The sequence below is a fragment of the Eretmochelys imbricata genome, chromosome 9, assembly GCF_965152235.1.
Source record: "Eretmochelys imbricata isolate rEreImb1 chromosome 9, rEreImb1.hap1, whole genome shotgun sequence".
Classification (NCBI taxonomy): domain Eukaryota; kingdom Metazoa; phylum Chordata; order Testudines; family Cheloniidae; genus Eretmochelys; species Eretmochelys imbricata.
Window position 1 is genome coordinate 79,573,736 of NC_135580.1, and position 64,635 is coordinate 79,638,370.

The window sequence follows — 64,635 nt, forward strand, 5'->3', positions numbered from 1 at the left end:
CTGAGCAACTCAAGTCTTTAAAGTATTTATCCTCACAACACCCCTGTGAGGCAGGAAAATGTTATTATCCCCATTTTACAGAGGGGGGTGGGAACTGAGACAAGGAAACTTAGTGACTTACCCAAGGTCACACAGAAAACAGAGCAGGGAACAGAGAGTTGATTGCATGGACCCAAGTATACCACTGTGACCCAGACCCCTTGGCAAGGGGTCTCCAGTTCTTTGCAAACAGCTCTCATTTTCAGACCGGATATAAACTCACTAGACCAAACATCTCTTATTCTGTAGGGATAAATATCCTGTAACATGTAAGGGATCTACAGAAAGTTTGTCACTTGTCAAGACCCATAATCCTTGTGAGATGCATGTACGGGTAACATTTTAGGAATAATGTATTTATATTGAAAGCATGCTTTATGGACTCGAAGTAGAATTTGTCAACAGTAGGCAACGTGTCTCAAATTTGATGACCCGTTCAAGCAAGAGGGAATTGTCACCCCTCCCTGGTGAGCCAGCAAGGTAATGCACAATTCTGTAGTCTACCCTAGCCATGTCCCAGAACAGTCAATGGAAAACCATCAGAGACAAGGACAAACAATCAAAACCACTTAAAGGTAGAAAAGCAACTCTGCAAGGTGAGGTTCATCCTGCCTGTGAATAGAAACAAAAGACTTCTCCATATAACAGAGTGTAGGGAAAGGCACTCTGTATCCAGTCACTGAAGAAAACCCCTGTTGACGGGGAAAGAGGGGTGCTTGCATGGATGTTTGGATCCTGGTTCCTGAGAAAACAGCCAGCTCTGCAACAGATTGAACTTTGAGAGTAGGGAGAAATCTATTAGCTAGGGAAGCTAACTATTGATAAGTGGAGACCCAGGATTGCATTTTATGATTTTGTTTTCTACTCTGCTTGTTTCCACCTCTCTCTCTTGTTTCTAATTAATCTTTATTCTTTCTTAAATCTCATTCTGGTGTATTAGAAGTTCTCACAAATGCTATGTTGTTTATGGGAGCAGTAGTTTAAAACTGGACCTTTCGGTGAGTAGTCAGTGTCAAAGGCTGGACATCACAGGGGAAGTAAGGGCTGACAGAGCCCCAGGTTGCCCCTAGCGGGGTGCTGGGCCTGGGGCAGAAGTGACAAATCCATCACTTCCAGGCTGGCCAATCACACCACCGGCCTGCAAGGCCCCCCAAAGCGCAGGGCCCAGAGAGGTCACCCCGATTTGCTGTACCCAAGGGATGGCTCTGCAGACCGAAGAGGAGAGTATTTGAGTGGCTGAAGGGCTGGTGCTGCCAAGGAGCTGACACCCAGCTACTACAAGCACGACTCCCTCTCGCTGGAGGCCGGGGGTAATAAGGCGACTCTCAGTTCTGGGTACCCTGAGAACCATCCCACCTACCCTATCCAATGGACTGTGTCCATGTTGCCCTCTGCTACCAGGATGGCTCTTGTAACACACATGTTTCTAGCACTACTCTGCTCCTACCTTTGCATGCCTTCAAATGTAATCCATGTTACCACAGTGTGGCACTTCATCCATTCAAACGGTGCCTCCATTTCTCTGTATCAGCCTCCATCTATCTTGAAATCCTCCCCAGTGAGTCACTTTCCATCTCAAACCCCCTTCTTCTTCTTCTTGTTAGTTTTTGAATAACTCATGCTGTTAAGTGCTTGGCAATACTTTGTGTCAGAGACACTTTGCAGAACTAAAGTTGTTTGGTCTTCTCCGTTCTGCTGGGAGCCCCAAACAATTAAGTTTGTTAAATCCATGTGTTAAAGGATGGTTGTTAGGAATTGAGTGACGAAGCACCAGTTAAGAAACTGTGCTTACTGATTTCTCTGCACAACTACCTACAGGAGCTCAAGTGCATAAAAATCTGGACATGTCTTCAAATCAAATCCAGCCAGAAAAGGCTGGTGACTATATATCATTTCTGTGCAATGTTCCCTGTATGTCACCAGGAAAATGGCCTAGCAACAGAAGCCATTAGCTGGCTCCGAAGTAATAAATAAATGGACCCTGGCTGCAGTTAATATAGTGATAAAGGGGAAAATAGTGTGTAAGTTAACTACGGTCATTTATTTCCTTTGTTGTGCTCTTTGGGATGTTCTGAAGGACCAGAGGCTGAGTTAATGGAATCATTAACTCACCAGCGCAGATAAATGTGTATCGGCTACTGTGGGGTCCCATGGCGGCCCACACTGAGGTTACTCAATTAGGACAAACTGTAAAGAATGGGACAGACAATCCCCAAAGCTGGGGGATATTCCAATACTTGGATTTACCAAGCCAACAACAAAACAGCTTCTATAATACCTTACTGACACAGAGCCAAAACACAGTTCCCTTATAGCAACCCAGCCTTGGGCTTCCAACCAGACATCCAAGTCAAATATGATGAGGGTTATTGAAAATCTTGTTAATCATATAAGAAAATTCTACCAGTCCAAAGGATCGGACACATTACCTCCCAGGTTAATGAATGTTTCATATCTTACCCAAATACATGCTTACAGCCAATTCTTATTAACTAAACTAAAATTTATTTTTAAAAAAGAGCAAGAGTATTGGTTAAAAGATCAGTATACATACAGAGTATAGTTATGAGATCAGTTTCATAATAGAGATGGTAAGCTTTGGAGTTGAAGAAAGTTCTTAGAATTAGTCCATAGATTCAGTCCAGTGTTCATATCCAGGGTGATCCAGGTGGGACTGGAGATCTCAGTCTTACGACTTAAGCTTCCCTTGCATAAAGTGTCAAACAGATCTGAGATAAAAAGGATCAGGACCCAAGGGTTTTTTATACAGTTCCAGTCCTTCTCTTGACAGCTGAGAGTTCTTATGCGAACAATAAGTAATCATTGGGACCTTGAAATAGACCTATTTCCTAAGCATCACTAGGAATTAGGTACACAGATTAAGATAAGGCAATTGCCTGTTTTCCACAATTTGTGGGTGATTTGCTATATACTTCAGAGAGTGAGTAGTACAGTGATATTACTATATTTACAGTTCATTTAAATATTAAGATCTCCTGTTGATCTCTGAATTAACAGAATACAGCATAGACAGGAACTGTTTGATTACATATATATTGTTAGAGGCTGACAACAATGTAAACATGCAAAAACACAAACATCATCTACCAATATGTCCCTAAAAGTTGAATTTGGGTCTGTGGTGGGGTAGACTAGGCCCAAAGGCCCCCTGCTGGAGGCCTCAGGGTTCTGCCACACTCATCCCAGGGAAGGAACAAAGTGGAGAGGTCCTCCAAGCAGGCTAGAGTGGCTGCAGGGGAAGCAGCCAATCAAGGCCCAGGAGGGCCATATAAAAGGAGCTGCAGTGCAGTAGTCAGTTGTTGCTAGGAGTAGGAAAGACTGTAGGCCTGGCTTCCTGGAAGAGCAGCAGGACCTGGGGGAAGCATTGAGGGAGCTCCTGGCTGCTTACTAGGACTGAGCCTGGGGAGGGCTGCAGGAAGTCAGTGTCTCCAGGGAGGAAGCCCTGGGAATACAGTCTCATACCAGGGCTGGACTACTGAAAGACCAAAGCCCAGGGAGGGCTAGAGAGAGACAGGCCCCGGTGGACCATATACCCCAGAAGGAGTTTGTGCTGATTAACAGGCAGACTGTGACTCAGCTGGAGCACTGTGTCGCTGACAAACCCACTTGAGAACCACCGAAAGGAGTCACCAGAACTAAAGAATGCAGACGTGCTGAACCAGAAGGGGGTACTCATAAGAGGTAGGTGCCAATCCGGTTGCACGGTCATTTATCCTGCAGGCTGCTTAACCCGTTCTGGCCATATGTCACAGTTACTAAGGATGCAAATGAGGTTGCAGGCCTATCACAACATCCATTGCACTAAACGTCCCAATAACAACTATGTGGGTGAAACAAGACTATCACTACTCTCGTGAATGAACTCACAGAAAAATAAGACCAAAACACCATATTACCCATGGGTGAACACTTTTCACAAAACAATCTCTCCACAACTGACTTCCTTCCTTGTCCTCAAAGGAAACCTGCCCAACACTTTCAAAAGAGCTATCTATGACCCCTCTTTTGTCCTATGATTGCAAAGGTGTTGGCTGCCTGCTTTGTTTTAAATGGTCTCTTGAGATATTTCAACTCCTTACGCTTAACAATCTGTTCCACCTTTGTATTTAGCTGTGATGCTGTGAGGGTTTGTCTACACTACAGCAGCTGCATTGCTGCAGCTGAGCCACTGAGGTGCTTCCGGTGAAGATGCTCTAAGTTGACAGAAGAGAGCTCTCCTGTCAGCTAACTTCTGCCTCCATGAGAGGCGGTAGCTATGTTAGCAGGAGACGCTCTCCTGCCGATATAGTGCTGGCCACTCAGGCGCTTAAGTCTGTATAAGTTAAGTCGCTCATGGGTGTGAGTTACTTACACCCCTGAGCAACTTATGTTATACCGAAGCAATTTGTAGTGTAGACAAAGCCTTAGTTCCTTTCCCAGATCTGAAGAAAAGTTCTGTGTAAGCTCAAAAGCTTTCTCTTTCACCAACAGAAGTTGCTCCAATAAAAATATTAACTCACCCACCATCAGGCTCCAAGTAAATAACAGGGGATTTTTTTCTTTTTACTATTCTATGTTTCATTTAACAGCAGTCTGTACAACAGTTACAGCTATTGCTGGGAAATGGTCAAAAACCTTTTGGTAGTCAATCTTTTTCTTTGTAACTGTTCTTGTTGTTTTCTTCTACTGAAAGGATGGTGCTTTGCATCTCCAGAAGACCTCAGAACTATAGACATTAATGGAATAAGCCACTTGACACTGCTGAGGCAGGCAGAGTATTAGCCAATCTACCTGTGAAAAGGAAATAAGACACACACCAAGTACCAGGCCTAGGTACTTCTATGGCCACTATCACCACAGTAGCTGAGCACCTCAAATCTTTAATGTATTTGTCATCACAACATCCTGTGAAGAAGGGAAGTGCTATTATCCCCATCTTACAGATGGAGAACTGAGGCTCAAAGAGACTGTGACTTGCCCAAATCACACAGAAATCTGTGGCAGAGCAGGGAATCTAACTGGTCTCCCAAGTCCTAGGCTAGTGCCCAGCCCGAAGACAATTCTTCCTCTTACCTTGCCGTCTTCCCCACCCTTCGGAGATGAAGGGTAACAACAAAGCAAGTTAGTGACAGAACTGAGACTATAATCCAGAGATCTGTGTGTTGAATCTTATGTTCTAATCAACAGTGAACGCTCCTCTCATTGTACCTGTTACAGGCACATGAAGCAGCAGAACAAAAAACACTTGAGTCATTAGAAAAGATTAATAGATTTAAGGCTAAAGGGGACCACTATGATTATCTTGTCTCATCTCCTACATAACACAGGCCATAATATTTCACTCGGTAATTCCTGCATCAGGCTTATAAAAAAGGTCATCTAGCCCAACATTGCCCCATCTTGACTGATTTCTGTGAGTAGAGAACAGACCAAGGAAATGGCCATGCTCTCAGTGGAGTCTACATGAGATTTCCAGGATGAGGGAATTAAGAACTAGGGACAAAATGGCTTTTCCCTTCTATTTTAGCCCACAGATGGAGCTCCTGTTCCATGTCCAGGGCACTGATCCCTGGGGAGGGGTTGGACATGTCTGGCTTTGCTTCTGCAGCCCTGGGCTGGGGCATACTCAGCCCCTCTGTGGGGATGGGTGATGCACAGTCTGGCTGGTATTAGGAACTGTGAGAGGCTCGAGTGTGCTCAGTGTGGACAGCATCTTCTGAGATTTTACCTATGAAAATCGAGGCTGTTTCTATGAAGCATGTTCAAACAGAGATTTTTTTCAGTCTTATCACAACTTGGCCAGATTTAGGGGGATTTTCAGAGGGATGGCAAACTGTCTATCACTGTCACAAAAGCCAACCCCTGCCAATTTTTAAGTTCTTGAGCTTTTCAGAGAAAGTCACTAGAATCTTTTAATGTGGACAAAATTATGCACATTTCTTAGTCTTTTTCTTGGAAATAGCTGAATGATTTATCATTGGCAGGGGCAAGAAGAATCTCCAAACACTACCTAGCTATTGACATTATTTCAAATGTCCATGAGTGACCTATGTACTGAATGACTACATCTCTTAAAGCTCGTTATAAGGTAGGTCTTTGCTTCTTTGTGTCCTCAGAGCCCTTGAGTGAATTACTCTTTACTACTTATTGTGAGACCATCTGTTGTCCTATCTTTATATCCTATGCTTGATAAACCTCCATATCAGGGAGGTACTTGCATTAATAAACTGCAGGATGAATTGGATATGGGCTTCCCCTCTCCATACAGCTCTCTTGATCTTTGCCTGCTTTGCCTTTTATTAAAATGTCAAACAAGGAGGAAGTATGGGGGCTGCCTATTCAAAGAGGAAGCCTGCAAGGCAATGTGACATCATAAGGAACCTGTGGGAGAAATCAGTAACCATGTTCTCATCCCCTTACTCTCTCTGAGTTGTACCTTACTCCATGAATGTTCCTGCTTTGAGTCATGTAGAGTAGCATTGACTTTTAATTATCAGCATCTGGCCCTCAATCTGACTACATCCTAACCAAAGGAATGAGAGGTAGAAATCTCTAATCTCCTATTTTATATCTACTCTACCACCACCTTCCAGCCCAGATGAGCCAGTGAAGGCTGGCTGGCTCTATATACTATACTGAATATTTCTGCTGGTGTGACTTTTTAAATGATGAATTTCACCCTGTGCCTTCTGGTTATACCTCTCCTCAGACTAGTCTAAACCAGTTTTTCTCAACGACTGGTACATGGACTAGTGCTGGTCCTTGAGATCTCCCTGACACAGATTAGGAAGGCAGCAGTTTAGGAAGGTCCCTGGTATAAAAAAGGTTGAGAAACACAGCCCTAAATGATCCCTGACTGTAAACTGGTGGTGGATTGATTCAATGGGAAAAGATATTCACGGTCAGCAGATTCTTTGCCTCAAGGGACCATCTTCATAAACCAGAAGAAATGGAAATCTACATAAGAGTAGGGGTAGGCGACCTATGGCACGCATGCCAAAGGCGGCACATGAGCTGATTTTCAGTGGCACTCACAATGCCCGGGGGTTCCAGCCGCCGTGCCCGAGCTTTGGCCCACTGGTCCCAGCCTGGGGCAGTGAGGGATACAGACAGGGACAAGAGGGGGCACAGCTCAGCACCCCCGCCTTAAAAATTGTTCCAGCGCCCCTGTGCTGGGATATTTTTAAGTCCTGATTTGCTGCTTGCATCACAATCACACCACATGGAACAGCGCTCTGTGTTTTGAGGTTGAGATTAGAATGTACATGCAAGAATTGGAATCAGAATTTTCTGACAGATTTCAAGTTTTAGAGCGATTTGGCCCCATACTTTCTTTTCTAATTAAACCTGAAAAGTTCAAAGAAAGCGACTTGGGTTTGTCTGTATTTCAGTGGATGGGTGTTGAAGATTTCGAAATACAACTCATTCAGTGAAAAAATCTCAGAATTGTGGGCATCAAAGTTTGGAGATCTGCACAGTGCACTTGAAGCTACCGAGAGAGATCATGGGGCCTCTATTCTGACCTCCTGGACATCCGTGCCAGTGCAATTTAACTGTTTGTTTGAAGAGAATTGCATTTGCAATGCTTTAAGCATTTGGATCCAACATGTATTTTCACACATGAAATCTGTCCTCTGTCCCTCTCGGAGCTGGTTAACAACTGATCACTCAGAAGCCTGTGTGCAGCTTAAAGTATCCAAATGCATGCCAGACATTGGAAAAACTCAGAAGGAAAAGCAAGGGCAAGGATTACACTAAACTGATAAGATCTGCATTTTAATTTAAATTTAAATGAAACTTCTTAAACATTTTTAAAACCTTATTTACTTTATAGACAACAATAGTTTAGTTATATATTATAGACTTATAGAAAGAGACCTTCTAAAAAAGTTAATGTATTACTGGCACACGAAACCTTAGAGTGAATAAATGAAGACTCGGCACACCACTTCTGAAAGGTTGCCACCCCCTGGAATAGGGGATAAAACAAAAGTCTTCAGCTTGGTTTCAACCCAGACCTGTGACCTTCAATGTGGAGCCTGACCTTACCAAAGGCTTTCATTCCCCATTTGACTCCTAAGCAGTCCCTCTTAGAGCCCTGCTCCTGTATAAGAGGAGGCTCCTTGGATCAGTCTATTCTTGGATTTTACATGCTTCAAATACTTTATAGATGGTTGGCGACTAGATCTCAACAACAGCCACAAGGATTGCATGTTAAAAAAGCATCACTGGTAGGGGATGGGTTAAATCATATGTTGCAAGATATTTACTGGAAGACTCTTGGCTGAGCTGTAAAATCAAGCCCCTGACAACTTTAATGAGCCCAGGGTGGTGGGGTTTTTTTGTTCCCCCCCACCCATGATTGAGGGTGTGAATTCCAAAGTCTTTACAAAATTAAAATTCCACTTCTGGTAATTGCATGCTGCCTCCTTTAAATCCTGCCCTGCAGGTTTAGTTGGAGGTGGTGGTATTCTTTGTTTTGTCATGACCTGCTTTGAAGTGTTGCTGTGCACTGTTAAAGCGTTGTGTTTCACCCTGGAGGAGGCTGCATTTTAACAGTGGGTAAAGCAAATGATTTCTGGGTTTGTAAATCATGTTGGGATCGTTTAGGGGGAAGGATTTTCATTTTTTCAGACAAGAAATGCTAACTACTACTGATAGCTGAGCCATTGAAAATGTTATCCTTTCCAGTGACGCAACAGATGAATCATACAAATACCTAAGCCATTTCTGAATCTTATGTACGTATTATCCTTAGTAATATCCTGTGGCAGTGAGTGCCACCTGTTAATTACACCTCTGAAATGTGTTGCATTTAAACTTCACCAAGCTCTGCCCTATTGTTCTAGTGTTAGGGGATGGCATAGATAGAGATGTCACATGACCCTTCTCCATACAGATCAATAGTTTATGTACCTCTCTCAGGTGGAGAAGTGGGCAGCCTCTTCCATTCTGTGCTCCCGGAATAGTGCATGAGGTGCAGATCAATCTTTCTTGAAATATTCAGGTTGGCTTCAGCAAAATTGAATGCGGCTGCTTCACTTTCCCATCTGAACCACTCACTCAGGGCAGGTCTAAGCTACAAATTTACATTGGTGCTCATGCAGCTGCAGCGCATCTGGTGAAGACGTTCTAAGCTGATGGGAGAGAGCTCTCCCTACCAACCCAAGCAGGTTTCACAGTCTTTACATAAAATCACAAGCTTGGCCAAATATTTCTCAGGAAGAGACCAAAGTTTATTGACTTGTTTCATTTGTATGCGGTATGAGTCTCTGATACTATTGCTGCCCTAATTTTAGAGGAATGTTGAGGTTTTTTCAGTCCCACGAGCCAGTTGGAAACGGAGACATGTTCTAAAAGCACAAATGTGCATTTTTAGGTCAATTAGAATGTGAACCTATCCCTTGTGATGGTACCTCTTTAAAACATCAAAGATAAAACTTTGCCTGTAGCAACTTGTTTTGATTTTCCAGGGATTAGCATTTAACGGTGAGCTAAAAGTCTTGTCCAGGTTTTCATCATCTTGATTAGTGCAACATCCTTTTCTCTAACCTGGACAAATGCTTGCTGTCCTCACTGACATCCATTCAGAGTGCTGCTGCAAAGCATAGGCATCGATGCTGTGGGTGCTCCAGGGCTGGAGCACACATAGAGAAAAATTAGCAGCCAAGCTACCCGCTCCTTGCCTCCTTCTCTCCCCTCCTCCGCGCGCTGCATCCCTGCTCCTTCCCCTCCTTCCCAGTGCTTCCTGCCTCGCTGCCGCCTAACAGCTGTTGGGCGGCACTTAGGACTTTCTGGGAGGGAGGGGGAGGAGCAGGGACATGGCGTGCTTAGGGGAGGAGGTGAAGGGGCGGGGACTTGGGGGAAGTGGGCGGGAACTTTGGGGAAGGGGTGGAATGGGGGTGGGGCAAGGCCAGTAGAGTGGTGGGGGGTGTGTGGTGTGTGTGGGGGTGTCGCGCACCCACTGGGCAGAGGGGAATTCGATGCCTATGCTGCAAAGATCATTCTCCTAGCCTGTCACGTTGACCATGTCACCCCTCTCTTTGCATCCCTCCTCTGGCTTGCTCTTCTCTATCACATCAATCATAAGGTACATGTCTTCACCATCAAGGCCCTTCATGACCTATCCCCACCCTACCTTTCATCACTCTTTCTGTAAAGGTTGACTTCCACCTCAGATCAACCCGTGATGCCAACCTCCATTGCCCACATGTTAAATTTTTCAAATGAGCACCTCTGTGCTTCCTCTGGTGCTTCCCCTTACGCTTGCGAAGAGCTCCCTATAAACCTCTGCAAAACTAACGCACCTTCAAATCCCTCCTTAAAACTTCCCTTTGCCAAGATGCCTAAAAAAAACAACTTAGCAATAGTTAAGCTTCTGGTGTGCAGAGACCACTGTCTATCATGCTGACCAATATTGTCATTGTTTCCTTGTACTCACCTGTCATTCTGTCCATATCCATCTGTTGTCTCTTGTCTTACAATCTAAGTGTAAGTCCCTGCCCCAAAGAACTATCTTTTCATTCTGTGGTTGTACGGCACCAAGCACAGGTGGGGTCTAGGTCCATGACTGGGGCTCTTAGGCATTATGAAAATATAAACTAATGATACATTTGCAGAAATAATCACATCTGTGCTCTGAGGAGGAACAGATGCCTCCGATTCCATATTAATGCACTTCAAGAGAAGGTGAGTGAGGTAATATCCTTTACAGGACCAGCTTCTGTTGGTGAGAGAGACAAACATTTGAGCTTACACAGAGCTGCTTCTTGTTTGTTTTGATCAGCTACTGTACTGTGACTGAACATTTTATATTCGCATCCCAAGGAACTCTGAAGTGTTCAGAATGACTCTCATTTAATCTCTCCACAGAGATCAGAGGAGGTAAACACCACACTCATTCACTTTAATGAAGTGGTCTAAGCCTGGAAAACAAATTAGAACCTGTTCAAGCATTGGGTTTGCGTTTCTACAATTAAGAATAGGCAGTAAACAAATCAAAAGGATTGTACCATTTGTGAATAAGGCTCTGTCCTGAGGGCATAAAGGACAATGGTTTGGATTTGTTCCTGAAGTAGTTTGCCCATCTTCACTGGCATTGTGTGCTGTAGTTGAGTCTATGCTCCTGCGGGGAGAAGCCAGCCAGGACAGTCATGTTTCTCTATGATTGACCAATATCCTCTTTGTCATGGCCTGGGCGACATTGTTCCTTCCTTTTCTATTTATGTTCACTGATACGGCTGCAACGAAGCATACCTGTAACTTAACCCTCCCTATTCATGGTGCTTTTGCCTTTAGCTATTTTGAATATCCATTTCTTCATTAATTGCTGCTGCTCTGTGATTATTAGCTAAAAGGGCAATTATTTTTCTTCAGTACTTGGTTTTGTGGGGTCATTACTTTAGCGCTCAGGAACCTGATGGTATAGTAGAATGTGGATGGGTGCTGGGCAGAAGTCCCATGTTTCAGCATAAGAGGCTCTGGGACTTTAAACAAAGATTAAAACATTCTTCTTTTTGATGGAAACATTTGGGGTATGAAACAGCAGGGCAGCCCGAAGCTACTGTTACACTTGGTAAATGTAAATGCTAATGCAAAGTGAACAGGGAGAAACACAACACTGCAGCCTAGCAACACTACCCTGCATCAAAAGGGTTCAAAGAAAAAAGCCCCTTGACCTTTCTGTTTTTTTGTTTGTTTTATTTCCTCATATAATTAACCTTCAGTGTCTGTGCTTGGTTGACCATAGCGGCTAATGGGGATAATCACTGCGCAGGAAGCTTGTTTGTGGACTGCTCCTTATAAATCTAGAGTTTGTAACCTACAAAACCATTAATCCTGATGCAAGCTTTAATTCCTCTTACACCAGCTCCTGCTCTACTCCACTCACTCCTTGCGCCATAGCCCTGAACAGCACCCGCTCATGTTAGTGGGCCCTGGTGGACGAGGATTCCCTAGGATTGACCCCAGCGGCTTCACTGGCAGATGGCATGTCATAGCTCTGGTTCATTCATTTCTGCTGCTGGCATCATTTAGGCCCCGATCCTGCAAACACTCATGCACATGCTTATCTTTGCTACTGTGAATGCCTTACTGTCAGAGGGTTTCTTGCCGTCTCATACGTCTGTCCCCTCCCTCCCCCCACCACCCCCTTTGCTGCCTTTTCCTGTCTTAGCCTCACTCAACAATTCCAGGTAAGATTTTTCAAAAGCACTCACCCTTAGCCTTAGGGTTGCCAGGCATCCGTTTTTCAGCCAGAACACCCAGTTGAAAAGGGACTCTGGTGACTCCGGTCAGCACTACCAACCGGGCTGTTAAAAGTCCGATCAGTGGCGCAGCAGGGGCCCAAGGCTAAGGCAGGCTCCCTGCCTGCCATAGCTCTGCATGAATCCCAGAAGTGGCCGCCAGGTCCTTGCGGCCCCTAGGCACGTGGGTGGCCAGGAAGGCTCCGCACTCTGCCCCTGCCCCATTGTTGGCTCCACAGCTCCCATTGGCCAGGAACTGCAGCCATTGGGAGTTGCGGGACGGCGCCTGTGGGAAGGAGGGCAGTGCACGGATCCTCCCTGGCCACCCATGTGCCTAAGGGCTGCAAGGACCTTACTGCCACTTTCTGGGAGCCGCGATAAGCATGGCTGAGACCCCGCACCCCAATCCATCAAAGCACTTAAGCATGTGAGTATTCCCACTGATTAAAACTCCTTTTCCCCCTTTGAGTTGGGTCTCCGCAGTTGAGAATTGATATAAATATAGGTAGGGGGATTGGCTGTCCCTTTAGTGGGATTCCTCATATAGTGAAAATTAAGCACATGCTTAAGTGCTTTGCTGGATTGGTTTCTGTGTGTATGAATGCAGATCTAGTAGTTCTCTTGCTATGGATGTATGACTACATGCAAGCATACTTATGTGCTATTTAGTAATTAAATACAAAACAATAAAGGGGTGATGATCATTGATTTCTTGAGATGTTGATTGGTGAATTTGTACAGAGGATGTATCAATTGCTCTGAATGGCCCTAATCCTACAGTGTTTCATCCAGCAATGCTCCTCTTGCCTTTACTAGAAATTTAGCCTTGGCAAGGTTACAGAACTGTGGTTTAGAAATGAACGAATTACAGTTTGCAGGAGAAGATGTTACTAAATACTTTCAAAAAAATCTTAATCCTCTGCCATCAGGCCACACATAATATAGAAGTGTTAATGGTACATATGGGGAAAGGGTGAATACCACATGGCAGAGAGAAACTAGGGACAACTTGTTTTCCAAACAGCAGAGATTAAGAGATGGATGTCGGGCTAATGGTGGGAAGGAAAGCTCATATGCGTTCATAGGGTAATTCTGTAGCCAAACCAATTCACTTCTGGGATTGTCTCTCTAGAGCTGTCTCTCTTGCAGGTCAACAGAGGTTATATTGCCAGTTTAGATTGCTTTGGCGACACCACACCTGGAACACCAGTTTTAAGAATACAAACATGAAAAGACAGAAATAGCTTAAGAAATAGTCACTAAAGTGATATAAGCAAACTCTGAGTATATACTTTAAGAGGAGAGACTGGGGGGGGGGGGGGTGGGATAATTATTATAGCCTGGAAAAACAACTACAAGTACAAGGTTAGGATGTGATACTGGTCCTTGGGTCCAGTTCTCCTCACACTGGCCTTACAATGGTGTAACTTCATTGATTACTCACATCTGATTTACACCAGTATAGCTGAGAAGATAATCCAGGCCAGTCATTACTCTAGAACAGTTGTTCTCAACCAGGGGGCTGCAAGCAGGTTTCAGGGGGGCTGCCAAGCAAGGCCCACATTAGACTTGCTGGGGCCAAGGGCAGAAAGCCAAAGCCCCATCACATGGGCCTGAAGCCCAGGGCCCTAAGCCTCACCACCCAGGTCTGAAGTTGAAGCCTTCATGGGAACCCTGTCTAAGTTCCCCCTAAGGTGTGCTGCCATGCAGCCCTAGGGGCCTGCACTGGAGAGGAGAGAGGTAGGGGGTTTGCAGGGCTGCAGCAGGGAGAGGGGCCTCTTCCCCAGCCCCAGCGGGAAGAGGCACCTCTCTCCCAGCTCCAGTGCCACGGCTGCTGTGAGGGGAGAGGGCTGGGGAGAGTCCTCTCTCTCCCTGCTGCAGCCCCAGGGCAGCCTGCACTCCAAACCGCTCATTCCCAGCCCCACCTAGGGTTCCAGGCATCCGATTTTCTACAGGAATACCCAGTCGAAAAGGGACACTGGTGGTTCCAGACAGCACCACCAACGGGGCCGTTAAAAGTCCGGGCAGCAGCACAGCGGGGGCCCAGGGCTACGGCAGGCTCCCTGCCTGTACTGGCTCTGCATGGCTCCTAGGCACCTGGGCAGCCAGGGAGGCTCCGTGCGCTGCCTCCCGCCCTGTGTGCCGGCTCTGTTGCTCTCATTGGCCAAGAACTGTGACCAATGGGAGCTGTGGGGGCAGCGTCTGCAGGCACAAGGACAGCACACAGAGCCTCCCTGGCCATCCATGCACTGAGGGGCCACAAGGGTCTAGTAGCTGCTTCCTGGGAGTTGCAGTAAGCATTGCTGGGACCCCAGACCCCTGCTCTAGCCCGGAGTCCCCTCCTGCACCCAAACTCCCTCCCAGAGTCCTCACCCCGCCCCCCCACACCACAGCCTCCTACCCCAGCTATGAGCCTCCTCCTGCACCCCAAACCTCTCATCCCCGACCCCTGCCCCAGCCCAGAGCCCTCTTCTGCACCCTGAACTCCTAATTTCTGGCCCCACCAGGAGCCCGCATCTCCAGGCCAGAGCCTATACCAGCCCTGCCCCCCAACCCCCTGCCCCAGCCTGTGAAAATGAGTAAAGGTGGGGAAGAGCGGGCGATGGAGGGAGGGGAGAATGGAGCAAGTGGGGGGCAGGGCCTTGGGGAAGGAGTGGGGCAGGGGTGTTCGATTTTGTGCGATTAGAAAGTTGGCAACCCTCACCCCCTTGCACCTCAACCCTCACCCCCTTGCACCTCAACCCTCACCCCCTTGCACCTCAACCCTCTGCCACAGCCCTGAGCCCCCGTTCCACACTCTGAACCCCTCAGCCCCACTCCCGCCACACACAAGCTCAATATGCGTGCACGTAGTAAAATTCATTCCGCACATGTATGTAAAAACTTAGAAGGAACATTAACCCCTGGCCCCAGGGGCCTGGGCAAGGGCCCTGCTTGCAACCCCCTAACGCCGGCCTTAGCTTTTATATGCACAAAACCAGTTGTGGCACAGGTGGGCCATGGAGTTCTTAATAGCATGTCAGAGAGGCCTCAAAAGAAAAAGGTTGAGATCCCCTGCCCTTGAGTACTTAGAAGAGTTGGCCTTTATCCAGAAAGTTTGCTCCCCTTTAAATATAGCAGAATACTACAGATTCAAACACTGAGCCAGATGTGTTGCGAATCTGAATAATGAATGTTGGTACAGTGTGTGTTTGCAGATCCTCAGATGGAAGTTAAATAATTAAATATTATTATTATTATAAAAATTGCCACACCTGCTACCACAGTTATCTCCTGAAATATAGGAAGATTGAAGGAAAGTTTAATATTCAGTGAAGGTTCCATGTAACAGCCCTGGAGACTGACATCCTCCTCTTCTTCACAGGCCAGGGTCACTTACCTCAAACAGAGAAAGGGCAGTTCAATGTCCATGCAAATTGTTCAGGTCCTGCTGGATCTGCTAACGAGGGCCACTTATGGGTGAGCATAATTATGCCCCTTACTAAGAGGGCAACAGAATGGAGCTGTGGCCATCACATTTGTCTGGAGGATGGAAAATGATTTGGTGTTTTCAATTATATTTGTAAATTTGGGCTAAAATATAAGAGGGTGCATCAAGTCTGCTTGCAAATGCCTCCAGTTGGGAACAAAGTGAGGGTAATTGCATGTGCGTGTGCATGCATGCTGGCTTCCTTTGCACATGGTATGTGGACTGAGCACACCCTAATCCCTTGAAGAGCTGGCCACACAAGATGGCAAATTCTTTCAGCTAGTGATTTGGGCAGTTTTATTTTCTGGTTGCTATTCCTCTCCACTCCCAGCACACCAGCCACAGTGAAGAATCTGGGAGTTAATGTGCAGTTAAAAGCATTTAGAAATTAGACCAAGGAATAATGCATTACAGTGCAGCCATGTACTCCATGAAGGTGTGAATGCAAACTGTTATGCCCTAATAAATCGGCTGTTTTTAACCATTCAAGTGTCAAGTATATTTTTATGTATCACCATAAGTATGCATGGTACCATAGTCCACAAATAAAATGTGGACTAGCCTATCTAATCTAATCCTTTTCAAACAAGAATAGGAAGCAGATTAGGATTTAGTGTTTCCTTTGTAGATTGTTTGGCAGCTATTGTAGGGAGTTTGATTTTTTTTTTTTTAATCTTCATTCTGAAAGTACTCCAAGTGGTGATCAAGCTGCTTTCAGTGCCATGTTTCCAATGCACTCCATTTATCACTCAAGAAAAGCTCTTTAATAAACCCAGGAGGACTGAAAATTAAATAACCTGTTTCCAAGATGAGTAGTAGTAATTGCTCCCTTGACATATCGTCATCTGAAGATTAGATTAGGACAAAGCTGTTTGAGCTGCTGTCCATTTGTTATGGCAGAGATTAATAAAACACAGCAGCTGGGTTGGACCTAGTCTCACTTGGCCGAATCTAACAGGAAAATTAAGTTCTTCTAAATTCCTCAGATAAGTGTCTCGGATGATCCACACCGGTTCTATGCCAATTGCATTATTTGCACCTGAAGAGACATTCCCATCATCTAAGACTCTTGATATCTGTCTTTGGTAAATATCCCCAGAACTCTCAGCAAAAACAGACTCTAGGATAATAGCTGGTATCCTGGTCCAACATTCTTCTCCCTCAATAACATTGTTTGTAAAGCCCAAGGTTTTGTGTGAGCCATTGTTGATAACAAAATGTCTCTGCCATTTGTCCAAGCAATGCATTCCAGGACTGGAACTCATTGCTTTATGAAGGGCACAGGCATCCCTACAATATGCAAGTTTCTATAGGAAACCGACTTGTCTATACCGGTGGAGATGGATAGTGGATTTACTTTGAGAAGGCAGGTTATATTAAGTAACCTCAGGACATTTTTGACATAAATAATTTTGCAAGATTCATAAAAAGCAATTATAGGAATCTGGATAGCATCTGCAGTGCCTGGACTCATACTAGGTTTTGTGGGACCTCATGTGAAACAGCATGTGTGGGTCCCCAACCAATTCCCACCTCACATCCATATACCTATGACACCCCACTCTCCTCCTGCCTTTGGCACATCCCTAGGCCATGACGGAACCGGATATACCTATTTGTGCAGCTCCTCAGCCACTGATGACCCTCCTTCACAGACTGGCAAATCAGGGAGTGGGGGTACAGCCCAACTTCCTGAGGCAGTAGATAGATGGGATGGCCAATTAAGAAACGTATTTCTGTTGGTTTTACAGTTATATGGGGTCGTGGATGGGATTAGGGATGGAGCTCTGGCTGTGTGTGTGTGTGTCTTGAGACCATTGGAAAAGCAGTACCCTATGGGTTCATGTAGGGATAAGTCTGCAGAAGCTTCTGAGGTTGGCTGATCTTATTGTATGATAAAAGCCCAGAAACTGAGACAGAATGCTTGTTATAATCAACATGTATGTTGGCCTTATACTTCAGTCTGTTACATGTGTCGATATAACATAATTGTGTGTCCCAGTACATACCAACTAAATTTCTCTATACCACCGGGCTGGCTACATTAGGCCTGTGTAATAATGACTTAGCTGGCCCAAGAATATAAACAATGTATTTCAGCATGTCACTCCAAAATGAAGAACTTAAAAATCAAAACAAAACATGGAGGTCTGTCCCTCTTGGTGCAATTCCCTTGTTTGTAGTTGAAATTATCTACAAGCACCATTCAGATAACTTGTGAATTGAGTCCTTGGCAGTTACTTTCTGCACTGAGTTTGAAGTCAGATTGATGTATGCTCACAACAGGAAGTATGTTCACCTGAGCAATTGTGTGCCTCTGCTTTATGGACTAGATTCTGCCCTCAGTTACATCAGGAAAATCCAGAGCAATTCTTCTGAATTCATTGGAGTTACACCAAATTTATATTGGTGTGTGAGAACAGCATATGGTCCATTTATTGTTGAACAATAATTGCTCCATTTCTTTGAGCTACTCAGAATGAGAGGGACAGCAATCAAATGGATAAGATGTATCACTAAGAGTATTTATCATGTAAAGAAAAATAATGCTGATAATCAGTTACATATCTGCCTTGAAAGAAAATTTCCTTATTTTGTATTTTTGGAGTATAGTTTAACTTGGGACTGTGAGTTATTTACGACCTTCAGACTGGATAAAGATAAATGTTAATCAGTTGCACCGGGACCTCAAAATTACATAAATGTAGAACACTACAGACTGGTACAATTAGAAAAACTGGCCCCTGTGGTTTGGGCACAGCTTCCGGTGGCTTGTCTCACTTCAGCAGTATAAGGAACTGACTAGAAAAGAATGGAAAAAACCTTTCAGGCCAGACATCTTAATTAATTATTCAGCTGACATAAAAGCCAAATAAGTTTGAACGTGCGGCTTTAATGAATCCTCCTGGTGTGCTTTGAAATATCCGTAAACTATTGTGTAAATCATTGTTTTATACACTTAACATTTAATTTATATCATAATGAGCTATAAACTTTGATCCAAATTCTAACCTTACTTACACCTTTAACCCATTTTCTTCATTGGGGTCGCATGGGTGTCAGCAGAATTTGGCCCTGTAAATCTAGGAAGAATCATTACCCAATCAGAAAATTAATGGGTTCTGGGTACCTAATTCTCTTAGGCTCTTCTAAAAATCTTAGACCAGAGCTCTAGATTTCAGTGAAAAAGTGGCATATGAGAGAGAAAGCAAGCCAGAAACCTGAGTTTTAATCCTGTCTCCGGAATTGATTTGCTCCTGTAGCCTTGCGTCAGTTAACATCTGTGCCTCAATTTCCACTCCTTCTATAAAATCAAGGTAATTACATTTATTTCCACTTGCCTACAGCTGCCCCGTTGGTTGACAGGTGTGTGTTTCTGGGATATGGGAGGAAACCATACAGAATAGGTCATGAATTTTATATTCTATTTTCTTTTGCCCAGACACAGTGGACCTGGAGAAAGTGTATGAGGTGTGGAAAATATATGTCAAGAATAAAAACACAATCTGTTTTACAAACACCATCAAAAATGCACCTAGAGCTCTGAAAAGATGATGGAAAATAAAGGAAATTTTAATCAGGATTTGATGATCAAGGAAAAGCGTTTGTCAGAGACATCCACCTGAGAAGCTTTTCTTTCAGCATGGAGAAATAGATCAAATTTATTCATAAAGGGTGAGTGGCTGCAGGTGTTTCACACCTTAGCATCATTTGCTTGCAAAGTCAATGTCCATCTGTGGTAAGCACATTGCCCGAAACCAAATCAAACACCCAGCTGAGGAGGCTGGAGAGAGAAGCAAGTTTGAGAGGGTTGTTTTGACACAGAGCGATTAAGACAGTTCTGTGCAGTAGCTTCAAAAGAAGCCAGTTTGTGACCTAAAAGCTGCATGAGTGAGCCCAAATGGTGGGCTGGATGACAGAGTGCTGTGCAATTATTCATATCCCTTTCAGTCCTTCATAGAGTTGGTTCATCATTCATGGCATCAAATGCATGGCACACATCTGCTTTCTTGGAATGTGCCTATTTTGACAGTTTCCGACAGGACATTAGACTGTATGGGAAGATGTGACTTCTGAGGGTTTTATCACCTGATTCTGATTACTCTAAACCATTTCTATTGGATGAAGGCCAGTTATGATTATTCACCTCATAAGTAACTGGGCTGAGCCTCATTTTCCTCTGACACCAATATTCACTGAATCTTTGAAAGACCCAGATGTGCTGTTGTCAAGGTAACTCACTTTTAAAACAAATATGCTGTAATTTATACATGGCTCACAATTTAGTAAAACCAGGCAATAAAGTTTTGAGATCACAAATCATCTGAAGACGACAAATGGAATCGGGTCACATAAGCCAGCTGGGTTCATGGCAAATGCATTCTGTCTGACAAATGTTGGTGAGGGTGCAGGGATTGAGGCAATAACATAGCAGCAAGGGTGACTCAGTGCTAACATATAGGCATTTCAGAAAACCATTCAAATACTGCACTGCAGAGTACCCTAACACATAGGCGCTAACAAGAATGACTCATAAGGCACTATCCTTTATTAAACAAGGAGTTGGCTAGGAGATCAAGGACCAATTGCAATGGTAAAATGGGTCAGGGAGGAGGAAGGTGATGGATGTGGTACCAAACCCTGCAGTGCTGAGTAAAGATGGGCAAATTAGGGAAGGCTTTTTGGCTTGATCAGGTTTGGTTTGGCCAAACCAAAACCAAGAGAGGTTTAGATCTGGGTTCCTTTTCATCTGAACATGCAAAGTTCAGGGATTTCAGATAATGATTTGGTACCATCTACATTAATGGGAAGAGCATCCACATCACTTAAATTTACACTGTAAGCCTATGCACCACTTAAATCATAAGGTTACGAGAACTGGGTTAGAAATAATCTGAGGGAAGCAAGCTTAAACATACACAATGAGGCCCTAGAAATGAGGCAAGACAAGGACCTTCTGTTTAAGGCTAAGATTTAGTAAAGGGTATTTTCAGTAAAAGTCATGGACAAGTCACGGGTAATAAACAAAAATTCACAGCCTGTGGCCTGTCCATGACTTACTATATACTTCTGACTAAATTTTTGGTGTTCTGGGAGGTTCAAGGGGTGCAGCTGCTGTTCTGGAGGGGGACCTCTGGGGCACCCGCTAGCGTTTGAGGGGGAGGACCTCTGGGGCAACTACTGGTGCTGGAGGGGGGTAGCCCAGGACCGCAGCTGCTGGTGTGGGGGTGGCTTGGGACTGCCGTTGTTGTGGGGAGGGGCCGATACGGCTGGCCCCAGGGCTGCCCAAGCAGCTCAGGCAGCCCTGGGATCTGTCGCACCTGCCGGCTGCAGAAGTCGCAGGGGTCCCAGAAAGTCACAGAATCCATGACTTCCATGACGGACTCGCAGCCTTAATCATGTTTAATGACTTGCATGAAGAACAATAGAGATGAGATGCTCTTTGTAAAGTTCCGTGGATGAGAACAGGCCCCAAGTGGGCTGTTTTTCCTGAGCTCTCAACATCATGGGGTTTTCAATGATAAAAATGGGCTCTTCAGGAGAGAGAGGACAAACAGCTCTCCCCCCCCCCCATTCCAAGGAAAAATAATATTCTCAGCTCTCAGAGGATAAAGATGGATGAGTTGCATTCCAAGCATGTTCATTTCATGAGCTTGTGGTACTGGTGTGGCCTAACACCTGTTAGAACTGTCACTCTGCTTCTGACTCTCACTGAAATATGGCTTTTCAAAGGACACCCTGAAGGAAAAGAACTGATTTCTGGGGGAGGGGGCTTTCTCTGCGTTTTGCACTTTGAAGGTTGATCAGAAGTTATTCTACAGAAATCCATACCAAGATCTGATAAGGTCTCAATCAATACCAAGGTCTCCAAACACCTGCCACTCAAGATCAGCAGAGTCAGAGAGAACAACCGCTGTGAAATCAGCCTGTGCAATGCATTCATCAGCATGAAGTAATTCAGACAAGTGAGGAAGGATTGTTTCAATTTTACTTTGTAGAATACTTCATTTTTTTTTCTTTTCCTAGAATTGTCAGTTCTTTTTAATGTGCTTGTGCCCCCAGCTCACTGGGAGGTAGGGTGCCCTAAGGTGGCCAGCGCATATGACCCTTCAAGATGCCTCATTAACATCCCTTCCTACTTAGGCATCAGCAATTTTTATCTAAACTGGCTCACCCAGGCATTTCTGGCTATCACCTTGTCTCACTCAAGATCCCTTTCCCCACTGGCTTGCCCCAGTCCCCATCAAAGCCTTGTATCCTACCTCTGTGGATTGAGTTCTGCTAGGACCACTTGTTACATATTCAGAGTGATTTATTCAGGTTTTGAGGAGGGGGAAGATGTTGTTCTTGTCACATGATCGCCATCATTATTGACTATCGTTGCATCAATGCTGTGACAGATGAGCCCCTAGGGCATGCTGACTAATGAAGCATTGCAATCAATTTTACCAGAGCTCTTTTATATAGCGCAGCATGGGGGAAATCAGACCCCTCATCTCTGGCACCAGCAAAGCAGATTTCCCAGAAGGCTCCTTACAAAACAATGATAAAAATAGACCCCGACACCCCCCCCCCCCCCCGTGTTGTTTAAAATTCCAAATCTAACTCTCTCATGTGACTCTGGTTTGGTCTGAGAGAAAGATAAACTTTTGTTACCAACAAAGAAAGCATTTTCCAATGTACTGAAATGGGATATCATTAAAAGAATAAACAGCGTGAAAATGAGTGGCACAGACTGTACGGTTTACACAGCAATTCCTGCAGTAGGGACTTCATGTTGGCAGGGAGACCCTGCTCTCTCTCCCAGCATTGCTTCATGAAAACTAGAGATGGAAAATATCTCTCAGCCCAGGATGGCTTCGCCTCTAGGTTGTAAAGTCCAACTCCAGCAATATTATTCCTTCCGTTACATTCTGCAGTGCTTTGTCCACTTTAGTTGTAACTGACTTGGGACATAGTTTTCACTATTTCCTACGAGAGCTTTCCACGGTCTAATAGACCACTGGAAAGTTTTTCTTGTGTAAAATTTCCTTTGCTAAATTTCAGGCCATTCATTTCTCCTAATTATACCCCCTTGGAGCTAAACAATTCCTTTTCCTTCAACTATCTAGAGATGGTTTAGCTATCCCTAGTTGTTTACCCAAATTCTACATATTATTCACAGTTTGATCTTTTTTCCATAAGCTAGTCCCTCTGGCTCCTTCATCATTTGTACAGCTCTTTGCTGAATCCCTTTCATTTAGTCTTTCCAGTTGGTGTCTTGGACCTATTCTGACTTGCACTTCAACACAAGAAAATGAGGAGGATGAGAAGCTGGGAGGAGGAGGAGGAGGAAGGACATTTAAAATTCAAATGTATAATAGGTGGGAGAGAGAGAGTGTGAACTGCATGGTTGTGACTCGCTTGGGGGTGGGCACACTGAGATTGCTCAATCAGGGCAAACTGCAGAGAATGGGGCAGACAACCCCCAAAACTGGTGGTTATTCTAATGATTAGATTTACCAAGCCTGCAACAAAACAGCTTCTATAATAGCTTACTGGTTACCCAGAAGCCAAAATCACCACTTCCTTAAAGCATTCCAGCCCTGCCTTAAAGCAATCCAGCCCACACAGACAGCCACCTCAAATATGGTGAGGGAAAAGGAATGGTTCCAGACACTTTCTAGCTCCCTAAAGACTAGCATATTTCAGACCTAACAGAGGAGCAAAAAGAAGCCATCCGATAATAGCTCCAGCAAGCGAGCCCAGTCAGTGGGTGGTGTGGAGCCTGCATTCTCTCCCACTCATTCTGGCTGTGCAACAGTTGTTAAAGTCTTGTTTACAGACCACCGAAAAACGTGCTCTCGGTGCTGCGGAGAGCAAATAAAGACACGGCGTGGTCCCTCTTCCAAAGAGTTTGCAACCCTATTTTAGATAAAATGTAGCTTGTGAGGATAACAGTCAGTAGAAGGTAGGGTGGAGGTTGGTTGGGGCTTATAGTGCTAACGTTGCAGTGTTACTTAGGTCTGCCATGGGCACATCTAGATGGCTCAGAAATCCGTCAGCTCCTTTTTGGAAAGTAGGGTAACTCACTTCTTAGTGGAGGTCTGACAAGTGAGGTTGTAGGAGGGATTAGAATGAGGAGAAGGTGGCAACTTGGTGAGCTGTGATCAGGAAGCCCTTCTACACCTAGCAAGGCAGTATGGAAAGAGGCATAAGGATAGAATTGTTTCCAGGGAGATTGATACATATGAATAATGCCCCATCACCTGTTACTGGCGATGACAGTTAATAGGAAGAATATACTTCTCTTTAAAGTACAACCTGCAGGTATCTGGCTGCCAGAAAAAGGATATTGAAGCCAGAGACTGAGTTGAGCGGTGTAGATTTCTCTCTGCGTTGCTGGGGGAGGGGGGCTGCAAGAGAAAAACTAGAAGAGTCCATGATTTTACTGAGGAAAGTACTTTGGCCTTCTCTGTTGCACCTTGTATCTGAGGACCTCAGTTTATTAGTACTAGTATAACTACATTTCCAGTATTGCAACCATTGACTGGGGGTTTCATCTGGGACATAGTAGGTTTAACTGTCCCTTTGAGTCATCGTTTGTTTTGTTACTGGCTGGAGGGGTAACGTATCAGGTGCAAAGAGGAGTTTCTGGTTGAATAGCAGAGCTCAAAGTGAAAGTGCTCACTGTGTTAAAACTAGTTAAGGCTAAATCCTGTATCTTCCTGTTAGGGTTGCCAGGAATCCGGTTTTCAATAGGAATACATGGTCAAAAAGGTGCCCTGGCGGCTCCGGTTGGCACTGCCAACCGGGCCGTAAAAAGTCCAGTCAGCAGCGCAGCAAGGGCCCAGGGCTAAGGCAGGCTCCCTATCTGCCCTAGCTCCATGCAGCTCCCGGAAATGGCCGCCAGGTCCTTGTGACCCCCAGGCGCATAGGCAGCCAGGGAGGCTCCGCGCGCTGCCCCCGCCCCAAGTACCGGCTCCGCTGCTTTCATTGGCCAGGAACTGTGACCAAGGGGAGTGTGGAGGCAGTACCTGCAGGTGTGAAGGCAGCACGCGGAACCTCCCTGGCTGCCCATGCACTTAGGGGCTGCACTGCAGGGACCTGGTGGCCGCTTCCTGGGAGTCGCAGTAAGCGCCACCGGGACCCCGCACCCCAACACTCTGCCCCAGCCCGGCGTCCCCTCCCACACTCAAACTCCCTCCCTGAGCCCGCAACTCCTTGCCCCAGGCCTGATCCCCCATCCTGTACCCCAAACCCATCATCCCCAGCCCCACACCAGAGCCCAAACCCCCAGCTGGAGCCCTCATCCCACCACTCCAAACCCCTCGGCCCCAACCCAGAGTCCCCTCCTGCACCCCAAACCCCTCATCCCTGGTCCTACCCCAGATCCCACACCCCCAGCAGGAGCCTGCACCCCCTCCTGCACTCCAAACCCCTCTGCCCCAGCCTAGAGCCCCTCTTGAACCCCAAACCCCTCATCCTCTGCCTGCACCCCCAGCTGGAGTCCTCCCTCCCCCCCATCCCGCACCCTAACCCCCTGCCCCAGCCCGGAGCCCTCTCCTGCACCCTGAACCCCTCATTTCTGGCCCCACCCAGAGCCTGCACCCCCAGCCCAGAACCCATACCTGCACCACAACCCCCTGCCGCAGCCCAAACTCCTCATCCCTGACCCCACCCCAGAGCCCGCACCCCCCCAATTGGAGCCTGCACCCCAACCCCAGGCCCCAGCCTGATGAAAGTGAGTGAGGGTGGGGGAGAGCACGCAATGGAGGGAGGGGGGATGGAGCGAGCGGGGCAGGGCCTTGGGAAGGGGCAGGGCAAGGGTGTTCAATTTTGTGCAATTAGAAAGTTGGCAACCCTACTTCCTGTTTCGCCATAGAGGGCCCTGACACAGTGGACCAAGAGAGGAAGGATGGTATAGTGGTTAAGGCAGTGGAACCTAGGAGATCTAGGTTCAATTTCTGGTTCTACCAGTTTCCCCTTGTGATATGGGGCAAGATGTGTGATCGCTGTGCCTCAGTTCCCCATTTGTAACTTGTCTGTTTAGACTGTGAGCACTTCAAGGTCAGAACTACTCTTATTATTTGTACAGCTCACAATAGGGTTGATCTCTGCTTTGTAATACAAATAACAGTCGTAATGACAGCATGGCGGGGTAGAATTTAGTACAGCGAGAGGCAGCAGGAGGCCCTGTGACTGTTCTGACCAGATGCTATGCATGTGTGAATGCACTTTTATGTGCATACTGTTGAATATTTGGGCCAAACTGAAGAGCAAGTGACAATAAAAGAAGATAAATCTTGGCGCCAGGCAAAGGATAAGCAAACAGAAGGAAATGTTTCCTGCACAGCATGTTCATTCTGGTCTCTTTATTGTGACTAGTCAGATAAGTATTGAAGACAGAAGGTAGAGAACATGAGGAGGTCAACAGGCCACTAATGAGGTCCTCTAAACATTGCACTGCTTCCAATTAAATATAATCCAATTAGCAATTTAGCTCCTTTTGACAGTCATATTCTCATTATAGACATTTTATTTACTTTTAAACAAATCTAGAGACCATAATTTGGATGGGTCACAGTTCTTACTTTTAACCACATTCTTTGAAAGAAAAGAAAAACAATACAATTTAAATCTGCGGCATTTATTCAGTTATCTCCCGGTACTTGGCAAAGGAAGAGTTCTCAAAGATATCCTGCTTCCAAGCAGCAGGGTTTGGATTCAGCCATGGCTCAGTCGTACCTATTACCAGTGGACTTACGGGGGTAGTTTATTTCACTGATGCCTATTATGAAATGTTTTCGGTATATTGCACCTTTAACTGGAGAGGAGACTCTCCTCCCGTTTGCACTTTGTGCTCAGTGGCAGCCTGTTATGCACAGAAAATAAACACTGTGCTCTGTCTTGTGGAGTATTTTTTTTCCTGTTTTATCGTTTAATATAAATCAGAGGTGAGCCTGACTGAAAGTCTGTGGCTGCTCTTCATGCACAGGAAAACCGTATCCGTGCCTGCAGAATTTAAGCTTTCGTTTAAAGAACATTAAATTTGAAATTGACAATATCTAGGGGCAGGCACCAGGTTTGAGTTCTGGACAGGGCTGAGCGGACTGATCTCAAGGCCTCATGTTGCAATCACTATCTTTCTTCAGCAGGGAAAGGCTGGATGGGGTTCTTTCAGAGCCCACTGTTGCTGATCTTCTCACTGCTACGGGAGGAAATGCTACTGAGAGCAGCATAGGGCATGGCTATGCTGCAGCTGGGAATGAGCCTCCCAGCCTGGGTAGACAGACTCGCACTAGCAGGGCTCGAGTTAGCGTGCTGAAAAACAGCTAGTATGGACATTGTGGTTCAGGCTCACCTAACCCCATCCTGGGTCTGAGCTCGGGTGGCTAGCCTGAGTCTCCATTGGAGAGGTAATGTCCATACTGCTCTTTTTAGCACGCTAGCTTGAGCCCCACAAGTGCGAGTCTGTCTACCCAGGCTGGGAGGCTCATTCCCAGCTGCAGTGGAGACATAATTTCCCTCCATTGTACCCCCAGCTCTGGGGCTGAGCATGCTGATTCCACTATGCTTGCAGCTGCAGCTTCAGTTTCATTTAACTCTCAATTACTCACAATGCTCCCTGTACCAGCATCAATGCCATGTACACGCTGCTGATAATCTACCTTCTTTCCTTACTCAGCTCCTTGCATATATTTGATCTTTCTATTCTGTCTTTCTGGTGTAAATGAAAACGGAATCTGGCCTCCTCTGACTTAGCAAGTAAAGTGGAGGGTGTGAGGCTTCTTAAGGATACAAGCTGTGTAATAGATTTCCTTGTCCGAAGGAAAAAAAAGAAAATAGCAGCCAAATTGATCTGAGACATTCTGTAATTGTGACTCACTGAATTGTGAGTAACTGAACCTGAACGCCATAAATGCTCGTTTCCAATAAAAGCTGCTGTGCAGTTTTGCTGTTCTTGCATCACCCCAATAGTCTGTGGCTTTGTTAATCAATTTTTGTTGAGTTGTTTATGGAGGTTTGATATATTATTTGTATATATTCCTCCTCCTCCTCTGTCTCCTCCCCCGTAGCTTGTAATTGTATAGCAACAAAATTGCCCAGATGCGCCTGTGGCCAGTGAGCAACAACACAAACTGGGCAACAGCACTGCTCTGTCATTTATTTCCACATTTATGAGCCTCTGCTGCGTTCCTTCAAATGTAGTTTCTTTGTTACTGCCAAGAGGTGAATGAAAAGCTAAAAGGATTTATTCAGACTAAGAATAATTTAACAATAATAATCTTGGACAAAGCAGACCAGGTAGACTAAAGAAAAGGGCTAAAATCAGTCCTTGGCATCAGCACTTGTTCTCCCCGTGGCTCCTTTAGTAGGTCCAAATGAGCTGGACCCGACGTGAGAGTTACTTTGCTGGTTCCATGGTTTTCAAGAGGTGTTTGCTGCAACAGTGGATGGGCTTTTCTATTTAATAGTCACCTGGAATCAGAGGCTGCTCAACACAATCTGCTGCCCTAGGCAGAACATCATCAGGCCAGCCACCTTCTGATTTAACTGGGAATTGGTCCTGCTTCGAGCAGGGGGTTGGACTAGATGACCTTCAGGGGTCCCTTCCAACCCTGATATTCTATGATTCTATGATTCTGCTACATGGCATGCACCCTGCGCACATGAACTGTTCCTTAACATAGACTTCAGGTTTATAAAATTTTTGGTGTGGCTCGAGTTTGGGGGAAAGCCCCCAGTGGGGTGCAAGGAAGAGCCCCCTATACTGATAAGTCAAGCCCCCCACATAGGAGGAAAAATTGAAAGTAAGGGTGCAAGGGGAAGTCTGGTCCACACAGACTGAATAGAACTGTGGTGCTAACCTAGCTATGGCCCTGGCCTGGGTGGTGTGACAAAGTTCTGTCCTTGCCTCCATGGGTCCCGTGTTTCCTGGCGGATTTCGCTAGCCTCAGAGGCTCACTGTGTCCCTCCACGTAACCCTTCTTTCTCTAGAGACAAGGGTCACAGTCTACTGAGCCATTTTCATCATAAGCCAGCAAGGGAGGTGAGGAGAAGTTATCCTTCCTTGCACAGTCTCTGTTGTCTCCCAGTCTCAGTGATTAATCAGGGGGCAAAGGTTGGGGGGGGAGCCCGGGTCCACCCTCTACTCCAAGCTCCAGCCCAGGGACCCTAATAGTGTCATCTATGGTAGCTGACCTTTTAGAAACATGACATGTACAATTCCCTGGGCTACTTCCCCCACAGCAGCCCTCACTTCCTCAAGCTCCACTTCACCCTTACCTCAGGGCTTCCTTCCTTGTGCCTGATACAGTGTGTACTACTCAGCCTCTCCAACAGCACAACTTCCTCCCACAGCTCCCACCATGCACCCCCACCTGACTGACTGAGAGGCTTTTAACTAGTTTCAGACAGCCCCTGATTGGCTTCAGGTCTCCCAATCAACCTAGCATTCTCCCTGCCTTCTGGAAAGTTCTTAATTGGCCCCAGGTGTCTTAATTGACCTGGAGCAGCTTCCATTTCACTTAACCTGGTACCAGGCATTTGTTTAGCCTGGAGCTAATATATCTATCTCCTACTACTTTTCTATAGCCATCCGGCCTTGCCCCGTCACAGTGGGTAAATGACCCCACCGCACCCCGACCGAGTTCTGATATAAAATGTATGTGGGACCTAAGTGACTCCTTTAAAACAGCACCCACATTTAAAAGGGGTGCTCCATACAGACAAGATTGCCCCTCTGCAGCTTCCTGACAAACCCCCAGCCCCCCTCCCACCCACCTCAGTTAAGCTTCCTTAGCAGAGTGGCAAATATAACAGTGTGCCCCTCTATAAACAGTCTTCCCTGGAAGGACGCCACTGGGGTCCCTTACCCTGAGCAGCCCTGCCCAGCCCTGCATTAGGGATCTACCTCTAAGCATCATGTGTGGGGACTTATGGCATGGAACGCCATCTCCTGTGAGTCTCCCATCTAATCCTGGCCACCCATCCTGAGCAAACCCCAAAGGCATTATAAGGTGTGGGGGAAGCTGCAGCAGGCAAGGGGTGGGGGGGTCCCGATAGGCTGAGGGAAGGATGGGGACTGAATGGAACAATGGGGAGATAATACAGTCTGCAGTGCAGCAGGTCAGTGCAGGATAGATCACGCCCCACGCTTTCTGTGTATCTGCTGCCCTAGGCAGCTGCCCAGCTTGACTATGACTAGAGTGGCCTTTGCCAGGAATACAGTATTTGGGGACAGTAGGTTAAAATGGTAAAGCAAAGCCTAAATGCACATCTCTGACCTAACTTGTCAGCTTCTTGCCTGGTGAGGTGGGCCTCTCTGTGTCCTGGCCTGGTGGGAAGGTAGCAAACCATCTAGGCCTTACTGAACTATCCTGGATTCAACTACCCCTCTTCTGGGACAGCAGGCTTCTGATCCCACTCCCCTAATACCTTACTCCTTTGTTTCAAGTTCCACTCTCTTTGTTTGCATGTATACTGCCCCCTACCCACCCACTCCCTCCACCATGTTTGGGGAGGGGTTGTGGTCAGACTTACAGTTGCCTGTCTGGTCTCCTTGGCCAGCAGTAATTAAAAATTGATGGCCCAGTTGCTGGTTTCCATTTTATCTCAAAGATGCCTTCATTCACATGCTGTTAGTTCTTGACAGACCGTTCATACCAACCCAGGTATGTATGTGTGACCTACACCCAGTCAATCCCACTTATTCCCCTGTCTCTGAAAATAAATTAACCCCTTAATATGGGGTGGGTTAGCAAAACAAAAGTGAGTGGGGAAACTGAGTCACATATTCATTCGCTCCTTTTCTAAAAGACGATATGCCTCTGGCTGAATTATTAGATTTGGAGGTCTCCGCTTCAACTTCCAGTAGAGTGTGATCCCTCACATCCTCTTGGTTTTCCTATCCATTGTGCTAAAGGTCCTTTCCCCCATGCAAATTACAAATACCAATGTACCTCTGGAGTTAGTGTCAGCAGCTATTACATGGTGCCTGAGCAGCTACAACCACTGCACAGAGCTAATTACGCCTCAGACATATACAACACCAATTCTCTTCACTGGCAGAGGAGGCCATTACCTTGACATTTTTATACTATGCCTTAGGTTATTTGGCATTAGCGTTTGTGTTTTTTTAAAAAAAATTAAGCCAAAGTATAATCTACGTCACTGTTAAACAGCGCAAAAACAAAACAGGCATTTTGGCTGACTATATGTCAAAGCTATTAAGAACAATATAAAAGAACTCTGTTGTTTGGCGCGTAGACCATGGTTAATAAGAAGGAAAGTAGATGTCCGCCTACTTGGAGAAATGTGGTGGTTGATTATGGACTTGAGGAAGTAATTTTGACCGAGCACTAACAAAATAAAGAGAGCTTTTCATTTCAAACCCACAGCAAAAGTTAAGTGCTGCTGCTTAGACAGAACAGTGGAATTTTCTTTACAGAGGATGACCCTGTTCCAGGAAAGCACTTGCAGAACTTCCCACACATCAGTGGGACTACTCACAATCACACATGTGCTTTGCTGATTCAGGGGGACCTCTAAACTGCAAGCAAAATGCGGTATCCTAAGTAAGAGGAACCTCTGCCACTAGTTTCTTTTTATGTTTGGCGCATAAGATGGTGGTATATGCCAAAAGAAATGTAATGAGCCAAGGAGGCAAATTCTCCTCTCATTGGCACTGAAGTCAATAGAGCTACTCAGGGTTTATACTGATGTAAACAAAAGGAGAATGCAGCAAATATCTGTACTTATTTTTGAAAGTTTCTCATTGCAGTAAATCAACTAATAGGATTCCTCTGAGGTATGAACACGGTTATCCAGGCCTCACAATACTGCTCTGAGTGCCAGCACACCCTCCACACTCAATGCTGTCCTAGAAAGCTAGAGAGTTGAATGCTGCCATTTCTATGTTTCAAATGCTGGATGAACATTAAGGATTAGGTTGAGTATGACCCACATGGGTGTGCAGAGAGGTGAGGTAGGGCAGCGAGGAGTTTTCCCTCCCCATATCTCCCTGTGCAGCAGCTGGGTACCATTGTAGTCCCTGTCCCCCACTAAACAAATTGCCCCCACAAATACCTTTAGAAGATGTATCCCATAACACTCATATGTGTAATGGGGATACAAAGGTACCTACCTGCCTAAATCCTTAGTGGGTGTAGAGTGCTTTAAAATCATCAGATAGAAGATCACCACCAAAGCAAAGAAGCATTCGAGAAAAGCAGGGATTCCACATGAGCTGAACGTGATTGTGTTATAATTGTTCTGAATAAAACTGAACTGATATGCTTAAATAACATAAATAACCTGGCATTAGGTCCATTTAGCTGTTTCTGCCTCTGACATCTGACAAAAGGAAAAGGAGTACTTATGGCACCTTAGAGACTAACCAATTTATTTGAGCATAAGCTTTCGTGTAGCTCACGAAAGCTTATGCTCAAATAAATTGGTTAGTCTCTAAGGTGCCACAAGTACTCCTTTTCTTTTTGCGAATACAGACTAACACGGCTGTTACTCTGAAATCTGACAGCCACTCATCAAAAAGGATTCTCTTCCACTCCCCATCCTTTAAACATGTGTTGTTAATGGGATCCTCTCTGGATGCAATTTCCCTGCCAGGTCCATGTGTGTGATAACAGGAGACACTTGGGGTCTGAGTGCTCAGAGCAATGGTAATGGAAGAGAGGTTAGTAGCTTAAACACAACCAGATAGTATGCAATCGAAGTTCTTGCCTTTGAGAGCTGTTCAGTGGCCTGTATGAAATGGCCTTGGTGGTCTTAGTTTAGTCCTTGGCAAAACAGGGGGCCAGCTGTCTAAGCAGAGAGGCTGAAAGTGCCATGAGACTCCTCTCACCTCAAAGGCAGCCCCTCTGGGTCAGAACTGAGGGAGAAAGGTGGATGGCAGCATGTGGGGGAAATTTGCCATGCCAGCAACCAGGCTGTATTTCTCCTGTGTCTGAACAGAGGCTTGAATCTCCCAGGTTATCAGCTTAGTACTTTATTACCCACCCCTCAACCCACAGAAACCAGAATTGTGATAATAGCACAATGTCCAGTACAGAATAACTCTCCATGTGCATGGAAAGGGACTCACTGACCTAGAGGGCCCTTTCCATCTCTAATACCTTTGACTCCATGTAGTTTATGAGTGAGATGTACAGGAGGCAAAGTAAATCCTGCCCACTTTACTTGCAACTGCCCCTTCTTTGCTTCAGGAGCTCCCTTAATCTCAAGGCCCAGGCAGTCTCAAACCTCATTAACCGTAGGGAGCATGAAGGATAAACTTGCATTGATGTTCTCAACAAACTCTGCTGCTGGCACTTTAGCATGTGAAAACCTGTCTCTCCCTTCATGGTATTTAGGCTTCACTTGTGCTTCAATACCACTTCATGGCACACGATGAGATACCTGATCCGTGTCTTTGTCTGACAACCCCAGTTGAGCTAAAATATAAATCCCACTTTAAGTATGCTCCTGCGCCTCAGAGCATACTGGCCTTTCCCCCAGCCTGGCTCACAGCGATAACTCTGAAACAGTCAAAAATGCTAGGGTAGCTTAAATAAAACAACATGTATTTTGATATGAAGAATGGAAAGAGAGAGCATCAATGGACATGAAAATAAATCACAAAGCTTCGTAGCATATCAGCTCCCCACTCTACTAGGAACTGTACAAACACTTGAATATTGCACCTCAATATACACTTACAGATTAACAGAGTTTTAATGCAGGGAACTGTCAAGCCATTTTGCAGCATGTGTAAAAGCTCCACCCCCAACCACTTATAGCAAACCCTTAAAAGCCTGATACTCAAATGTGTTCCCTGTAGCATGCATATGCGCTATGATGTGTCAGCAGTGCTGAAGACTGAACCACAGCTACTGTTATGTTCTTGATGGATTTCCTTAGACACTGTGACACAGTGCACTGTATGTGTTCTTCCAGCTTCTCATAAAAAGCAGAGAAAGCAGATCTAAATGAAGTGCTTTCTCCTGTGTATTCACAAGCACCTATGATTATCTTTTTCCTCAGATTACTTGGGTTCAGTGCAAGGTCCTGGTTCATAGTCATGTAGGGAGACAATGTCCAGCCCAACTCTGGTAGCTGGGCAGAGATAGAACTCAGCCTGAGAGCTCGTCTCCTCATTCTCTCCTTCATTAGAAAGAGAAGACTCGACCAAGTGAAGCTGCTTCAGTGGAGAGAGAATTTGCTGTCAGAAAACCATCTCCATAATTGCTTCTCCCCCTTTGGGAAAAGGAAAGCACTTGGAGATCCTTCTCACTCCCACTGCTTCTCTTCACCTAGCTGAAAGGGCCCTGAGGAACGCTTATGGGAGGAATTTTTGTTGACAAAGCACTGAGGTGTTTATGGAGGGAGCTGAGCTCCAGGGCTCCTTGCTTGGCTTTATGCAGTGGGTTGTGATCCGTGCTTGTGGGTAAAAGGCCTTCCACAGCTCCTAAATTACTTGATTGTTTTTAGACATGAGTTTGAACCCGTCATCCAGTATGGACCTCCTGTTGCGTCTTAATCTCCTTTGCCTCTCGAGGTGGATGATTATGCCCAGCAGGAAGCTGGCAACGAGGAACAGCACAATCCCTGCAACAGCCAGAACGATGACTGTGACCTCCACTTGCTCCTGAGCCATCTTAGCTCCAAACACAACGACCTTATGGGACTCGTCCTCATCCTCAGGAGAGGTCTCTGAGAGCAAACGAAAGGAGAAGGTGACTATTGGCAGGGGGAGGTGATTTAAGGCGTCTGAGAAACACGGAGAAAGGGGAGTAGAGGGGAAGGAGAGATTCAAATATATGGGAGGGGACTATCAATTGTTGCTCAATCCCACAGGTCCCTCATCCTTCGAGTTGTGAAGGAATTCGCAGAGTGAGCAACGATTTGCCCTTCTGTAACCCCTTCCATCCAAGGATCTCAAAGTACTTCACAAATATTCACTCATTAAAACTCACACATCCCTATTAGCAAGTATCATTATCCCCCTTTTTACAAATAAGGAAACTGAGGCACAAAGAGGAAAAGTTACTTGCCCAAGGTCATACAGCAAGTCAGTAGCAAAGATGGGAATAAAACCCAGGTGTTCTGTCCCTTGGTCACTATGCAGTAAGCATTAGAAAACATTTCACAGATATTGCTGCTGTCAGCTCACTAATCCCACCGCTCGTGCTGGTATCACTGGGGTACACGAGACTCATCCTGCATCATTTTTGCTGCTGTTCCAAATCACTGGCCCCTGGCAGCTAAATGACCATGGTGAGCCATTAAATATCTTATGCTTCCCAATATTGCTGTTGCTGCTTTTGTTCTGCAAGGACGTGAAAAGCTTTTGAGAAGCAAGACTTGCTTGGCTAATTGCATGAAGAACAACTGTAGACCACGGGGGTTGATTAACATGTAGCTGCTTGAGACTGGTATAAAATTAACTGCTTACTCCTATAACTCCTGGCAGGTTTTCTATTTCTCTTCTTCTTAGAGCTCATTTTGAGCAAGGAAAATATGCTTTGTAAATTGATAGCTCTGAAATGATGGCGGGGACAAGAGGGAGAAGTTGGAAATATAGGGCCAGATCCTCAGCTGGTCTAAATTGCCTCTGAAGACAATGGAGCTCCTCTGTCCATTCATGCCAGCTACAGATCTGGCCCATATATTTTGGATGTGGTAATTCTGATACAGTATGAAAAGGGAAGGGAGAGAGCAGCCCAAAGTCAATTTTCAATGAACTCCCTGTGGCAGGCCATTTTAAAAGAAGCTCATACATAAGATGATTCTGAACCTTTAAATACTTCTTTCCCCTATTAGTTCTATTGAATCACTCAGAAAACAATTAAATTCCCTGAGCTAATGTTAAAAATTGTGATGGTGGATGTTTAGGCTCCTTTTTGGAAGAAATGGACAAGAAAATACATGCTGTACATTTAATGGGGAAATAAAGCTCATGTTTGACATTGACGGTGTCCCTCAGTTAGAGGGCTCTTGTGGTCATTTATAAGAAGAGTGAGACTGTTACAAATGTGTCTGCGAAAGCTGTTGGGTTTGGTTGATGGAGCAAGGGAAGTTATCCTCACCCCAACTTCCTATCTTTACTCTATACTGGTTGAAAGCTTGAAATCCCTGTGCAGATGAATAAGTACATGATAAATACAATGTAGTGGGGAGGGATAGCTCAGTGGTTTGAGCATTGGCCTGCTAAACCCAGGGTTGTGAGTTCAATCCTTGAGGGGGCCATTTGGGATCAGGGGCAAAAATTGGGGATTGGTCCTGCTTTGAGTAGGGGGTTGGACTAGATGACCTTCTGAGGTCCCTTCCAACCCTGATATTCTATGAGTCTATGATCCTTCTGTTCTCTGTTCAGTGGGTTGGCCTCAGAGGCAAATTTATCTGAGGTACAACCTCATTGAGGGCAGCACTCTGCTAGGCATGAATTTGACCTTTTTTTTAGCCTAACCAAAGGAAGGCTGAGGGGAGATGATTGTTCTCTATAAAACATAGAGGAATAAACACCAGGAAGGGAGAGGAGTTATTTAAGTTCAGCACCAATGTGGACCCAAGAATAAATGGATATAAACTGGCCATCAAGAAGTTTAGGCTTGAAATTAGATGATGATTTCTAACTATCAGAAGAGTGAAGTTCTGGAACAGCCTTCCAAGGGGAGCAGTTGGGGTAAAAAACCTAACTGGCTTCAAGACTGCACTTGATAATTTTATGGAGGGGATGGTATGATGGGACAGCCTAGAATGGTGTGTAAACCGATTTGCAACTGCTAGCAGCAAATATCCCCAAAGGCTGGTGATGGGACACTAGATGGGGAGGGCGCTGAGTTACTGCAGAGAATTCTTTCCCAGGTGTCTGGCTGGTGGGTCTTGCCCACATGCTCAGGTCTAACTGGTCACCACATTTGGGGTTGGGAAGGAATTTTCCCCCAAATAAGAGTGGCAGAGACCCTGGTAGTTTTTCACCTTCCTCTGCAGCATGGGGCCTGGGTCAATTGCAGGTTTAAACTAATTTAACAGTGGATTCTGTGTAACTTGAAGTCTTCAAATCATGATTTGAAGACTTCCATAACTCAGCCACAGGTTATAGGTGTATTACAGGAGTGGGTGGGCAAGATTTTGTGACCTGTGATGTCCAGGAGGTCAGACTAGATTATCATGATGGTCCTTTCTGGCCTTAAAGTATATGAGACCTGAGGGCTTGAAATGCCCTTTCCAACTGTATGATTGATCTGTGATTCTGTAAATCAAACGGGTTCATTGGTGGGGGAGGAGCACACATGGTGAGATTCTGAAAAAGCCACCTTGTTACTAGTCCTGATGTACAGAAAATGCAAAGCAAAAATGAAAACAGGTGCTAAAGCACCTCTCATTTTTTTAAATCATCTCACTCTTCTCCTTTGTCATTTCAAGCACTGGGCAGCACAGCCAAGATAATTCACACCTTCCTAGTGCAAGAGCATCTTACACAATGCAAGAGCTGCAAAATAGTAACTTCCAGCTGGAAGTTATTATATGCCTCTGGTGGAGAGGCCTGTGAAACCACAGGACAGAGTAGGCAAGAAGAGGAGCTGACCCTTTCTGAAGTGAAAGGCAATTCAATCTAATAACTGCATAGAGCAGATGTATTTGGAGATATTATAAACCAATACCTTCCCAAACACAAGAGACAAACTCAGATGCTCCAGCAATATGATTCAGATGAGTCAAAAATCTCCATTTAGAATATACTCTAAACACCTGGTAATCGAAGGTGGACTGCAGAGCATTGGGCTTCTGCCCTCCTTGCGTCTTTATGATAGTTAAAGACCACCTGAAGGGATGTTTGTGTTTTTCTGTTTGGGTTTTACTTGTGAAATGTCAAATCTCTTATCCCCTGGATTGCTGGAGACACGGGTTTAAGAGCATGTGTGTTGTGAGTTTTTACACCTTGACTTAAGGGAGAGGTGCTGAATCTTTAACAAAGGCAATTTTTCTCCAAGCTGTTAATTTGTCATTTGAGTTAATTAGGTGTTACTGAAAACAAACAAAAGAAACCCAAGGAGGTTTAGACAATCCGACTGAACTCCTCTCCCCTTGCTTACTCTGTCTGTTCACTCTTGTGAGTGTACAATTTCACTAGCTCTCAAGTTGCCACACAGTCTACCGGGTAGATAAAGTAAGAAGTTCTAATGTATAACAGAACAGCAAAAACACCCTTTTTAAAAAACAAAGAAATCTTTCAAGCCTTCTTTTTAAGTGGTCATAAAGAAGCAAAAAGGGTACAAGCCCTTTTTTTTGCAGGTCACTTTTACCTGCTGGATTGTGTCTTAACTAAGCACAGACATGTGGAGGATAGAGAGGTTATGGAGGAGGGGCAATTCTACTGATGAAACACACACGCAGGCAGAGCCCACCCCCTACCATTCACGTTCTTTATAGTCATACCTCACACTAACACAACTCCCCCCATATTTATACTTGGGGAACACAGAGACTGGAATGTGGATACGCCCCAGCCCAGAGGCACATGGAAATGGGGCGAGATATGGTTTCTTGTCCCCTGCCTTCCTGCCCCACACACAGATCCAACCACAACCTAATCCAAATCTTCTGTCTGTAGGGTAAGTTCAACCAGTATCAACACACAATGCAAGAGGCTGTTTCAGCAGTGTAATGCAAATCATACCTCCTTTTGTCTCTAAGGTTATGGGCACTCGCTCTGAAAGAGAATAAAAAATTAGTGATAAATTGTTATGCTGCATAGGAAAAAAGCAATCAGTGTAGACTATATGGCAAGGCTATTGTTATCTATCCTGGGTACAATTTTCAAAAGCACCTAGTGACTAAAGTCTCAATGATTTTCAATGAGAGTTAGTTTCCTAAGTCAATTAGGTGCTTTTGAAAAAGTTAGCTCCTCTATATACTCTGTTGTAAATGCCTGTAGAATGCCATGCACGCTAATCAGTGATGCCACTTTTGACCCCTACGGCACAAGGCTAGTAGAAGAGAGTGGAAACCAGTTGGACAGTTAGAGCAAGAACTTAGATAACAAGAACAAATATTAATAATAAGAACATAAGAACGGCCATACTGGGTCAGGCTAATGGTCCATCTAGCCCAGTATCCTGTCTTCCAACAGTGGTCAATGCCAGATGATTCAGAATGAATAAACAGAACAAGGCAATTATTGAGTGATCCACCCCCTGTTGTCCAGCCCCAACATATGGCAGTCAGAGACTTAGGGACACTCAAAGCAAGGTCTGATATCCCTGGCCATCTTGCCTAAGAGCACTGATGGATCTGTTCTTCATAAACTTATATAATTCTTTTCTGAACCCAGTTATACTTTGGGCTTTCACAACATCCCCTAGCAACAAGTTCCACAGGTTGACTGTGCACTGTGTGAAGAAGTACTTCCTTTTGTTTGTGTTAAACCTGCTGTCTTTTAACTTTGTTGGGTGATCTTTGATTCTTGTGTTTTGTGAAGGGATAAGTACTACTTTAAAAATGGAAGCCATTGTTACAGATGTAATTGTATATCCACAGATCATGGCGGGCATAAAATTGTTCCTCCAAAGGAAAAGAGGCCAAGCAGAATGTCCTTGCAAAATCTGCCTCTAAAAATCTGTTTCCTAATTCTTTTTAGTATTATGTCTGTGTGGTGAATGTCACATACTACTTCATGCCGTTTCCTGGGTTCCAGTTCAGACCCTGACTTTATTAAAACATGGTGAGTATTTTTCAGCACTTGCTAGATTAATTGATTGATTTATTTCCTTCCTTCCTTCCTTCCTACCTACCTACCTACCGTCCATCCAGGGGAGCACCTTTGCACTCCCAAGTCTCTGTTCATTTCAGGCACCAGGGCTAGCCAAATAGGGCTCCAGAGACTCCAGTGGGGTACATAATCCTTTGATTGTAGAAGGGAAGCGCATGACAAGATGCCCTTAAGCACCGTTCATCACAAAATAGCTTCTAATGTTTTGTGATTAGATCAGAACACTTTCAGTGTGCATCTGTAATGTAGCTAGCACTTCTACTAATAACAATAGCTGGAGGATCACTGTACAGTGCTTCCAGGATAGACAACAACATAAACCTAATAATAATATCTAGGGCCATGTAAACTCTGGGTCCAATGTGTTTATTAGCCCCAAATACTGTTTATATGGTGTTAACAAGGAGCAGCTTAAGTTAATAATACTTTAGTTAGTTAGTTAATTACTGTGTGTGTAGAGCACTTTGAAGCACTATAAGTGCTAAGCATTATCATTGTCTGGAAGTACACTTAAGTTATTTATGAAGATGACTGCATAGAGATGGCTGCTGCTCTCTCCCTACCTGGTCTGGGTAAGACTCTGTAGAGTGTCTCCATGCCACCATGAATATGATCTGACACATGGCAATGAAGCAACCACGTCCCAGGATTCCCCACCACCATCTCCACCATTATGAAGGTCCCAGGGAACAGATCCACAACATCTGCCCTGTAACTCCTGCCATTCTGTCAAAAGGGGAAAGGAGATGTTAGCATGGAATGGTTCATGTATCTTTAAAGAACTCTGGTCTAGATCTGGGGGGCAGGATCCCTCGGCCTGGAAACCTTGGTGATACTACAGTAGTTCATAAGAGTTGTAACAAAAGGTTACAAAAAGCAACCCCAGGAAACTGGAAAAGGAGTGTAACCTGCTAAAGGCTAATCTTGAGATTGGTTAGATAGAGAAATCAACACAATACTGGGATCCCCTGGGTCTGCTTTGGGCATATAAAATCATCTCCTCTTGCTGGTTACATGACAGTGCTGCAAACACATCCAACTGCATGAAGTTAGTTAAGGGGTCAAATGAATGTAATGGTATCCCAGCCCCAGCCTTCCCTTGCTGCTGGTCTCTGCAATCAGCAGGAGATTCTCACCCTGTATGTGAAGGTCTCGGCATGAAAATGGACTGTATGCACATCGATCTCCTGGCCCATTCCCAGCAGGTACCAGTTAACCCAGTCTCCTTGGTGCATGGTCAATCCATGCAAGTTTGCGTAGAGCTTCCCATTGATGGCTGTGAGGTAGACAACATGTTGAGAAAGCAGAAATGCCTGTTATGTGGATGATAAAGACCTCACAACATGTCAGTACAAAAACACTTTCCCTCAAGGCAGGTTAAACCTTTCAAAGCTCAACTAGGGTCAAGTAAATCAGACATTTCTCTTCTGTTGTGAGATTCCCACACAACATGATTTCCTGACGTTTTGTCAGTCTCCTCCCAACTCAGCTACTGCACCTGCTTTTCAGCTGGGTTGACTGAGTCATAAAAAGGTAAAATGACTTGTCCCAAGGGAACACTATGTCAGTGATGTAGCTTGGTGAAATCTCAGAACCCTCCTTCCTGCTCGTCTGCTTTTACTATTGAAGAAAACTCCATCTCCAAGAGCTGAAGTCAGCAGGAGCAGCTGGATGCTTTTGAAGATCAGGACATGTAAATATAGTCTTTGTAGCCTAACTGCACTTACACATTTTTAAAATCCACTGCTCATGCACTTACTGAGCAGCGGAAACATTACAGGTCCCTGTCAACAGGCAAATTCCAGCATATTATATGTTGTCGTACATTACTCTCAGGTGCTGGTCATTTGTAAACTGCTATTCGGTGGGATTTCATTTCACAATTAGCACAGCAATAATGAGAGCAGCACCTTTGTCTGCAAAGGAAATAAGCATCCAAACCAATGAAAGAACAGCTTAATAAAGCAAGGCAGCACACAGGGAAATCTCCACTGAGGGTGATGGGAGAGGGTACATGCTGGAGAGAGACATGTTCTGAGGCCAGGAACTTCTGGCACCTGTACTTTTCTGTTCTGTCTCTTTTGCTTGGACAATAGTAATGATTAGCTGTCACCTACATACATCTGTGACTGGGGCCTTATAAATGCCACAGTAATAACAGCAACACAGGGCCTGATTCTGTGTGGTGCTGAGCACCACTAAAGCTAAAGGAAGCACTCAGCAGGAATCAGGCCCTTAACATCTGTCAGCCAATGTACAATGTACCATACACAGTTAGCAATCTAAATAACACCTACACATCCAAAAGGAAATGGCTCCCAGCTGGATTTCTAATTCTGGTAGTGGGGCCAGAAGGAGATGCAGGTCGAGAACTGACTTTCCCTGTCTCTGCACCTTTGTCGATTAGGCCCATGCAAATGGCAAGGGCAGCTCTGAATGGGACCCAGTAAAATATGTGAAGTGAAGGCCACGCACCATGCATTTTGTTGCTTTCCACAAATTCTTCATCCTGCATTTTGCTCTGATTCCCATGTGCATACGTTTTCACATTTTCCTCCAGGTACCAGGACTGATTTTCATCAAAAACCAGGAAGAGGAGTGCAAACTCCCTGTTGATGCCCTTCCTCCTCCCATCAGAGCCCAGCGCCCCTTTACGGCAGACCTTTAGGGGGCCTATCAGACCACTGTACAAATCCTAATAGGAAAGAGAAGAAAGTCTGAGGTGTTCAGAGATGGGGATTTTCCTCCCATCCCTCCTGCACACAGTTCTGCTACCATTCAGCACCCGGGCTTGCTGCTCCCTGCAGTACTCTCCATAAAATACATTGCAAGATACTAAATAATCAGTCCTGTGTGTGAAATACGGTCTATTGGAAATAGTTAACAGAAAGTACAAGTGCAGGGCCAGATGTTAACAGTTAATTACTGCTGTGCATTGGGTGCAATGTGGAGCTGTGACTCTCCTACTGACAGTACATGGGGACATTAAGCCACCCCTTAAGAGGTACATGCATCTGCTCCATAGCTGGCCAGCTCTATGTGGCAGTGCAGAATGGCCTTACCTCCTCCCTGCCCCGTTATTTGTCCTGGGGGCTGGAGTGGGTAGGAAATAGCAAAATGTGAAACTGCAGCTGACCCCTGCACAGATGATGCCAGATATTAGGGGAGGGCTCCTTGGACCAAATCAACAGACATATATTAGCAAATGCAAATCAACAGACATATATTAGCGAAATAATAACATATTTTCCATTTAATGTACTGACTGCACAAAGACCTGGGTTTGGAGATAAAACACAAATGGTTTCTGTGGCTAAATGAGATACTGTACAGGGAGGATTCTCAGTTAATTAAAGTATTTTGAAGTTTAGGGGGCTTTGCTTTTTCTTTGTTAAATAAATCCATATACCATAAAATGCTATAAATGTTCAATGCTCCCTGAATTATCTAGATTGACTAATTCTGGATGATTTCTACCTTTCCAAATTTAGCTCTGAGCTGTCTAGCTAGGCAAAGCCATAACTAATGGGGTGGGGGCATGTGATAACACCGTATAAATATTTGAAGCGTGTTAACGCCAAGGAGCGGGAGGAATTATTTTATGAGGGACTATATTAAGAAAGGGAGAATTTACGCTTAATATCAAGGCTAAACCTCCCAACAATGAAATCTATCCACCTGTTGAACTGTCTCCTTAAGGGAAATGGTGAAAGCTCTATCACATGGGACACTGCATTCTAAATTGGACCAAACTCTAAAATATATCCTACAGGGAACAATCCCAGACTGTTTCCTAGGAGACTGTCTAAATGATCTCTGAGGCTTTTTCATCTCTAACTTGTTTTATTCTAAGATTCCAACCACCTTTTACCTTTACAGGATCCACCATAGAGTAGTAAACCCAAGAAACGCAGACAGAATCATTTGGTCCTGGACCGGATCTTTCAGGAACGTCCCAGCGGTAAGTTACAATGTCACCTGAGAGATGAAAAGGAGTGACAGTAGTCGTAGTTGCTATTTGTACTACAGCAGCCCCAGCCCTGGGCCGGGACCCCCATGTGCTATACAGACACAGAACAAAAACATGGTGCCTGCCCCAAAGAGTGATATTATAGCAGTCTCATAGGCATTGCAGATTCTTTCCCTGGTTGTGTACAAGAGACTAGAGACTCTTTCCTCCTCTTACAAACAAAGGAGGTGGCGTGATGGGGATGGGGAGTGGAAAAGGATCTGAACTCCAACTTGTGGAAAATCACCTCATCTCTACCTGCATCACCCAGGACTAGAACTCTCCAGGGAAATTCTGGCTCACTTCCTGGGAGACTTGGGGTGACCTTTGGAAACTTTGAAGTATATTCACAGAGGTGCCTGCCACTCTCATTCAGATTCAACTTTTTCTTATATATTATACACAGTTTTAAAAATAGAAGCTGATTGAGAGTCTGGATGGCTTGTAGGGGCTGCGTAGTCCGGATACAGAACCTATGAGATGCCAGCTCCAGTCAAGCCTGCGGTGGCAGAGACCAAAAGTTGTTACCTTGAGTGAGGGCTGTGCAGGGAAATGGAGTTGGTGGTCTCAGAAGTTCCTAGCAGACAGTTGTCCACATTGTAAAAAAACACTATCACTGCCAAATGTCACTAGTTGGTCCCCTCATTGGCAGTCTCATGGCCAAGCACTGACTAAGCTCTGGACACTAAACATCCCAGTGACAGAGTGCTGAGAGATGGAGAGCCAGCACTCCAGTCACTATTAGCACCACTTAGGTTCCCAGCAAAGGCCTGATTGGTCAGGGGTGTGCCTGATTATTAGGCCACACTGGGGTTAGGAAGCTAATGAGCTAATTAGCCTATTAACAGACAAGTGGTTTAAAAAGAGCTTAAGAAAAGCAGAAAGAGAGGAAGAGAAACAGAAGGCAAGGTGAGACTGACAAAGGGCATTTGCAGAGCAGAGCAGCCTTACTTTCCCTGCCCCCACCCCTACTATTCTGGAGAAGGGATTAGAAGGTTGGATACAGTTCAAAAGAGCAGAGACATGGTGGTGTTTACAAGCAAGAGAGTCTCAGAGCATTCTGTGTTTGTGGACAAGGTGGGAGTGTAGCATGCTGCCCAGTTACAACTGGGGGCTTGTCTGAGATTTGCCTGTATCCATTTTGAATGGATGGTGTAGGGATTTGGCAGTCTGGGTGATGGAGGGAACCCTGCAATGGCAAAGAGAGCTCCTGAAGACCTTCCAGTGATTTCCCTGCCCTTGCAGAGAAATAGCCCTTGCTTGCCTGTTCATGTGCTAATTAGCTCATTTGCTTTCTAGCCCTAGTGGGGCCTAATAATCAGGCACACCCTGGACCACTCAGGCCTTCTCCAGAGGATCCTAACTGATGCTAATAGTGCCCAGAGTGCACAGTCCCTCTCATTTCTAGAGGTGAACCCTCCAGGGTAGGGGTGTGCTGGTGGTGAGTAACCTATGGGAGGGAATTTGCACTGCCTCTACCCAGGCTGTGTGCCTTCTGTGGATAAAGAGAGGATGTTATCGTCCAGGGCTGCCAAACCAGCCCATTAGATGAACAACAAAAACAAATTGCACATGAAAGTCTGGTTCCTTGTCAGCTCCAATTACTTATCACATTAAAACAAACACACCAGAATAACTTCTACCCTCCTAGCTGGGCCTTTTTAATGGGTTGAGTCGCCATTGCCTGTGGAAACAGAAGTTACCCCAACTAATAGCTGATTACTGACTCACCAGGCTTTGCAGCTTCCACCTGTCCATCATTCCTTTCCAGTACCCCATGTGCATGAATGGAGTAGGGTTGTGTAGCATTGTTCTTAAACACAATGTTGAGGACATCTCCAACTTCTGCCCAGATAAAAGGACCTTGAGACAGGAAGATCATATTGTGAGTGCAGCTCCCATCAATGGCCAAAAGAGACTATTTCTGTCTCTCATTTATTGAAAACACTTTAACGTGAGAGTGGGAGGTGAATTCTTCATCACCGTATCCCTCCTCCATTCCCCAAAGTAAAGAATCAGAGTTAAACCCACATTCAGGAAGATCCTGAAAACTCTGATTGTTAACGCTTCAGGGCAGGGAACGTGTCTTGTTATGAGCACAGCACCCAGCACAGCGGGACCCAGCTCTGATCTCTGAGTGCTACCATAATGCAAATGATATATCATCATCATCCTCCAACTACAATCCTCAACGGTCTGGTTTAACCAGACCTGACAATGTGAAATGGCCTGACACAGTGACGGCTCACAGCCGTCACCTGCTCTTTTAGATTGGATGTGCTGCCTCACGTTGCTTGTGCTGTACTGAAATATCCTGGAGTGAGGCACTGGAGCTGTTGCCTCCTTAGAATCTCATAAGAATCCACAGCCTGCTCCTCTGCTTCACAGTGCCTGGTTCTTTCTTTAATGATTCTACACAGAGGGGTTTCTTTCACACTTGGCGATTTCCATCCATAACTCTCCAAGTGCTTTACAAAGGTAGGGTTTATCCCTATTATACAGATGAGGGGGAACAGATGTGAGAACTGACCTGGCCACAGCCAGGCAGAGGCAGAGTCAAACTCAGCTCTCCCAAGTCCCAGTTCCTTGGTTCATTCTTCAGGACTAAGTCTCAGCCCTGTCTGAGGGAAAGATGCACCACTCAAATAATTGCTTACCCAATATCCCTAAATGCTCCTCATCGCTGGTCCTGTTCTTGGGTATTCTGAATGTTCCATCAGTGTATTCCCTGTAAATTGCCTTCTTGTACTTGGAGCCCAGGAGTCCGTTCTCATTGCTGAGAAATTGGTTGCCATAGCTAAGAAATGCAGAGTGCTGTGTTACGTTAACACTGCTGTGTTTGCATTAAAGAAACAGCACTTCTCTGTGGGGAGAGGGTTCATTAACTGAACCAGTTTCCTCTCTGAAGAGTCTCCAGTTTCATATGACATCAGCTGAGGGAGCTGAATGGCTCTGGGAGTTGATAAGAGGATACAGAGCCACACGCTTCCAAGCCACCCATTGGAATCTGTCTTGGGATGATAGTGATCAAAGTTACCTCACTCCCTTATGAGGGATGGCTGCTCACTGGCTTGAAGCGTGTTAGGGGAAGATCAGTCTATTTGGCAGTGGACAGATGTCTGTATCAAAAAACCACCACCTCAGCTGGCGCCAGTGGGTGGCCAGTAATGCAAATGGGGCACGGAGATGGAATTTCCCTCTCACATACAGATATGCAAGGAGCTGCAGCATACAGGGAGGAAAAACACTCCCAACATTTGGATTAAAGGGGACAATTGCCCCCCAAACACCAATGAGGGCCGTCTTCAGTACCATGGTGTGGGCAGCCAGTATCCGTCCAATCAGCAGAGGTTTGGCTTTCTCCAGTAAAAAGCCACTTCCCCTGTTTTAATGGGTTCTACAAAGCTTTGCCTGAAGGCGCCACAGGCTTCCCCAAGGTGCCCTCTTTACCTTTCCTGCCCAGAGATGTTATGGTGGTCCAGCTCCCAGCTGCGATCTGGTGAGTAATCCCACTCCACCTCTTGTGCCATGATGTAGTGTGTCCGCACCTCCTCGTATTGGGGGTCAGGAGCAGGTGCCCCTTTGCCACACTTTGAAACAGAGTAATGCGCCTTCATCCCAGACTGGTAATGGTTGCTAGTCTGACAGTAGATCTGAAACGTGCCTAGGGGCAGCACAAACAAAAAGGTCAGCTCTAAAGATCTAAGTAGGTCCTTTCCTTGTCATGTGAGATGAACTGGGAAATAGGTGTATTATTTCTTATGGCTATGGTGCATACTTCTGTGTGTGTTTATGATGTGTCTCTTGCTGTGGGGTCAGATCCAGCGTTGTTGTTAGAGGAGCCAAGCAGGAAGGCAAAACAATGGCCTAGATAAGGAACATCCCAGCAAGCACTCACACACCAGCCAAGTTATTAGCTGTAAAGAAGCTAGCTGCTCGGTGCCAACAAAGTTACACAGCTGTTTTGCCAAGTGTGAAAACTGAGAGATCAAAAGACACTGAACAGTTAAAGGATTCATCCTGCAGAAAGGGAGGGGAAGGAAGGATTGACACAGAGAGAGGGTCTGCAGGGATGAAAACAAACCCTCAGATTCAGAAAGGAAGTCTGGGATAAACTGGACCTACCTGAGCAAAAGCGAGAGATACTAAGTTTAGGTATGATAAGATGCATATACGACCTTTTGTTTTAAAGTCATTTTCCTAAATGCGGTGTTCCCTTTGGCAAATCAATACAGTACTTTGTTTTGAAGAGGCTCTTTCTGTGTCACTGCAAATTTATCCTGTCACAGGCTGCCGGAGTGAGAGGACCTACCAGTGTCAAATCTAGTTGGGCCTGTCAGGTTAACGCAGTTGGGAAATGAGTGCTACAGCCCAAAGATCTAGTTTATGAGTGGTATGGCTGGGTGGTTCCACCCAGAGTGAGGGGCAGGAAGCCAGTGCTGTCCCTGGAGGGGTGCACTCAAGAGGAAGTGACAGGGGTCTAAAGTGCAGCTCGCCCTATAACTGTGACACCGCTTGTAGACAAATCAGCACAAGAGAACAAATATTAACATTTGAGATAACTTCTCTATGCACAGTCAGCTGTGCAGACATCTACCTTCATGATCAGGCTGCATGAGGGCAGTAGCAAACGAGTGAGGGAACAGATTGGTTGCATCTCTCCTCATCCCGTTCATCTGAACAGTGTTTCCCTGGAACGCAGCTCCATGCACATCTGTGTCAGTGCCCAGACCCAGAAAGTGCCAAGACACAGTGTCCCCTTTACACACTTCCAGCTTGGGCAAGTTATAGAACATAAATCCATTAATCGCTGCAACAGAAAAGAATTAAAACCACACAGTTACACACGAGCCAAGAGGTCACCTCTATTTACACATACCTACAGTGTAGGAAAACCTATGGGAATTGCATATTGCTGTGTATTCCTCAGTACAGCTCACCAGCAATTCACCCCTGGTATTTGCTTGAGACATGCTTTTGGGCACAGGAGGACCTCATGTCCCATGACCCATTCTCCAAGACAATGCTATGTAGAGAATTTTCAAAAGAGATGCCTTTTGATGCAAATCAGAAATTTCATTCCCAAGTCCACCTGATCTCTCTCTCTCTCCACATGGCATGTCGAAGGTACCTGTACTGGGATCCATAGGTGCCATGGCAGTAGTTAGCTATTCCAGAGTTTTTAGGACCAGTTAAAGATGGACCTAGGCTAGGACTCATAGTTCTGGACCCAAAGCTCATAATTCTGTTCTCACTGCCTACGTACAAGAGAGAACAGGGCCATACCATGCATCCTGTTGGACTCCTTGAATCCTTCATCCTTTTTCACGAAAGCCTCTTGTGTCCTCAAATAGTATTTTATATTTGCAGGTAAATACCAGCTGAGGTTCTCATCAAATACACTGAACAGGAGATAAAATTCCTTGTCGATCCCTTTCTACAATAACAATCACAATAATGGTCATTCATTTTAAAAACACACGGATCACCCGTTAACTGTTAAAGTACAGGCTGCTTTGCATGATGGCAATTTCTAATTTTTTGTTTCTTAAGTTGTCCACTTCCACCTCTTAGGGGGCCAAATTCTGATGTCTTTATTCATGCTGAGTAGCACTTACTTTACAAGTGGTCCCAGAGCAGCACTGGGACCATATGTGAAAAAAGGTATGAGTAAAGCATGAGTAAAGTGATCAGAATTTTGCCCAGACTGAAAAGCCATTCTCTCCTTCCCCCACAATCCATAAATTCGGGTGCTGGACACTCCCCACCAGTTTCCAATAGGGTCAAAATCCGAACACTCCCCACTATGCAGGGTCTGGAGTTGGGCCCACCTAATACAAGATCACAATGCAGGATTGTTTCCTACCATCAAGACTTGAAAACTTTGTCGAGTCCAGTTTGAACTGACAGAAGCAATGAGACTTCCACAACTTCTCCTGAGGAACCTATTCCACACACTAATATGTTTCCCTATTAGGAGCTCTTTAGCTGATATTTAGCCAAAATTTCCATTTGCTCAGTTTCCTCCCCTTATTCTTACTAATACCCCCTTGGACCACTCTTAATTATTTGACCTTAGGATTTATTTACACCCTCAAATACCTGTAAATTGTTTATCATTATAACCTCCCTTCCACCTGCCAAGTTATACATAGTTTAACCTTTCCTCAAAATCAAACTCTCCTGCCCCTTAACCGGGTTTATTGGTCTCTTCTGAACTCTATCTAGTTTAGCCACATCATTCTGATCCAGAAAGCAAGATCTTCAAGGGAGGCTTTTAAAGCAGCTGCTTTGCAGAGTCACCAGCAACTCCCCAATCCACATTACAATGTATTCACAATCATGCAGCTGGTTTTGTCTTCTGTTGCCCCTGTTTGTCATATGTGGGCCTGTTACTTCAGTGCTGCCTTGTTCCCTTGTGTACTCATTGTGCTACTTTGGCAACACCTGTGAAAAAGTGTTGAACATTTCTTCATTAAATTCCAAGGGAAAGTGTTAGTCCGACCTATGATTTCACTTATCTCCACATCACAAAAGCCTGCAGAACACCATCCATTTTATGTGCTTTTGTTGTAAAATCACCCCTTCATTTGAATTCTTCTCAAAATGGGCTGAGTTTAGAGTAGAACCTAGCTCCATTTGAAACTCAGAATGTTTCATCTTTCAAGCAAAAAATTCACAAACCTTTAGCAAAAAGGGGACTGTTTTCAACTTAGTATGAAAATGATTTTCAATATTTTCAATTTTGTGGTGAATTTTTCACACACCTCTCATTAATAATAGGAACAAAAGGAAGAAAAAGAATAGGGGCATTCTGCCCTACATATATTAGGACAAATGTATCCCTGTGTAATCCCATAACTGTCAGTATAGGATCAGACCAAGGATTTTGACAAAATCCACCAAAATGCAAAAGGTTTCCCTTTCCCTTTAATTAAATCCCAAGATTAGATTAGTCAAAGATTAGTCAAAGACCTCAGGAATCCAAAGTGTTAGGCTTCTCCCATAAGACACTTCGATGCATGAAGTTTGCACGGTTGAGGCAGCGCCCATATTCTGCCTAGATGCTTTTATTCTAATCTGTGGGGCACCCTCACCCATATATTTTTAATTACATTTCAGTTACCAAGGTTTTATTGGGGTCTCCTTTCTCTAGTTATTTCTTCCCCAAGCACGAAGAGCCTGAAACATTGCAGTGGGAGAGCTGACTCTACCTGCTTGTTGCTGGCGTTGAGAGTCCCAGGTCTGCAGATCACCAGAGGGCCCACTAAGCCGGAACTGGTATCTTGGATGGGATTTATCGCAGAGGAGTACATCCAGGTCAGGCAAGGAGGGTCATTGGCTGTGGGTCCAACGTGCTGTGGTACAGTCCAGTGGTATGTGAAGTTACGGAGAGGCTCAACTGAAGCCCCATTCCATGACAGACCTTTAAAACACAAAATGCTGATATGTATTCATGTATACAGCCCCTTTTGCAAGCTCTGCAGCTCGTTAGTGTCATCTGCTACTGTGATTCATTTCACTCACCACCAAAGGGCAGCCACCTCTGGGGTAGAATGGGGCAGCCATTATATATATTTCAGAAATACAGTAGGGGAATATTTACAGATTACTGGACATACGTGTGTGGGCAAATTTAGCGTAGGTGTCAGACAGAGGTGGGCCTCATGGCATGAAATAAAGAAATATATCCAATTAAATCCTCAGGAGAATTTTGGTAGGTGGAATATAGCTACCCAAATTACAGTGTGAACAGGGATATAAACCTCTGCTCTTGAAACAACCATCACAGGATCTTTAGGGGCCAGAAATGGTCAGCACCGTGATTTCATCTCTCCTCCAAGAGATAGTAGCTCCAGCACCACCTCCTCTCTGGTGCCACGCTGGGCAGTGGTTCAATGATAGGTCAAAGGGAAGAACATCCCCTACTGCATCACCAGCTCACTTCTCATGGTACACTAGCTGAGCAGGCCCCGCTTTACTCAGCTAGTGAGATTGGAGAGGACCACCACCCAGTGGGGTGAGGCTGCAGACTGTGGAACCATACCACAGGGGTTGTCATTGCCTCAGTTTAGAAAGAGGGGGTGAGATGAAGTAACAAACCATCGTGGTACAGCGTTCCTTCCCATTCCTTTCCATAAAACACACCATGGGGCTGGATACTGAAGGGCCAAGAGGCTTTGTTAGCAAATGTCACCAAGATGGTGTCTCCCACTTCAGCTTTTATCACTGGACCTGCAGAGAGAGAGAGAGAGAGAGAGAGGATAATGGAGTGATTTCCAAGATAACTGGACAAAACAGGCTATCCATGGCCATTTTCTACCCAGAGTTCACAGCCACAGATGACTAACAGCAATGGGTATAGCAGAACCACCAGCTGTCTGGTTTTGGCCATGCTAAGTAGGACTGCTAGCCATTCAGGCAGACTGGCATTCGGGGCAGGGAGGGAGAAACTATTTAAAAGTAAAATAGCTTGAAATTTGACTGAGAGAATTCAGTGAAAAGGTTACTCCAGACCCAAAAGGCTGGGATTAAATGGGAGGGAGAGGGAGAGCTACTCCTTAGCTGGTGCAGTGAGAATTCCCCCTCCTGATTTATGTCCTGTGCATACTCACCACCCCTGATCCTACTTTAAATCAATGACCAAAGTTCCATTGCCGTCAGTGTGATCGGATCAGGCCTTTCATCTCCCTAATGGCCTGTATGAGAACTAACCCCAACCAGCCAGACTAATCGATCTATTAATCTAATCTAATCTAATCTGACCTATCACATTCCTGTTGTGTCTCTCACCAGAGTATTATCTAGGCATCAAATGCTCAAATTATAGATGGTATTAAAATAATTCAAAGGAATTAATGCTGTGCCCCCTCCATACACGATTCATTCGCTCTCCAAGTCCCACTCTTTTTGTCTCATCATTATCTGATCACAAAGAGCACTGCCAGCTCCTCCCGAGAAGAAGTTTCTAAGTAGAAAGTGGGGTTCGTATTGCGTCCTGAAGACACAGTCAGAAACACATAATCAGAAGCTCAGGCAGACGAGCGCTTTGCTGTGATTTGTTTAGTCAGAGATAGGGGAATAATGTGTTCCTTGCCCCTTCCTGGTAGCTTCCAAAGGTTGCTGTGGCAGAACAATACTGGGGCCCCCCAATCACAAGACCACCAGCCCCCCCAGTATAGGTCTTCCTTGCTCTAAAGAGCTGCAGTGTAATGTCATCCAGGAAGCACCTCCACCACAGAGGGCATTACTTCTAGGAATTATTTGACAGTGCCAGCCAATCAGCATTTCTCTGGTGCTGATAGATCTTTCTAGAAGGTGCTGTAAGAGGGTTTATGTTGCCAGACAATCCCTACCAAGTATCCCAAGGTGCATCTCTTCTTCTGACCGTTGTTTTTCTAGCCGGAACGTTGCATCAGTATATTCCACATACTTGGCCTTCCAGTAGGTTCCCCCAATCCGCCTGACGCTATGCTTGAAGAACTGCTCAGAAGAACTAAACACAGAGAACAAATTTCATGTCCTTTTACAAAGAGGCAAACTCCCCTGCCCCCATCAGGGTAGTGACAGCAGCAGCTCTCAGCTCTGCAGCCCTTTAAATTGAGTCTAAACCTCTGATTTTGAAAACCCAGCAGTGCCAAGTATAGTAATGCCGTTAGGTAGCACTTTTCATCCGGGAGTGTGACAAAGCCCTTTACAAACTGATAGGCAGACTTTATGTAGGGATCACCTCACTCTCCGCAGGAACGCAGCCAACTCTGTGCTGGAACATGGCTACTGTTTAATAGTTATACAGCAATTCTGTACAACAGTTTGGGCTCAGGATTCACAGACTAGTATATCCAAATGAAACTGCAGTACTGACTCAGAGGGAAAGATGCCCTCTATTGAATCAACACCACTTCAGCAAAACTTTCCATGGAGGTCTTGGGAAAGCGCTATGAGAACTGGGATGTTTTGGGTAGTGGCAATCCTAACTCTAAAAGAAACACACATGAAATGAAAAGAGACTAATTCCTTCTCGCCGTCCCCTCGCCTGCATTCCAAAATGTGCCCTGCAGGAGAAGCAGCAGAGTCTAGTGGTGAGAGCACAGAGCCTGGGACTCTTGAGGTCGAACTGTGGCTCTGCTACTGGCTCACTGTGTGGTTTGTTGGGCAAGTCACTTAACCTCTGTGCATTTCAAGTTTTCCCATGTGTAAAATGGGCATGACATTTACCACCTCCTAGGGATGAGTGTGAGAATTCATTAGTTTCTATTTGCAACGTGTTCTGAAAATATTAAACACCCTTATATATGCTAAGTATTATTTCAGCTGTTTGGAATGAAAGGATGTAAAACTCTCAAGAGAGCTATTCATTTAAATCGCTCTGCATTTGCTGCTAGATTTCACGTAGAAGGCTAGATGGAAGCTGAATGTAAATCTGTAGTACATCTATGCCACCCTGTGTCTGCCACTGGATTTGCTTTTTTAATCGTAGCTACTTTCTTTTATCAAACTCGCAGGCTTCTTGCTAAGTCAGGTACAGTGAGTGGAGATGGAACTTGGAGGCAACTGTGATGTGTCCCTCAACTATACAGCATGCTGGGACACCTGAAAGCTTTGTGAATGTATGTTATGTGAATCGCATGTTAAACCATTCCATTGAAAAAGGCATTCCAAATTTCCTTGAGAGTGTTTCTGTCAAGCTTTATTCCAGACAGTGGCTACAGATTTTAGTACAGTGCCTTGCATGCAAAAATCCTCTTACCTGCCTGGCTCCTGAAGACTTTTCCCGGTGCTCTGGTCAAGCCCTGAGGGTCCATAATTCCACTGTACTTCCTTTGCAGCTATATAGTATCTCCGAACTGCCCCTTTCAGGGAGGACTCTGGAGCTTTCTGAGAACACTGTCTGACTTCGTAGACTGCTTCCATTCCAGCTGTACATGGGAGAAGCAAATGCACACTTAACTCCTGTCTGCCACTCTAAATGGAAGGTGGACAGGGGACCTATTTCCACAGTGCACCACCCATTCTCTTTGCACAAGTCATTGAGCCCAGTTGTCCCAAATTATGCATGGCTGGGAGTGAGTGTTTAGGCAATTGCTTCACATATGAGAGTTTTCTTTTCCAGCAGACCTACCTAAATACAGGACATTGCATTAGGGTGGTTGGTGGACAAAAATAGCCCTCAGCCACTCCCATGTGCACCATACAGGTACAGCCTGGAGAGACTACAGGTCCCAGCATGCAGTGCTCCACTCTGATGTAAAGCGCCTTCTGCAGCACCACCAGCTGCTCCAGTCCTGTGATATTCAGTGCTGAACAAGAGATGTCACATCTGGCATCTGTAATCCCTGTAGGTTGCACCTACATATTAAAGACCAGGGTGGCTGTAACTCACCAGTTTTATGCAATATAGGGGGAGCCATCAGATCAAATCATTGATTACACAGCAGGGGAAGTCCTTTTACCATGGGGCATTGCCCACAAGACTGTTCTGCTTCATCCCGTAATGTCAAGGGGCCACAGTGGGGAAGTGAATGGGGGCCGCAGAGTGCAGGACAGATTCCAGACTGTACCTTACCTTGCAGGTGATTGTTGACCTGACAGTTCAGAAGCCATCTCCCAGTGTTACTGGGGATCATGTCAGCTGTAACAAAAGTGGCTGGAAAGAGGCTGGCCACATTGGACCTGTGGCCTCTGATGGTGAGTGTCTGTCCATGGAAGAAGGCTGTGTGAATGTCAGTCTCACTGCCCATCCCAAAGAGGTGCCATGCCACGTGATCCCCAGCACACATTGTCATCTCAGGTAGGTTCCCATACACATAACCATTAATAGCTGTAAAACCAAGTGAATGAGAAGCAGAGATCAGGAAGGGGGTGGAGGTGGGGTTCACAGCTCCATCCTGCAGGTCCCATTATAGAAACACAGGACATTCAGAAAACAAGTCTCAACAGAACACCTTTCCCTTCTCCTGCCCAATCCTGGGGAGCCTGCTTCCACAAATCATTTTCTAAGATGGATCTTATTCTGGACATCAGATTAATGGCCACACGTTCACTGAAGGTAAAAGCCAAAACCCTGACAAAAATTATGATTGTTTTGATGGTGCATCTTTCAGCACAAGGTCTCACTGGCTTCTCAAACCATCCCTGCACACATCAGATGAGACTGCACTTCAGGGTATCAGGGAAGGAGCTCCCCAGGCATAGATTGACTGGGCAAAGCCAATGTGAAAGGTGGCACTCACCATGCATTCTGTTGCTCATTTGGAACTCCTCATCTTCCTTATCAACAGATTCTGGGTCTGTGCAGAATGATGCAATGTTCTCATCCAGGTGCCAGCTCAGGTTCTCATCAATCACGCTGAACATGAGAAAGAAATCAAGGTCCACGTCTTGCCGTCTTTGAGCTGTGCCAGTCAGAGCTCCTAGGGCAAGAGAGAGGATGAGTGACTCCCACTGCAAAGCAGAGATCTGTCAATGGATTTAGTGAGATCAGCGCTGTTAATTCACCAACAGCATGAGACTCCTGTTCTCCCTGATTTTCCAGGCCAGACTATCACTGAGGTCTGCCAATGCACCTCACCCTAGACCTGCAGTATTCCCTGCTATTCCATTCCTAAATTCCAATGTGTCTCACTTCTGATTTACAGCACCCCCTGCAGTCCTGGATCTTTCAATAGTGTTGTCATTCTTGCTGAAATCCTGTAGGGTTTGGAGGAGGTTTGAGGGATTTGTCTTTCTTTCTTTCTTTCTTTTTCTTAATATGTACAAATGGGGTCTTGAATGAGATCCCTGCACTACTTTCCACTTGTGCATTTGAACTGATCCACAGAGCTGAGAAGTTAATGTACTGACTCTCTAAGCCACAAAGAAATAACAATCAGAATCAATCTAGAAATTGAGAATTATCTCAGATTGCATATAAGTTCCACATTAACTAGATAGCTGTCTAACAATGCATCACTGCTTGCCTTACCATAACTAAGATCATTGCAAAGTCTTCAGTTTGTGTGAAGTTGTAACTCTGAGCTGTCTTTCCCCTGAGGTTTTACCTTCTTTGCATGTCAGTAATGGCCCAATCAACCCAGAAGCAATGTCCTTCGGGGCATCAGTATGAGAGTGGTAGACCCAGGTCAAGCAGGTTGGGTCGTCAGCCATCGGGTGGTAATCTTCAGTGACAGTCCACGTATATGTGTGATTCCCTCCTGGTGGAACAGCATCATCCTTCTTATGATCCTGTGAGGATGCATCGGGGTAGAGGGACCCTGGAATAATTGAGCAATCACAGCATCCATTCAAGTTTGGCAGAGAATATATAACGTATAAAGCTGTACTGCATTTCTCACACTAGATACAGCACAGATAGCTGCAAGTTACTTTTTCCACTTCTGTAGCACCTTTCAAGTTAAAATTCACACCACGTAAGTAATGTAATCATCATTTTTCCAATGGGCAAACTGAGGCTCAGAGAAGTTGTTAAGTGACTTTGCCCAGTATACTGGTGGCTGAGCCAGAAAGGTGACTCATGGTACCATGTTCTAATAATTGCTTTTTTATAGTCTCATTAGAAAACAGAGAACTGTGCTAAGTGTTCAGTTCAAATCTGCAGTATGCCAGAAATAGTTCCTTTCTAAATTCTCTGGGACTATTTCAAACAGTGACTCTCTGTTCTGATATTCTGTCATTCCTGTGGAACCTACAAGATTCATCACGTTAAAGACATCTAAATATGCGTAGCACTATATAATATATAATATAATATGATTAATATATATACATAATATAAACATTCATTAGCTACTACCTTACTGGTCCTCAGCTCCTGTATTCTGGCAATGAGAGTGTTACTGATATTGTGTTCTTTAGGAAGGAATTTGGACATTCCGTTAAGGAGTTCATGTTTGGAAAAAGTGCATCCAACTCAGACAGTACCATACTGCTTAGAAATCCACTAACCCTGCATCCGGTGGTATTGCTAAAAGCCTACCTAACTATACCAGTTTTCCAAGTGATATTGCTTTGAGCCAACCCAAACATGTCCCCTTCTCAGCTGGCTTTGCTTTCTTATATACTCCTAAATTCACAGTGGGGAAACTGAATCTGAACTCAGCAGGGGCTCATTTACCTTCTGAGTCCTTCTTGTAGAAGACGCCATGAGGATGGACTGTGTGTGGCCGGTTGGCAAAGTTTTTTAGGTGCACGGTAATGGTGTCACCCACTTCTGCTCGTATGATGGGCCCAAGAAATCCCAGCCAGGCAGGTTTGGGGATCTCTGTTGTATACGTGGAGTCTGAGTATTGCTTATACACAGATTTTTTGTAAGTGCTTCCCACCCTGTCCTTGCCAGGCTGGAGGAACGTAGAGGCTTCTCTGTTAAATTCAAAACAGGATAACAGATCGTGAATAATGTGCCATCTACTACAGCTGCATAACATGGAGAATAGTGATAACAGAGACACCTAATGTAGCTCTCTCAGCTGACTCCTAGAGCCTCTGCTGTGCCAGCGCTCTATCCCTGCTCCTAGTCCAGCATTGTGCTTCCTCTTCCCGAACCCTATGGCAGCTCTGGGAATGCAATCCGACTGGACAATAACACTGGCCTCTCTACTCTTGTCTGGTTTTTGAGTGTTGTAAAATATGAGAGGAACTGACACAATGTAATAGATCAGCACAGCAGACCATCTAGATTGAGACTAGGTCTCTGGCTATGGTCAGTGCTGAATGCTTCAGGGAAAGACCTGACACAGTCCCCATAAATGTATTTAACTGTAGATGCTATACAATGGTGGGATGGGGGAAAATTTCTTTCTTATCTGGTGATCATTGTATGCACTAAAGGATGAAAGTCGAGAGCCCTAGTGATTGCTATCCTACCTATTGTTCTAGTCCTTTAAATCTATTTCAGTGCTTAATTCTAGTGCAGACGGGAGCTATGCTCTGTGAGTTGCAAGGGGGAAAAAAATCTCCTGAGCTCTCTCACAAAGACTAACACAAGAAAAAAGGGTGAGTTTCTAGTCAAAAGCTGATGTGAAATATTAGTGGAAAGAGCAGTCAGCTCAGGCTGATGTGTCCCCAGTACATATCTAACCTTCAGAGTTGAAACCTCTTACAAGTGTCCAAAAGTCAATACAACAGTGGATTGCTTTTTTTTTTTTTTTTTTATCATTTCCTACCAGATGAGAGGTGAATCTTGTCTCAAGTATTAGTGTATCAGGTCATAATGGAAGGAGAAGATATTTTTTCCTAGGCATCAACATTGCTGCAGCAACAAAAATAGTTGTGGCACTTGGGCAAATAGAAAAACTGTTCTTTATGGGCTCAGTGCTGTACCACTGAAGTCAAGCCCGAGCTTTGTCCTTCACTGCAATAGAGAAGGTTAGGGCTGTAGGTATGCAGCTCAGAGAGACACTACATCCACAAAGTCACTCCTGCAGCCAGCCCTTCTATGTAGCTGGGCCAGAGCAGATGTTTTAAAAAGGGATAAGAGAACCTGGCAGTGACTTAAATTTTATGAAATCTTATAAAAATGATACAATGTAGTGTAATCAATGGTAGCTCTTATTTAGCACTTTTCATCTCAGAGTGCTTTATGAAGGAGATCAGTATCATTATCCCTGTTTTAGAGGCACAGGGAGGGAAAGGGACATGCCCAGCAAAAAGCACAGGCACACAAACACATACTCTCTCTCTCTCTCTCTCTCTCTCAGAAGGTTGAAGCTGTTTCCATTTCAAAATGAAAAGCCCTGAAGTTCTTTCAATAGTTTTTGTGATTTATTTTACAATATATAATATATATTCAAAATGTGTCTGAAAAATATTGACATTTTGCCAGCCTGATGCACGTGATCTAAATAGTTATTTAAAAAAATCTGTTTACTGCAAATCTAGTTTCGTTTTCAAACCAGGGCCATATTTTCAACTAAAAAACTTTTCCTTCATAATGTTTTAACTAGTTTTATTATTTATTTCCCTGAGGAAATGAGTTCCACAGACTAATTCTATGTTTAATCTCAGTGACTGTCTCTTTGTTCTTGTATTATTATGAGAGAAGGTGAATAGAAACACAAGATTTACTCTCTCTAAAATATTCATTATTTTATATGTATTTTCTATTATGTCCCCACTTATTTGTTTTCTTTATAAACTAAATAGTCCCAACCTATTAAATATCTCCACATATGAAAATCTTTCCTAGCCTCTGATCATTACTGTTGCCTTTCTCTGAACCATTTCTATTTCTGCTATATGCTTTTTGAAATAAGTGACCCAACTGTATAAAGAATTCATGGTGACAGTGTAGCACTGAGAAAGCTTGGCCAGGAAATGGATTTTATTTACCATGAAAAATTTCAACAGGAAATGCACAGTTTTCATTTGCAGAGAATGCTTTTTTCAGAATTTTTCTTAAGTTGCCATTTAAAAGACTTGGTTTGGTTTGATTTAGTTTTTTGTTTTTGAAAACCAGAAACCAAATATGTTTTTGTTTTTTATTATTGCAAACCATTTTTTCTCAGTTTTTAGGCTTTTGGGTTTTCAACAAAACTCTGAACATTTTTGATGAAAATATAAGCTTTCTTGCAAAAATTTCTACTTAGTCAAAAAGGTATTTTTTGTCAAAATACATTTTTGACCAGCTCTAACCGCTTGTGTCATAATGGCATAAAATTCGCAGGCTTCAAGGCACATAAATGGATCACCAGTTAGGGTCAGGAAGAAATAAACCCTATGATGTAGCATTGTGCAATGGGGTGCATTCTAAAGGGTTTGCACTTTCCTCAGAAGCATCTGGAATTGATCAATGTATACTGAACTAGATCCATCATTGGCCTGTCCCAACGTGATAATTTCTATGTTCCGATGATAAAAACAGGTTAACCATTAAGCCAGTAAAGATCAGATATGGCACCACATCACCTGCTTCCTTAATAAAACTTCTTGCATAAACCTCCTGAGCCATTAGCTTTTTTAGACTCAAATACTTATAGTTGTTAAACATACGGTTCATCTTTAATGCTTCGGTCTGTGATTATGTTCTTCCCTGTTGGAGCATAATTCCATTCCACCTCACAGATACCCAGGTAATAGACTCTGGTGGCACCTTCAGCAAAGAAGGGCAGCAGCAGCAGCAAATGAAGGAAAAACAGAGACTGAGGCAGCAGTTGCCGACAAGATTCCATCCCAGCTCAAGGTGAAGGCTCTTCAGGAGCAGGCAACCGCTTTTTTGGAAAAGAAAAAGAGTCTGAAGTAATGGGACAACAATCAGGCTTTCACTCTCATAACTTAGTCCGAAGCAGTGTGGTTTGAAGGTACGGGATGTTCTGAGAACATGGGAAGGAATCAACATGTAAAAACTTCTGGGGTCACCATTTAATTATACCAGAATGAATGGGAAAATTACAAGGATTCTCAGCTCCCATGCTTCAAGTATAAGGTAGTCACTGGCTTCAGGATGAGAAAAAAAATCCTCCATCCGCCAACCCCAACCCCACACACACCCTGGTCTATTAATATACAACAAAGGGTACTGAAGGAGTTATACTTTTCTCAACAGCATCTGACACTGGCCACTGAAGGAGACAGAGCAATGGACTATTGACAATTGGCCTGTCATACTGGGGTATTTCCTATAGGGTGGAGAGAGGCTTGGCATGCCTAAAAAATCCTGACTATCTCTCCTGCTGACCTAGCCAACTTTCTCAGGTGTTTCATTGGATATAGCATTCTCCTAAACTGCTTGTCCTATAGTTTTGCGTCATGTCGCTGTGCATTGTAAAACTACTGTGCTCCACTGTGGGTGTTTGTACTGCCTTGGTGGGTTAAGTGGTCCTTGTAAATCTGTTTCTCATGTGCTTTGGGGTCCTTCTGAATAAAAACCACTATAAGTTATCATTGCCTTTACTAGCCCTCCAACTATCTCTTGTGCTAACAGAGAGAGCTAATGGGTAGAATCCTGAACCAATTCATTTGTCCCCAGAAATTAATGGTAACTGGCAGATAGCATTGTTAATCAATCCCAGATAGTCATTCAGTTTACAAGGCTGAGCTTTTCACTCCTGGGTACTCAACTTGGAAAACCCCTCTTTGTGGTATACTCAAATGTGTGAACTGTTCCCACACACTCCTCTGCTCCAAATGAGAGCAGTCTCTGAACTCGTGAGAAATTTCTACTCTACAATCCAATAATATGTAGGTCTCTTAGTGTTTTTCATCAGTAGCTTTCAATGCACTTTGCAAAGGAGATAAGTATTATACCCATTTTACAAGTGGGGAAACAAAGGCATAGAGAAGTGTAATAACTTTCCCAAGGCCTCCCAGCATGCTACTAGCGGAGCTAAGACTAGAACAAAGGTCTCATGCTACTGTTCCATCCACTAAGCCACAATTGAGGTAATTGTTAGCTACTTGGAAATGAAAGGACTGTGTTTACATACACTCACGCTGTTCTTTAAAATAGGTTTCAAACGAATTTGTTAACTAACCTGTACATGTGCTATTCAACACACACACAAATATCATGTTGAATAGAGAGAGGCAGCAGTGACCAGTCAAGAGGAGGAATAGATGGTGTAAAAAACTGGATTAGCCTGAAACCTCTTACCCTATTAACATTGATCACTGAGAAAGGGTAATCTGTTGACTCATCTAAGAAGTGGCTTATTAGCCACCTGGATATAAATGAGGTGGCAGGGGCCCTCTAGGGGAAAGGATTTCTGGGATGTGATTCAGCAGTCCTGAAGGAGGATATCTAAGAGCAGTTAAATGTGGGGAGAAGGTTTGGGCTAATCTTTATACTTTGTTCACAAAACCAGATTTCAGGAAGGGGGTGAGTTTGGACTTTATATCAAGTATGGCTAGTGGTTTTTAAGCAGACTGGGAAAGGAGCCAATCATGCACATTGTGTAAAGAGTTGTCACTTTGGATGGGCTATCACCAGCAGGAGAGTGAATTTGTGTGGGGGGGTGGAGGGTGAGAAAACCTGGATTTGTGCTGGAAATGGCCTAACCTGAAGATTACTTTAGATAAGCTATTACCAGCAGGACAGTGGGGTGGGAGGAGGTATTGTTTCATATTCTCTGTGTATATATAAAGTCTGCTGCAGTTTCCACGGTATGCATCTGATGAAGTGAGCTGTAGCTCACGAAAGCTCATGCTCAAATAAATTGGTTAGTCTCTAAGGTGCCACAAGTACTCCTTTTCTTTTTGCGAATACAGACTAACACGGCTGTTACTCTGAAACTTACAGGTGAGTCACTTGTTCTAGAAACCCAGTATGACAGCATTAGCTGGTTTACTGAATACATTTTACTTGCATGGATGTCCACCCAAAACTAAACTTCCAGTGAATTTTCCAGGCCTAATGCAAAAACCTGAAATGGGATCTTTGAAAGATCCCAAAGAGAGGTAATCTCAAAGATCAGGTCAGGAGCAAAGTAGGGGTTTGATTTAGGATACTACACTTTCCTGTGCTCCATTTCTATGAAATGGTGAAGCAGCTTATCTCAACTAAGATTCATAGGGCCTGATTCTGCTATAACTCACACATATTTTACTATGGTGCAACTCCATTGACTTCTAAGGAGTTATTCCTGATTTTACACTCTGGTTAAAAAAAAATCAGAATTGGGTCTGTGAACTGAAGGAGAGAAAACAGACATTTCAACTCCCTTATTCTAATCCCCTCTGAAATAGATACATCTGTTTAGACAAGAAAACATACATTAAACATCTTAAAGCCAGATGTTGTTCTCTGATACTATAAGAAATGCATATAAAGGAAGAAAACTACTATTCTTTACTTCTCTCCTTGCGGCATGTGAAACTCCATATTATCAAGTTTAAATCACTCCTTGTCTTGACTGTCACCCTTCCACCACTAAGAAACCTCTCCCCAAGAAAAAGAAGAAAGTATTAAATTATCTGCTGTTTTACTTACTCTGTTGAGCTGGGTTAGAAACAGGCAAGGTTGAACAGGTTAGTCATTTCTGAGACTCTCTTCTTTAACTGCCTAGAGCCCTGTAGAACCTGGAAATATCCATATATGCAGAGGGGGCAAAGTCCAGGTCATAAAGAAGGGAGATGCCTGCCCTTTAATGGATAGGTCTGAGCCGTGGGTTGTCTCAGGAATGTTCTAGACACTGAATAGTCACGATGTGAGCAGCCTGACTGGCTATATTCAGGTCACAAATACTATAGAAATGCCCCACATAGGCATCACCCCTAATTAGGGCCCTCCCAAATTCACAGTCCACTTTAGTAAATGTCATGGTCATAGGATTTTAAAAATTTGAAATTTCATGGTGGTGTAACCGTGGGGATCCTGCTCCAAAAGGGGGCCATGGGGGTATCAAGGCTGTTGTAGGGGGGTTGTGGTATTGCCACTCTTATTTCTGTGCTGTGCCCAGCAGCAGCACGGTCATTAGAGCTGTGTGGTCGGAGCAGGGTGGCTGCTGGCTGGGCACCCAGCTCGGAAGGAAATGCTGCTGCCAGCCCTAGCACGGAAGTGAGGGTGGCATGGTATGGTACTACCTCCTCCCTTACTTCTATGCTGCTGCTGGAAATGGGTCTGACCTGGCCCTGGGAGCAGCTCATGCAGGGGAAGAGGAAGTCCTGTCCCTCTGCAGTCCCGCTGGGACTAGCAGCTGGTGCTGGCGCAGGGTAGGAGCCCCGGCTGGAGTGTTCCCCTAGCCCTGCCCCTCCTGGAGCTCGTGTGTGTGTTTAAAGAGGCCTTGAACTGGCTGTGTGTATGGGGTGGGGAAGGTGTGACCACTAGGTGGTTGTCCACCCGTAAGGCTGGCTCTGCCCCCCCCCAAAGTAATGGCTTCAGAGCTGAGTTCCAGGCCAGTAGCCATCGCTCTCTGGCTGCCCAGCTCTGAAGGCAGCTCAGAAGTAATGGTGGCAATACTGCAACCTGCTTACAATAGCTAGATTTCACAGGGGAGACCATATTTCACGGTCTATGACACATTTTTCATGGCTGGGAATCTGGTAGGGCCCTACCAATAATTTAAAAATAATATCTGCACATCCATGTTTGTTTTGCTTTGGGCTTTTAAAAGCTACCGCAACCTCTCCGGGGGGCACCACATCTGAGGATTAACTATGAAACAGGAAATCAGGTCTGTATTTTTTT

At 44.8% G+C, this 64,635-nt stretch overlaps 1 protein-coding gene across 1 annotated transcript; it reads right to left on the bottom strand.

Annotated features, from left to right (window-relative positions):
- Positions 1 to 34,201: 34,201 nt before the first annotated feature.
- Positions 34,202 to 60,682, bottom strand: HEPH (hephaestin). The gene is made up of 20 exons (XM_077826287.1): positions 60,504 to 60,682; positions 57,631 to 57,875; positions 56,558 to 56,770; positions 55,751 to 55,930; positions 55,084 to 55,338; positions 54,268 to 54,436; positions 52,874 to 53,013; positions 51,621 to 51,752; positions 50,732 to 50,943; positions 48,804 to 48,954; positions 48,115 to 48,327; positions 46,968 to 47,181; positions 46,175 to 46,314; positions 45,249 to 45,380; positions 43,380 to 43,486; positions 41,984 to 42,203; positions 40,645 to 40,784; positions 40,072 to 40,234; positions 38,417 to 38,449; positions 34,202 to 34,446 (listed from the first exon to the last, which is right to left on the bottom strand). Exons 1-20 carry the CDS (start codon positions 60,680 to 60,682, stop codon positions 34,202 to 34,204), a joined length of 3,483 nt encoding a protein of 1,160 aa, XP_077682413.1.
- Positions 60,683 to 64,635: the final 3,953 nt, after the last annotated feature.

Excerpts from the sequence above, each read along its gene's own strand:
- HEPH (XM_077826287.1), bottom strand. The coding sequence starts at position 60,682 with ATGGAATCTTGTCGGCAACTGCTGCCTCAGTCTCTGTTTTTCCTTCAT. Across the intron at positions 48,955-50,731 it reads TCAACGCCAGCAACAAGCAG|AAAGGGATCGACAAGGAATT; the intron begins GTAGAGTCAGCT and ends TTGTTATTGTAG. Across the intron at positions 48,328-48,803 it reads GGAGTCCAACAGGATGCATG|CGATTAATGGATTTATGTTC; the intron begins GTATGGCCCTGT and ends TTTCTGTTGCAG.